Raw genomic sequence first — 60,948 nt, 5'->3', positions numbered from 1 at the left:
GTCAATGGTCCTCTCTGGTGCTGCGCTGGTTAGTCTGATTCATTCAAGTGAATCGGTTCGTCGTCAATGGTCCTCTCTGGTGCTGCGCTGGTTAGTCTGATTCATTCAAGTGAATCGGTTCGTCGTTAATGGTCCTCTCTGATGCTGCGCTGGTTAGTCTGATTCATTCTAATGAATCAGTTCGTCCTAAATGGTCCTCTCATATAGTGATGGATAGTCTGAATCATTTTAGTAAATCGGTTTACCCCTGAATGGCTCTCTCTCTCACATGTTGTGCTGGAAAGTCTGATTCGTTCTAATTAATTGGTTAGTCCGAATTGGTCCGCTCTTTCATATTTTGAGCTGGAAAGTCAGATTCATTTCTAAATGTTTTTTGTCATATGTTGTGTTAGAAAGTCTGATTGAATCTAGTGAACTGGTTCGTCCTAACAGGCCCGCTCTTTCATATGTAGTGTTGGAAATTCCGAATCATTCTCAGGAATCAGGTCATGCGATGCAAATGAATGAATTAACAATTTCAGCTCCCTTTACTATGGGCTGTATTTTCAACTTTTTTTTTTTTTTTTTTACTTGTATTGTCAAGTATGGTGACCCATACTCGAAATTGGTGCTCTGCGTTTAACCCATCCAAGTGCACACACACAGCAGTGAGTAGTGAACAAATGCACACACACACACACACACACACACACACCGTGAACACACACCCGGAGCAGTGGGCAGCCATGCTGCAGCGCCCGGGGAGCAATTGGGGGTTCGGTGCCTTGCTCAAGGGCACGTCAGTCGTGGTATTGAGGGTGGAGAGAGCGCTGGACATTCCCTCCCCCCACCTACAATTCCTGCCGGCCGGGGGCTCGAACTCGCAACCTTTCGATTACGAGTCCGACTCTCTAACCATTAGGCCACGACTTCCCCTTAAAAAAAATAAAAGGCGGCAATCCCCGAAAAGGGGAAGCACACCGTTTCACGGAGACACTGCAATACCAGGCCGATGCGTGGAGTGGACGGAGCAAGCCCCGGCTCCAGCTCCGTGATCCAAAAATCAATTTAATATGCAGTCCCCGGGTAGGGGACGTATCAGATATTAAACTGATAAGAACAGATACTACACTTGATCTTAGCCAAAAGGCCGAGAAACTTGGTTATAGAGTCTATATTTGATTTAGTATACGTTTACCTTTTTAAAATGTGATACTGTAACCCTAATCGCGATTGTTCATTCAAACCTCAGAAAAAATTACACATCATAATGTATTTAGCTACTTTTTTTTTTAAGCTTTTAGTGCAGCCATTAAAAATACATCTTGACTGCAGTTTACTGACAATTGTTATTAGGTTATAACTCGACAAGCTACAGTTTCAAAGTAGTTTCAAGCTTAAACACCTTTTTTAAAAAAGTGTAAAAATCTGTTACATCTGAATCTGATCATTGAAAAAGGGTGATAAAACTACATCTTGCATTTGAAAAGAGGACCAGGCCAGATTGCCTGAAAATGAAAGAGGACAAAAGAAAAAGTGAAGTGTGGCTCTCCGGCCACTAAAAAGCCCAACCAGATGGAAGCACTCAGAGTGACGACTCCAGAGCTGTGACATCATCAGAGCAATGGCTCTGTATGGCATTTACTCTGATTAGTTAAATGGCCATGATTGTCCGCTCAGCAACCCACTAACACACACACACACACATTCACACACAGATGACCGTGCAGGCTGTTGCACTGCAGTAATCAGCCGAATGTGTATCTACATAAGCCTCCTGATTATAGACCCAGTTGTTGGACCAAGTATAAGACCACTTGGACAAATCAAATTCTCGTTAAAGTTTCAGTCGCAAATCCTGAAATTGGAACAGAAATACAGCCTTGGTATATCTCTGTGTTGTCCTGCCAACTAAACTTCAGAATCTAAAGTTCTAACGGTGTTGTGTTCGTAGTATCCACGGTCTGGACAGCTCATGGCCCTTATGGGATTTCTCTGTATGGAGTTTTGTAAACAAACTGAAACAGAATACCCTGTGAACTCTCTCAATGAAGTCTCGCCTGTTCCCATATTTATGTTTTGCAGCACTGTTAAATATTGTTTTGTGGGTGATCTCAAAATTAGCTGGGTTTGTTCAATAGGCTATTATAATTAAATATAGCCTAACATTAAATATTAGTTTATATGGGTCAGGTTAAACACAAATAGCTATGCACACAGCAATGCAATTTAGCAGCTTGATTTTTTTATTATTAAACATCATTTTAACATCTGTTCACACCAAGGACGATATAATGATACAGGTGTAGTTTATAAATTGTTATAAATTTAAAGGAATTGCAGACACCATAACGATAAGGGCACAGACGAACATAGTTGGAACCACTTTTAGAATGATTTATTCCAGCTGATTAACGATAAAACATTGATAGCCAATCAGAACCCATCCTGCTTTTAAAGAGATCTAGCATTTAAAGCTACAGGGCAAAACATAATGATATCGTTCATTGCTGTGAACGCTAGTTATTGCTCTGCTGTGAATGGGCCTTTACACACTTAAATAGGTTTCCAGTAGAACAAAAACCACCATAAGATAATGTTCATAAATTTAGTAAATGTGCTAATCTGAAGAACATTTAACATAAGACCTTTTTTTAATCTAAAACACACACACACACACACCAAAAACAACAACAAAAACATATAGCCTAAAAGAGTTCTTTATTTCTCGGTAAACGTATGAACCGTTTAAAAACCACTGAGTGATGGGATCCTAAAAAGGACAGTTATGTTTTAGAGTGCACAGTTTGACTGACCTTTATCTCACGTTTTTAATCGCCGTAACATTTCACTATTTCTGAAAGATTCACTTGCAAACTTAGATACTTGCAGAGCAGGCTGAATTTCTCTAGCCTATAGGAGCACCGACCCAGCTCTCCAGAAGGCTGGTCAGGGATTTTGCATGGATGCGCCTGAGAATGCCCGAGCCAATCACAGGGAGGCAGATGCATGTAAAATTCGCCGCTGAGTTTGAGGACTGGATTGAGCACATTGTGCTGTGGGACAGCAGGGATCAAGCATCTGGGGTCGCGCTCACATATACTGTATTAAACTGATGCGCACTAATGCGCACACTGGCACATCTGACGCGCGCCTTTGGTTACGCTTCTATCATGGTGATACGCGTTTGAATCGAGGATTATTATATTAGAAAGACTCCGATCGTGAGTATAACGGACATCAGCTGCTAGTGCGTTTGACAGTTCGTAATTTTCCCCTTGTTTGTATGTTGTATGAAATCATTGCTCTTCGGACACCTCTTACGCATTAGAAAGCTTCCGATATCGCACAAGTTTGAAGCTGGAATTGATTTTCGGACACGTCGTTTTGGAGATTTCTATCAGTCAGACGGTGGTCGTCTTGTATGGATGTAGTGGCTCGGACTGAGTCGGACCGATCCGGGGGTTCCAGACGCGCTTCCCCGAGATTCCCCAACAGCATCACCGTCCAGCCGAGCGCATCCAGCAGCAGTCGACATGATCCTTCTGGGAATTCTTCTAAATCTGTTCGTCATTAAGGGTAAGAGTCTTGGAAACAGCCTCCATGACTTATTTTGACACATTAGGGTCAGACTTTATATGACAGTGTTTATGCAGTTCATTTACATAAATACATAAGTATTTACATTGCATATTTACTTAAGTTAATGAACAACGTGCATAATTTTGAACTGTTTTGTAGAGCTGCCTGAAAAAGCAATTTGTTAGTATAACTATTGTGATTCATTATATTTCCATATATACAGTAATATAAACGTAAGGTGAAAGATGAACGCAAATTAAAAGGGACTGTTACTGTAGTAAAAACATGGTATTGTAAATTTTCTAATGGAAACGATGATAGATAGATAGATAGATAGATAGATAGATAGATAGATAGATAGATAGATAGATAGATAGATAGATAGATAGATATTTTTATGAATGGCTCTTTGGTGGTGAACTAAATTAAATGAGATTTACTACTGTAAAACTATGGTATTGTAAAGGGAAGGACCGTCTGAGGAAAAAGGTGATAGATGGATAGCTAGATAGATACTATATTTCTGGGTTGCGTTAAAAGCTAGACATGTATAGAGCTTAGTAGAAAGATGAGAAAAGTCTACTTTATAAACTATTTACACAATACACAATATATTACAGTCAGACAAATAGGCCAAATGAGAAGAATAAGCATGACAGATATCATAAACAAGAGATCATCTTACACATAAAAAAATTCTACAAGTTGCACACGGTAGGCTGTGTATTGAATGCATTATACACATTGTGCATGCATTATATTGTACGTCATGTATAGTGCATACCATTTTATCAAGAACATTTGTAAAAGCCAGAACAGCAGTGATTAAATTACAATTGCATGGAAACTTATTGCACAGGTGTGTTTTAGGGTGACCGCTGTGCCATGTGGTTGTGCTGAAACAATAGAAAGGGTTTCATTTTCTAGAGTGCTGTACGCTGAGCAGAACAGATGTGTCTGTCACTCCCTCACATATCTGTGTACTTGCTTATTACATTTAACAAACGCTGTACACTCTTAAGAATATCCCCAGTAGCACCAGCTTATCTTTATATGCGGCTTGTAACAATAGCACAACCCTTTATGTTGTAAAACCAACATAAAGAGCTTAAAAGAGCTTAACTATTAATATCACTTACTGTTAAATGTGTACAAAAACAAAAGTGACCTTTAAGAGACCCTCTTTTAATGTAGCATTCTGAGCGCATCCTTATGCTTTGAACAATAGGTAATTGTATTTCATTCATACACAGTACTTTTAAATAGTTCAATACAACACTGAGATTTTCAGCCAATTAGATGTAATTAACAGCCCTGTGTTTATTTTCTTCACACCTTTGAATCACAACAGCATAATAGTTTTAATATCTCAGACATTACAGGAGCTCTTCCGAGAACGATAATCCGCACAGACCAGGTCTAAAAATATAATTCCGTCAACAAATAACAGTATGTTATGAGACATCTGTCACAGTCAATATTATCCTAATTATGTGATAGCAGAAACGCACACACATATAAACAGAGACAGATTAGGGTGGCAAAGGGCAGCTCCATGGTGTTCCCGTAGCACAGCAACCAACATTTGAGGGATCTGACTTTCTTTCCCCACCTGGGACAACAGGGTGTAATATTGCAAGTGTCTTGTGCGAGTGCTTTGTAGCCCAAGTGGCATTCATCATCATGAGTGGTGTTTGTCGCACCCTGGTGCCACGAGAACACGCTGTAATGCACCCGCTGATCGACAGGTTTATTTATTAGCTGTGTTAATGATTGCAGATTTGATGTGCTCGCTCGTGCTGTGTGTATCCCTGGGGGTCGGGTCGTATATCAGCCGCACGAATCGCAAAGGGACCCCCTGATGGATATCAAGTGGCAAAAAGATTTAATTTCCACAGTGTATTTGCATAAAGATTCGCATGCTTGAATATGTTTTTAAGAGGCGACCTGAGGTGGAAAGATGTGTACAAACATACCAAGTCAAAGCTTGATGGCCTTCGGGCAGGTGTGCATGTGTGAACTCGTGCCAGCCGCGTGCCCAGGTGTGTTTGAGAAAAGGCACGCGTGCGCAACTCTGGACTTTGGCAGCTTCAACTCATTTGCCAGCGACAGATGCTGACAGGTCTGGGAAAAACATGCCTGGCATATCCACTGCAAAACATGAGCATTTTAATCTAGTTTTTCAGTAGAATAATCTAAACATTCTCAAATTATGATACATTGAATTGAGAAGCAAAATAAAAATGTTATCCAAATTAAGTGATTTTATGCTTAACCCTCATGTTGTTATCCGGTCATTTTGATGTTATCGCATTGGACTAAATCTTTGTTCACACAGGGTATAATTTTTGTAGGTTTTTTTTAGGATTGTTTGCCTACCTTGTTATACTTATGGCGACTGCTCTACAAAAAAAATCACTTGTAAATCTCTCAATATGCTATATTGCAACCAAGTATTGGATTCAAACTTGTTTTCTTTCAGTTAGCACATGTGTTGCATTTCTTTTTGGACCTGACTGATCAGAGGGCTCATGGATCTGAGCTTCTGCACATCAGTTTTTGAGTGAGCACTGCGGAAATCATCCACAAATAATACTTTTTGTGCATAAGCTCAGATCAGTGAGGCCTATGAGCTATCAGGTCCAAAAAGAAATGCAAAACCTGTGCTAATTGAAAGAAAACAGGTTGACAAAAAGATTTAATCCAAGATTTAGTGATAACATCGCAAGTATTGCAAGGTAATTTTACTGGGAACTCCAAAGTAGGTTTTCAGCACAGCACAAGGGTTAACAAATATCTGCCAGTAGGGTTAGAAAAATCAACTTAATTCTTACCCCAGTGGTAGATATTTTTGAACTCACTTAATTTTGATTATTTTTGCAGACTTAATACCTAAAGTAACTTTGCTTCTCAAGTAAATGTATCTTCAGATACTTGGACTGTAAAACGAGTAAAAAATACTGAGCATGAAAATATTTTTTGTTGTGTAATGGTTTCTTCCTCATTTCTGCTTTTACCCAAATGAGATTCTTGAGAAAAGCATGAGCTGCACAAGTTAAGAAATGTTTTGGGAGGCTTTAATACACACAGGTGAACCAGGCTTCGTCAGCGCATATAGGCTACTAATTGCATGGAGAAAAATATGCCATAATGGACTCAGATGCATCCCAGCCAAGGACATACCCAGGGACAGGCGGACTGCCTAATTACACGGCCATTTTTAGCAAATCAAAGCGGAATCGTAAAAACACAGGTTCAATAAACCACACGGGACTAGTTAACAAAAAGGTAATCTTCCCTCCGGGCATGTTTTCTTCACATATGATGGGACGTTTAGGGTCTTTTCAGGGTCGCATGTGTGTTTTGTTGATAACCAGGATTTGGAAAGGCAAACATGGTGACGGCAGATGGTGTTGGACTCGCTCGCCTCGACTGGAAGATTCAAGCCAAGCGACAGAATCAGAAAGAGCGCGTGCGAGCATGTGTGTGCGTGAGCGCCACTCACACACGGCTTTTATGATGATGTTGTAGCCAATTTTCATTAAAGGCGCTGAGCGCTGTGATTTAGCAACGAGGACCGTCTCAGCATCACGTCCCTGCAGTGCACTCCTTCCTCCCGGGGCTTTCGGATTGTCTTCCGTTTCTCCTCCCTGTCAATCAGACAGGCCCATCCGACCCGGTTCTTTTAATATCGCCGCCATGCTTTGATGTGACGTGTCACCAATAGTGAATAGATACGGCGCTCTGACCCACATTTGACAAAACCCTCAATGCAGCAAATAACAGTGTGTGCTGGAAGTCTATACAGCACATTTACTGCTAGAGAGATACTTAAATATAGTGCTAGTGGCTTCTTTTTTATTCCTTGACATTTGTCATCCTTGCTGAAAAACAGTCATTCGCTGTTTTAAATGGATACGAGGGTTTGTTTGTGTGCGTTTTTTGTCGAGTAATTTGTCTAAATTGTTGGTTTAGGCCCTGAGATGCAGCACGCTGTAATTTAGCTGATGGATTCTTCAGTTTTGTGTGGATCGACAGAAGAGACGTTTTCTTGATATGTATCTTGATATAGTGGAGCTCGGTTTACCACAGAGGTTCATACCGCTGTACGCATTGATTAGTTAATCACGTTAGACCCGCAAATATCGACAGCTGGAGCCGGTTTGCTGTCGCCGGCCATAAATACGGTCACACAAGGATACTTAGATTTACAGTACGCGCTCGCGCTGTCTTTCCCTATTTCACTCACCTCTTTATTTCTTTCACTCCCCTGTACAGCTGAGCTTCACTGCAGAAACTGCGTCTGCCGTTCTCTCTTAGTGTGCATGAGACTTAAAGCCTCAAGGTGTGTGTGTGTGTGTGTGTGTCACTGTCACTTGCTAAATGTGATTTACACACATACCCAGCCAGCATGTGTTTGATTGCCATCAGCCTCCACACTGAGATGGTTTCCTATTGTGTGAGGCGTCTGCTGTCTGTCATTCTGTTTACTTTTTTCTTTCTTTCTGTTTCTTTCTCACTCCATCGCTCACTTTTCAACTCTTCTGTGCACTTGTCATTCTCTGAATCGTTCCCTGTTTTATAAAAAGGAAAGACACAAAATTATATATTTTAGATAGTTTTGTTTATTGTTTTTTGTATTAGTAAATAAACATATTTAATGTAATTTGGACTGTTAATCCATACAATAAAACTTTGTAGGATGCAGATTTAAACACAGACATATGTTTGCTCAGAAAAGCCCCCAAATGGAGGTACTTTAAAGACATTATTGCTGCAGATGAGTAAAGCATTGAATAGACAGAAGGTATTTGAATATTATACCATATATATATATTGAATATATTTGACTTTGGTATTTTGTCCGGTGTAGATTTAAAGGCTTTTCCACCCAGCATGTATTTTGGAACTTTAAAAAAAAAAATTGTTCGCAAATGCTGTTGCTTTGTGTCTCGCTGTTTTTAAGCATCTAATGCCATGAGCTTTCAGAAACATGTCTTGAAAACCTGTTCTATTGTATTGTGTTCTGTCTAGTAACAGCTGGTGATACACCTAAAATTAATTTATATTATTAGCATGTTGGCTGTTTATTAGTACTAATAAAGCACATATTCTGCATGATCTATACCTTCCTAATTCTACCCTATACCTAAACTTAGCAACTACCTACCTTACTATTAATAAGCAGCAAATTAGGAGTTTATTGAGGCAAGTCATAGTTAAGAGTTTGTTAATAGGGAGAATTGGACCTTAAAATAAAGTGTGACCAAAATAAAAACAAATATTGACATAAATCAGTGTTATTTTAGTATAATTGGGATATTATTATAGCTTTTTATGTTTTAAAAAGTTTTATTTTTGTATTTTTAATATAATTGTTTTGATTAATTTGGTCATTTTTATTAGTTATTGTTTTTTAAGGTCTATATAGCTTTTTTTCATTTTTTAAACATTTTATTTTAACTCTGTTAACTTTCATTTCAAGTTAAAAATATTTTTTATGGTTTTAATTTTAGTTAAGTTTTAAATATTATTTTTATTGATTAAAATGTATTACTCATTCATTTAAATAAATATGAATAATTAATTATTATTAATACATCTAAAATGAACAAATAAACAACAGTCTAGCTAAAAAATGCTAATAAGTAATTTTCATGATGTTAAAATAGTTTTTTATATCTAATCTTAATATGCAGCGTCAAGACATTCAGTGGTTGACTGAAAAATGTACACTTTGGCTGTGTTGAGCTATCAAACAAGCATCGAATACAGCAGGATTGACTCCGCCAATGGTGTGAGTTTAGGGCGGGGCTATCTGATGGCAGACGAAAACCTGTTTGAAAGCAGACATAAAATTCTGCAGTTCTGTTTGGTGCCACTAGTGGTGCAGCAACAATACACTTCACCTTTAAGAAGAAAAATGAAAACAGTGGCAGATCAAACACCTGTCTTTAAATTCAAACTAGCAGGTAACATCTCAATATTGAACTGTTTGTCAAATATGTGCGAGATCAAAGTGTGTTTACTTGTCCGTTTAACTTCGTCCGCCACAGAAGATGGTCTTTCACGCATGGATCATCACTCTGTGAGCTGTGGAAGGAGGTGCCATTTTGTGGTAGTGGAGTCCTAAGCCATGACCAGCGCTTAGTCTGCCGGCCACAGCCGTGGGTTCTCAATCACCACACACTTTAAAATGAGGCCTAGCGCAATTACAGCCCCTGCCGCTGCGAAGAAAAACAGACACAAAGGGGGATGGGGGTCAGGGGGGAGAAATACAAGAAAGAGAAACAAATGTCTCATGCTTCTACAGGAGTGCAAGGGTTTTTCTGTCGCTACTTAATGAAAAACAGCAAACGTAGCCATGAAATTACACAGCCCTGTCACAGTTTCCCCTCGGGTCACCCTGAGACCCGGCTGACGGCGAGGGTCTCTGGAGTTGATGACGTCTGTCAGGATTGAGCCTGAGAATGGACACAAAGCACAAAGTGTCTGTTGTCAAGGACTTGGGTTGAAACTCTTGATGTATGAAGTTGGTGAATGAAGATTTTCTGCTCGTTTAAGTTATCTGTCCTCCTGCAATAGCGAGCCGGGAAATTCCCTTCAGAGGAGAGGTCTCTTTTAAATTATTTTACACATTATTAATTCTGCCCTTGAGTGCAAGTTAAAGGACTTTGATCTTCGTTTTTACAAGGCCACTGTCAGAATGTTTTCTATGTGTCTAGAATGCAAATATTATAACTCTGATGTATTATAGTGAAACAGATGAAAATTCACAAACTGTAATTTGTCATAACCAGGTCCACAGGGAATCAGAATTGAACAGAAAACTCATTCACAAAGTTTTCTATATTCCCGGCACTTTTTGTGTGTTCTCTTTTGAAATATTCTGGCCAGTATGTCTGTTTTCAACGACCAATTCATGAATCAGATGTGAATTGGATTGGCCATACCAACAGGAAGTTGAACTGGAATTTGAAGACAAAGACAGGAAGTAGAAATTACTAAATAGCAATTAAAGTGGGAAATAAACTATCTGGCCTATAAACTTAAAGAATTTTATTTATGTTTTAATTTTTTTTCAAAACAAGGCTTTGTCAAGCCAACATTCAACAAATTTTGTTTTTCTACTTAAAGGGTTAGTTCACCCAAGAATGAAAATTCTGTGATTAATTACTCACCCTCATGTTGTTGCAAAGCCATAAGACCTTGAAATATTCTTGTAGTTTCATAAAATTAAGGTTGAACTGCTGAATGGACTATTTTAACAATGTCCTTACTACCTTTCTGGGCCTTGAACGTGTCAGTTGCATTGCTGTCTATGGAGGGTCAGAAAGCTCTCAGATTTAATAAAAAAATTCTTAATTTGTGTTCCAAAGATGAACGGGTCTTATGGGTTTAGAACAACATGAGGTTGAGTAATTAAAGACAGAATTAAAATTTTTGAGTGAATTGTCCCGTTTTAAATTACATTAAAACTTTATTTTTATTTACTTTTATTTCTACTTCCTCACATACAAATTCGGACTGCATTCTGCAGCCTGTTTGCTAATGTACCTCCAATTCAATTCAAATTCAGGAACTGATTGGGAATATAGGAATTCTCTATTCATTTCGAAGTGTTGTAGTTGCTCTCGGTTCCTTTTAAGGCTTTTTATGATGTTTAATTGCATTCCACTGCTGATTTTCTACTGAAATGCCATGTAGAAAAGGACATGTATGACAACAAAAAAAATGTGTGATTCCATCTGGGCCTACCCAGAAACGGTGTCCAAATGCCTATCTGTGGAGCCAAATTCTGTCTTTTAAATCAATTAGCTCACTGGTAAAACATATTGTTGTAATAAATACTTTGTTGATTGATTTTAAAACAAACTTTACTCACAATCCTCCAGGGACTGTTCCCTCTGTGGTGCCAGTGTTCCCCGGGACTGTAGACTGCATAGAGGCTGTAAATGAATGTATGGTGGACCCGGAGTGTAAGCGGCAGTACTGGCACCTGGAGTACTGCGTGGACGAGGAGGCGGTGGCTCCCCTCAGTCTGGAGGGACGGCAGGCCTGTGTCGAAGCCCAGAACAACCTCATGCACTATCAGAATCTGCAACAATGCAAGTGTCAGCGAGGTTCTCGCTTGGAACAACAGTGCCTGAGGGTTTACTGGACCGTCCGTTTTCCACAGGGTAAGTGGACATTTTATATGACATTTTTTAACGGTGACTGTTGTCAACAATAAGCCCTCTTACAGTATATTTCAGCCTCTCTTCTCCAATCACCTGGAAGTGTTCTCATTTAGTGTCCCACCCTAATGTTTTTCTCATTAAAAATCCTGTTGATTCAAAAATAGTTTCTTGCAAAGGAGGTCTGAGTCTGTGGAAAGTTAAAAAAAAGACCAATACTTTTAGTTTTAGACCAATATTTACTTTGAAAAGGACTAAAAATACATTCAAACTATCAAAAATGCCATTATATATAACCATATATATATATATATATATATATATATATATTGTGGCGGGAGGAGCCAACGTCAGACACAGTGGGTGTGGCGTCAAGCCTCTGAGAGGTTTTTATTAAACAATAAAAAGGAAAATAAAGTGTCCAAAGGGGCAAAGTGTCCAAATAAACGGGGAATCTGGTGTGCTCGTTGTGCTGCGGGGCTTGTGCCGGAGGGTAGTGTTCGTCAGGGAAGGGTCCAGGGAAGGGGCGGAGTCCGGTGGCCGCACGCGCTCCCCTCTCGGGGCCGGGAGCGAGTGGCGGCGGCGTCTCTTGCGTGGCTTCGTCCATCTTCTGGGTTCCCGGCGCTTCTGGGGGATTCGGCGGCCCGGCATCCTGGCCCATCAGCCGCCTAGCCACCAGCGTGCATGCACGGGGAAGAGACCGGTCTCCCGAGGAGAGGCGCGCTCGGCGTTTAAACGGCGGCGGTGATGAGGCTCTATTCACATCAGGTGCGCCTCATCACATGCCGCCAGCCCTGGGTGTTCAGCGCCCCTCCTCTCTCACACACCCACTCCCGTCGGGAGCCTGGTGAAGGGCGGCGAATACGGGACGGGGTGGTGATGATGGACAGGGGAGAGGCAGCCGACTCGTCACATTATATATATATATATATATATATATATATATATATATATATATATATATACACACACACACACACACACACACACACACACACACACTGCCATTTACAAATTGAAGTTCCTTTAAGTTCCTGGATGCATTAAATTGCTCAAAAGATTTCTGCTTCAAATAAACTCTGTTCTTTTCCACTTTCTATTTCCTATTCATCAAAGAATCCTATTACAGTTTAGAATAAAAAAAAAAATCACAGTTTCCACAAAAAACAATAAGCATTGTTTGCAATATTGATGATAATAAGGAATGTTTCTTGAACAGCAAATCTCCTGAAGACTGGAGTAATGATGCTGAAAATTCAGATTTGCCATCACAGAAGTAAATTACATTTTAAAATACACTACCAGTCAAAAGTTTTTGAACAGTATGATTTTTAATGTTGTAAAGAATTCTCTTCTGCTCACCAAGCTTGTATTTATTTGATCCAAAGTACAGCAAAAGCAGTAATATTGTGAAAAACTGCTTTCTATTTGAATATATTTTAAAATGTAATTTATTCTTGTGATCATCAGAACATGATCCATCAGAAATCATTCTAATATTCTGATTTGCTGTTCAAGAAACATTTATTATGATTTATTATTACAATATTTATAATAGATGAGTAAATTTTTTCAGGATGCTTTGATGAATAGAACGATGCAAAGATTAGCATTTATCTGGAATAAAAAGCTTTTGTAACATTGTACACTATATCATTCATAAGCTTCGAGTCAGTATAATTTTTTTTTGGAGGGGGGGGGGGGGGGGCTACAGAAATTAATACTTTTATTTAGCAAGGATGCTTTAAATTGATCAAAAGTGATGATAAAGACATTTATAATGTTACAAAAGATTTCTATGCAAGATAATTGCTGTTCTTCTGAACTTTCTATTCATCAAAGAAACCTGAATAAATAGTTTTCAACATTATAATAATAATAATAATAATAATAATACATGTTTTTTGAACAGCAAATCAGAATATTAGGATGATGTCTGAGGGATCATGTGACTGGAGTAATGATGCTAAAAATCCAGCTTTGAAATCATAGGAATAAATTACATTTTAAAAAATATTCAAATAGAAAAGAGTTATTTTAAATAGTAAAAATATTTCAAAATTGTACTGTTTTTGCTGTGCTTTGGATCAAATAAATGTAGCCTTGGAGAGCAGAAAAGTCTGCTTTAAAAAAACATTAAAAATCTTACTCTTTAAAAACATTTGACTGGTAGTGTATATTAAAAGTCAAAACAGTTATTTTAAACTGTAGTAATATTTCAAAGTATTACAATTTACTGTATTTTTGAACAAATGAAGGCAGGCTTGGTGAGTATGAGATGTCTTTCAAAACATCAAAAAAAAAAAAAAGAAATCGAAATCGCCAAACCTTTGAAGGGTGTAAATACATGTATGTATATGTGTATATGTATATATATTTATGTATTCATATGCATATACTGAATATTCAGCTTCACTCAGAAATATATAATATTATAGAAGTTAAATTGCTAATGCGGTTTCATGTTTTTTTTTTAGACTCCCTAGAATATTCCCTGACTGAACTGCTCATGTCCAGCAATTCCCAAACCAGTGAATGTCACGATGAAATAAGCAGGTTTAAAGAAAGTGAACAGAGGGAGTAGGTATTTCCAGAGAAAAGTCATGCATAAAGAATTCAGTTAAATCAATTTCGAAATCACTGCCTTTGTTCTGTCGGTCATAAACAGTGAACTCATAGATTTCAGTGGATGCCGTTTGTTATGTTCTTTCAGGACATGCCAAAACGCTTTAATGAGAGTGTTGAGTGAGCTACCAGAGGATTTAGATTTAGGCAGTAATAGCATTTAATGAGTGCTCAGTTATATGTATGAAATGGCAAGGAAGCATAAAACCCAGTCAGACAGTAAACAAACGACTGGCTCCCTGACAGTGCTATCATGATTAATCTCGCCATTCCCTCATCTGTTCATTACGCTCGGCGGGACGGACGCGTACATGCAGGAACCGGAATATGCTGCGTTCCGTCGAGGCCGTCTGGTTCCGTCTCACGGCAGAAGTTTCACGCTCGTGTGTTTGCTCATGAGCAAAAGAGATTACGAAGATGATGGTGAATGACGTCCGGGGGATCGTCAAAGCACGGCTGCAAAAGTCATTGATTCGGAGTCCATATTCCCACCCAATATGGCTTATTAATATTAAACCTAATGAAACAGGAAGATGGGTTCCCACAGCGACTCATCAAGAGCTGCTGTAAATGCTGACTAATCCCAGGCTTCTCCAGCAGCGAACTTGTCATGCGTCTGAGTGCAGCGCAGGGGCCGCAGGGGCCAGAAGGGCCCGGCCTGATCGACAGTCTCAGAAATAAGTGCTTTTAAACACATCAACTGGAAATGTCAAGTGTTCTTCTCCTGCGTGCTGCAAATGAAAACAGTCAGTGGCAGAATACGCAAGGCACGTAATTGTGAATGTAGCACACTTGATGTGGCGCCTCCGTAGATTGAAATGTGGCGTGCGAACAAGATGACAGGAGGGATTCTGCCTGTTTGCATTTGTTTGAGGAGTCTGTGTGTGCGTAGGTTTTGATTACTGGAATTTCAGAAAATGTCCCCAAAAGAATATCACAACTTGACAAAAATTCCTTCTGGGGATGTCGACACAAAAATAACAGGCGTGTGAAATGACAAAATGTGCATTTTGGAGTTGGGCTAGTAATTAGAACATGACGTTTTGAAGAAAAGTGGTTTATTTATAACCAAGGCAGGTTTTGTTTATATATTGTAGCACATTTCATACACAGTGGTAATTCATGCAAGTGCATAGTGTTACATAAAAGAGAAAGATAAACGACATATTAAACTAAAGTTAACACTATTTTAGAATGAGGAAGGAAGGAAGGAAGGTATAAAAGTTTAATTTAAAAATTAAAACAGATAAAAAAATACATAAAGTAAATAAAAGGAAAAAGACCATCTCAATATAATAATGAAAAATAATAAATAAAAGTTCATTAAAAAAAATGAAAGTAAATAAAAATAATAAAATAAAACTGCATAGTCATGATAAAGAGACATTATAATGACTATTATAATGAAATTTTAAAAATCTACATTTTATAAATCATACATTCTATAAATCTAAAATAAATAAATGCAATTAAAATAAACAATATGAAAAAAGAATATCTAAAATAATTAAATAATACATTAAATAAAAATAATAAAATAAATATCAAATAAATAAAAACGAATAACAATATCTTAATAATAATGAAAAATGATAAATAAAAGTTCTATTTAAAAATTAAATATAAATAATAAAAAAATATCTAAAATGATTAAAAAGGAAAGAAAAAGAACATATCAATAAAATAATGAAGTGCATCAGTAAAATGCAGCACTGTGCTTATTTAATGAATGCACAGGTACCCCAGTCCCCCCTTCAATGTAAGTGAATTATTTCTAATTACTGTATCATTCGTGTTTGTAGCAAAATAGTACAAGACAAGATGCATACCAAAGGTTAATACTTTAAATTTTCATACATGATCTTATTTTAAATACAATAAATATGAACAGAAAGTCCCCACAAGAGAAAACCCTACAGTACAAGCTTGTGTGTATGATTTCATACTCACTCATCTTGGCATGCAGTGTCCCCAGGGTTGTGTGATACAAATAGACTGGTCTCTATTTTAACTTGTGTCTTGATCCAGACCCTTCAATCTGTGGATTGACAGCTGGACCAATGCATATATCTCAAACACTGACCTCTTATTAAAATCTGTAAGACTGTGCATTATAATTAAAGAAATACCATATGAAATTTGATAATATGCTGTGCTGTTAATTAGGCGTAATGATAAGGTAATGGTGCAGTTTGGTGAGCTTAATTAGTCTCAGACGGTTATGTGTGTGTTTGTATTGCAGGTTATGATGACATTGAGACGTCCCCATATGAAGACATTGAACTGGAACTTGTGAGAAATAGCGAAACATCAAAACTAGCCTCAATAGTTTCAGGTACTGCAGCCACATCAGTGATACGACCAAACAAAATGTGTTTTCCTCCACAGCTGAATGCACTGTGATGATGTACGCCAGTGTATCGCTGTATGTTTGTATGTTTGTGCTTAATATGTATTCCTTGTCTTGCAGTTGTATTTCTACACTGAAAAAAGTTGGTGTAGGTTTTACTTTGAAACAGTTTTCAGAAATTGCCAGTAACTTTCACAGTTACAAAGAAATGGCAAGTAACATATTTAATTAAATGAGTAGTTCATCCAAAAATGAAAAATTGCTGAAAATATTCTCACCCTCAGTCCATCCAAGATGTAGATGAGTTTGTTTCTTCCTCAGAACAGATTTGGTGAAATTCAGCATTACATCACTTGCTCACCAATGGATCCTTTGCAGTGAATGGGTGCCGTCAGAATGAGAGTCCAAACAGCTAATAAAAACATCACAATTATCCATAATTAATCCACACCCCTCCAGTCCATCAATTAACATCTTGTGAAGCGAAAAGCTCCTTTTTTGTAATAAACAATAACGTTTTTTTTTTTAACAAACCATCATATTGCTTTCTCAAGTGAAAAAGTTGTTTCATCTGCATCATGAGAGAAATAAAACACAGTTTACAAGTGAAAACAGCCTACAACAGTTCTAAACAAATATGTTGGTGGATTTTGTTGTGAGAGGACAAGAGTCAATGAACTTTGAAGGAACTTTTTCACTGAAGGAAGCGTTATTATGGATTATGGACTCATTTTAGCCAGAAGTGACAGTTTAAATTAAAAACACCTTATGATGGATTAGTTTCTTACAGCTACTTTTCACTTCAAAAGACATTAAATGTTGGACTGGAGTTGTGTGGATTATTCTGGTGTTTTTATCAGCTGTTTGGACTCTCATTCTGACGGCACCCATTCACTGCAGAGGATCCACTGAGGAGAAAGTGTAATGCTAAATTTCTCCAAATCTGTTCCGATGAAGAAACAAACTCAACTACATCTTGGATGGCCTGAAGGTGAGTTAGTTTTCAGCAAATTTTCATTTTTGGGGCGAACTATTCCTTTAATTGCAAAATGTTGAAGTATAAAGAACAAAATATTATTTTCTTGCAAAACATACTCCAGTAATCTATATTTTACTCACAACTTCCAATTTGTTTTTTTTACAGTGTGTGTGTGAAATATAAAAGGCATAACATACTGCTTTTTACAGGCCAAAAAAGAAAGAATTTGGACACTTAACTGAAAGAGTCTTTTCGTCTTTCTCAGTGTCCTCCCTTCCTCTGACGGATCAGAACCAGTGTCTGAAAGCAGCTCAGGACTGTGGGTTGTACGAGAAGTGTGGTTCCCTGCGCTCTGAGTACGCGTTAGCTTGCACTAAGATCATACCTGTCACGAACCACTGTAACCGGCACAAATGTCACCGGGCCCTGCGGAGGTTCCTGGAGCGTGTTCCAGAGGAGTACAGCTTTGGTGTCTTATTTTGTCCCTGTTCGGATACGCTGTGTGGGGAGAGAAGGAGAAAAACCATCGTGCCCTCCTGTTCCTATGAGGAGCGAGACGGACAGACCAACTGCCTCAATCTGGAGAGTTACTGCCTCAAAGACCACCTGTGCAGGTGAGATACACGTCTGTTAGCAGTTGGACATAGTAAAAATATCTGATTTGTGAATCAGTCATGTTTTCAAATCTGATATTTTAAATCAATCAGCCAAACCAGTTCACAAAACATATTTGAATGTTTTATTCACTAATCAGTTCAAAGTCAACAACTCACAAACACATTAAAAAAGGTTACAAATAAAAGTAACATACAAATTAATATGTTTACTGCCTGTTCTAAGAAAATGCCCCACACTACCATTCAAACGTTTTTTAATGCTGTTTTTTTGCCTGTGCCTTTGCCTGTTCTTCAAAGAATCCTTTGCATATTTATCAAAGAAAAAAAATTATCACAGTTTACACACACACACACACACCAAGTTTTCAGCACCGATAATAAAAACAAACCTTTTTGAAGGATCATGTGACAGTGAAGATTGGAGGAACGCATTCTGAAAATTCAGCTTTGCCATTACATGAATACATTTAACTTTGTAATATATAATCAAATAGTGAAAAGTTATTGTGAATTGTAATAATATTTCACAATATTACTGTTTTTACTGTATTATAAATCAAATAAATATAGCCTTAATGAGCATACACTGTCAGAAAAAAGGGTACGTTGGGGTCCGTTTGTGAACACTTAGGGTACAAATGGTGAAGTTGTACCCTCAATGGGTCATAGTTACACCTTAGGGTACTCATATGTACCATTTAAGGGTAAAAAAGGTACAAATATGTTTCCAACTGTCAGAGGGTCCATGTTTGGACCATTTAATCCCCAAACAAAGGTACAATCACTAGTGTGACAAAAGGAGTAAGCCAAAGTGTATGAAACGGTCACCTAAAATAGCAAGATAATCATTTTCATGAGTTGTTGGTTATTTGGAAGAGAAGCACAAAATAACCACATATATTTAAGAGACACATCTTTACTGACTATTTCTGAACCGTACACAAGCAAATGACATTTTATTAATTATGCAGAGCATCAAGATAACTTTTAAACAAAGCAAATGTATTAAAGTATGCCTGTATTTTTAATTGAATTCTAAACTGATATAAGAGCAGTTTAAATTTTTTGTTTTAATTTAGAGTTACAGAATACATGTACTAATCTTTCTTAGCAAAAGTACAATGTAGACAAATTATTTCACGTTTATTTAACATTATGGTGTACTTTTACTTTGCCTCAAAGTTCAAGTGCGCATTTTCGCAGCCGGTCTTCTTTAAATTCGCATCGTCCAATGGGATTGTAGCGCGGTCCATATTATGCGCGCGAAGAAGAAGAGAATGTGCACCGCACCGTCCGTTACGGTTATTCGACGTCATGGCTGCCTCACTACAGACGTTGTCGACGGAGGATCTTCTTGAAAAATTGAAAGAAGCTGGAATACATGTCACTGAAGACGAAGCACAGAAATTCAGAGGTAAGTTTAGTTTTAAGTAACGTTACTGTGAAAATCCGTTGGTTCCCTTTCGATTCCTTGACATTGAGTCTGTGGCAAGGCCTGAGGTAAACCTTTCTTCGAAAACACTGACCTGACAAAACCAACCCATTGTTATTACATTAAGCATATTATCATTGCAGTTATTTTGTATTCATATTTAGCCAGAAATTAAGATACAACTTTTCGCATAACTTATATTCTACCGCGAGACAGTGCTCGAGACGCTGATAAAACAGCGGTGAAACTGCCATAGAAACACTTAAAACCCATCGCGTTTTGTGTCAGCTTTTACCACAGATTTATAAACTCAGTTTTCCAGAAGTTTCTTATTACGCTAACGTTGTTACCCGTGTTCACTCGGACACGAGCGAACGCCTGTCTTGTTTTATTTTAACGCCTCTCATAGTCAGTCTGAAATGATATAATTTACGAATATCATCCGTGTTGATTTATATCAGTTTTATTTGGTACATAGTTAAATAACATTTCTAAACGTAAGTCCAAGAGAGTCCTAATCATTTGTCCTGCAGATCGAGGCGTAACGTTACGTCGGCATCGAGTCCTTCCAAAGACCGCAAGCGCAATTTGTTCACCATTAAGTTAATTATCAAAACCGGTAAACTCGTGAAAGAAGTTTCTAATCTATTGTCATGCGCATCTCGTTAGTAAAGCCGGTTTGATTAGCGGTAACGTTAAATCTCCATCACCTGCTTTCAGATGGAGCGGCATTTAAATGCACGGAGCCGTAGTTCGCAACAAAGAATATTAGAATCTTTATTTTTATTTTTTAGTGGAAGTGAATGATTAACTTTGTCTTTTTTTTGTCAATTTTCAGTTGTGTGATGAAGTTGACCGAATGCATTCATCAGCTGTCAGTTTAAGTCAGCGCTTCAAGGACGGCTTTACCAGTGTTGTGCCAAAGGTGCTTGTTCAAAGAAATGCTCCATTGGCCAAAGTCTACAAAGAAGCAAGAGAAGAGATGCTTGCAGAAGATCTACCAGGTATTGACCTAAAATGTAGTGGTTTTGTGATCATCCATTTCTGAGCTTTTTTTAAAGACTGATAGTCTTGTTAATTAAAAGTATAGGTGCTCAACAAATACATTTGTTGAAAATTTGTGCTTGGTCCATACAATATCTTCATGAGAAACTGATCTTGCAGTGGGCGATGTGACCAATATCTTATAACATGGTTGAGTAATTTTATTTCACGATAATGATACGTCACAATATAGTTATTCTTGCTGGAAATAAGTTTAACTAAAGGATAAGTTCACTTCCAGAACAAAATTTACAGTTAATGTACTTATCCCCTTGTCATCCAAGATGTTCATGTCGTAAAGAAATTATGCTTTTTGATGATAAACATTTCAGAATTTTTATCCATAGTGGACTTCTATGGTGCCCATGAGTTTTAACTTCCAAAATGCAGCTTCAAAAGGCTCAAAACCATCCCAGCTGAGGAAGAGGGTCTTATCTAGCAAAATGATCAGTTATTTATCTTTATTTTTTTTAAATTACAATTTGTATAATTAGCTACATCCCCAGCTATATCATAACTAGTTATATACTTTTTAACCTGAAACACTCGTCTTGATCAGTTTCTCATGAAGATATTGTATGGACCAAGCACAAATTTTCAACAAATGTATTTGTTGAGCACCTATACTTTTAATTAACAAGACTATCAGCACAGTTCCTTGATTATTACACCGGAACGAGAGTATAGTTCCTAGCCATATCGGCCTAGAAAATCGCAACTTTTCATTTTCCGTCAGTCTTCGTACACTATGTAAATACAGAAGATTCAAGTTTTAAATAGGAATAATATCAAAACTCTTTGGTAATTTGAGCGAGTTGCTCACAGTCTAATCCGATTCAACGATCTATGCTAAGCTAAAAGTGCTATAGCCAGACCCGGAGATCAAATGAATGGATTCGAAAACGGTAAAACTCAACTGTTTAACTGGGGAGTTGGAAAATGTGGGTTAACACCCATAAGTGGAGTGTTCCTTCGATCCGTTTTTTATTTATTTATTTTTGACTGAAATATGACTAACAATGAGTAAAGGAAACCACTTATGGGGGGTATAAATGAATAGGAAAACAGGCAATTTCTAATATTAAATTATTGACGTTAGTTGTTTGAGTTATTTTATTTTATTTTACAATAGATTCTGACTTCCGTGCAGCACTGATTCTGCTGCCCCAGATCTTTAAAGAGAAGGTTGAGAGCTTAATCACATTAGAAGTATGGAACTATTTGTTTAACTATCACTTTGTAATACTCTGATACATGACCAGTTATGTAGTTCTGACAGATGTAGCATTGTTTTACTGATATAATTTCTTGTGTTTTTTTTTGCTTTTCACAGTGTGATGCTGATACTCCATACCCAAACATACAGTTGGTAGAAACTGACTGGAAAATGGCTTTCTCCAAGAGGGTTCAAGTCCTTGTTAAAGTGGATGGTGTGGAGGTGTGCAGGGGACTAGGAGTTGAAGAAGGGATAATTGAGCTACAGCCTAGGACAGATGAAATGCCTCCACCTAGTAGGAACGAGCTTTTGACAAACTTCAAAGAAAATCTCTTCAGTTTCATTCTTAAAGGAAAAAAAATCACATTCCACAGACCGTCCGGCAGGAAATAGTGAATGACATACATTTTTTATTTTGTTATTTTAAAGAGAATTGCGACTCTTTTATTACTTGTCATCTTCAAAAAAAATGGGTTCAACATTTTATAATGTCCTGAAATAAGAGAAATGGTACAGTCAAGGGATTTTTTTTTGAAGACGCTTCCAAAATTGTTAGCTCTCCACACATGTTAAAAGAACATTGTAAATCTAAGCTTAGGCTGGTTGAACCGGTACATCATATTTTAAAGTTACACTTAATGAAATTAGTACTGTTGGAAAATTATTGCTTTGAAATTCTTGATGTTCAAAACTGGTTTTAGAAAATGTAGAAAAATGTACTTAATGCGATTTGTACTGATTTTGAAAAAAAAAAAGTTTAAAATTAAGCTTAATGTTCTTGCTGTTTACAGTTTTATGAAATAGTTAGTCTAAACAACTTTTTTTTCAAAAAGGTGTTCAATGTATGCATCCTGTTATGACGCATTGTGATGGAGCTTAAAGCATTCCTCCTGTGAAAAATGTGAGAATGTAATAGTTTTTAATCTTTAATAAATGTGTGTTTGTGATCAAATGTTTAGGGTATAAAGTTACAATTAATGCAATATGTACTGTTGGAAAAAGATTGCTTTTTCATTGTAAAATTGCGCAATGTATCCTGTTGTGGCATTGTCATAAAGCTAAAAACATTCATCCTGTGAAAAATGTCAATTTAATAGTTTTGAATGTTTAATAAATGTGATAAACAGCATTCTGGACTTTTTTATATGCTGGATGAAGTACAAATTTGCCATCAAATGGTACAAAAGGGTTGTCACTGGGGCAGTACCCTTAAAAGGACACATTTGCACCTTTTTTAAAGGTACATAATGGTACCATAGCACTGTAAGGTACAATTTAGTAAGCAGAGGTACATATTTGCCTTTGACAGGTACATACTGCAAGGGTACAGATACGTACCCATGTGAAAGGGTACAACGGGTGTACCCTTGAGGGTACTGCCCCAGTGACAAGCCATTGGACCCCTGAAGGTACAAATTTTGCACATATTTTCTGACAGTGTAAGAGACTTCTTTCAACATTAACAAAAAAACTTACCGACCCCAAACTTTTGAACAGTAGCGTATATTAATTAAAAAAATAAAATAAAATAAATGACGTATGTAAGAATAATAGGTAAGAAATTATATGTATGTAATTGCATTTTATAAAACATGCAAAAACATTTTCAGCCAAGAGATGTATATTCATTTTAGTATTTTTTTATTTGAAAATGCAAATCATATTTAAGTTCATAGCTCATGGCTTCAACAGACTGAATTGGGACATAACAACAAACACCGTTATGTAAAAAACATGATGTAAAGATCTGCTGAATCAATATTTTAAATTGGTTCTTTGAAATGAACTGTTTGAAAGAACCAATTTGTGTAACTGATTGTGAAATATTAGACTCTCATCAGATGTTCTTCCCCTCATTCAAACCTAACCTCAGCTTTGATAACAGCACAGCATGATCAGTTCCACCTTTCTTTCTGAAATACAAGATTTCCCTTTTATCTTCCTCTAGAAACAGATGTCTCTGGCAGTAATGCTTATCTAAGCATCATTAATAGCACAGAACATGCTGAGCTGGATGGAAGAAAGGACAACAGGTCGCATATTATACGATTAGACGCATCTTGTATTTAAACAAGGATAAAAATGAGAAATGTTTGGAGAATGCAGACTATCCTTCAGCATGGACACATTTTACATGGACACATTAGAAGAGGCAGTAAGGCATTCAAAAAATTAAGTACAAAATGAATTGTACAAAATTACATTAAATATATAAAAAAATTTGCATTAGATATTAAAAAAAATCTAATTATTCATTAAACTGCTAAATCACTAGTAATTAGCAAAAAATCACTATGTTTGTGTTGTTGTTGTTGACAACTAAAACTATTAAAAATTGTTGAAATCAAGCTGAACTAAAATATCTAAATATTAGATGAAATACTAAAACTTAAATCTAAACTTAAAAATGAAGAAAGATTAGGGAACTATCTGAAATTAAATATGTAGTAAAATTACTAAAATCTAAAACTGAAATAAAAACGAAATAGAAATACCATGTTAGAATATTAGTTAAATAGAAATATTCAAATAAAAAAATACAATTTAATAAAAACGACTAAAGCACATAAAAGTAATAAAATAAAATTATACGGAACACTGAATATAAAATACAAAATACAAAAAAGAAAAAATATAATAAAGCTAATTCAAAACATGAATAAATACATAGAGCATATTAATAAAAATAAAAATGTTCTAAAGTAACACTATTCTACAGCGCACCAACAGATAAACTTTTGTAGGGGCATCGTGAACATTTTTTTCCCCAATTTTAAATGTATTGTAAAAACTAGTGCAGTTTTAAAGATAAAGCAGAAGCCACAGTTGCATCAGCAGTTTAATGACAGTGCATGCAACTGGTAAACAATTAACCTAATATGGTTATCACCCTGTAAATCAGTTACAACTATAAGGCAAACATTACATCACCTAATTAATATTCATGAACAACACAGAGAAGGTTTATAACACATCCCCCTTACTTTTCAAACCGTTCTGACACCCCTGACAAAAACCGCACGCATTCCACAGAACAAAAGCACATGGTATAAATCTGTAAAAATCTAATTTGAGCAACTGATCATGCATTCTGTGTATAGATTTCCTCTGTTCAGAATCTGACATACATTTATGTTCTAATCATCCTGTGTCCGTATTCAAATTTGTCTGGTCTGTCAGGTCAAGATTGGCTGATTTCCAGCAGAACTGTCAGCCGTCTTCTCTCTCTCCCTCTGGCTGTCTCCGGGAAAGTGGAGCCGTGTGCCTTAAGGCCTACGCTGGGCTCATCGGTGAGAAAGACGGCCTTGAAAAAAATGGACGCAAGCTTAATGAAGAGTACAAAACGCACAAATCGATACGTCACTGCACAGTCTGTACTTAAATAATATTACATTTTTAATGACGAGCACTTCTGCGTCCTGCTGGAGTGAGTTCACTGAAATGGGAAACGGTATCGGGAATGGCTGGTCAGAGCAGTTTGGGTTCAACTTCATGTCGTGGGTTTACTTTAACCCAGTGTGCCACTTATATTGAATTAGCAGGACAACCTGAGGCAACATAATTAAACCGGAGGGGGGTGGATAGACTACACTGCTTGGAGATTCTCCCAGATGGGCTTCGGGCTAATTGGCATGGGATCTTTTCCTCTGGCTGTCTCTCATCCCCTCTTTCCTTCTCCCTCCCTCCGAAGGTACCATCATGACACCAAACTACGTGAGTAACAGCAGTACAGAGGTGTCGCAGTGGTGTAATTGCGAAGGCAGCGGGAATCAGTGGCAGGACTGTCTGCGAATCCTACACATGTTCAACAGCAACACCTGCCTGCGTGAGTATCCCAGAATATCATTTACACATCATCTTAATGTTTGCCAAGAAAAGTGTAAATATGGAACTGTTCTGACAGATTTGCTGTTTCTTACAGACCCCTTTAAAAGGTTTAACGTTCACACTTTTTTTTTGTGTATGACATATTTCTTATTGAAACAGGAAGTTGTTGGAGCTGCTCTAATTCAGCATTAATTTCAAGCAAGGATGCAAAAAATTTATCAAAAGTGACAGCAAAGACATTTATAATGTCAACTACATTTATAATTTCAAATATTTCAAACATCTTCCACAAAAATATCAAGCAACAACTGTTTTTAATATTGATAGTAAGTAGCAGTAAATCAGCATATTAAAATGATTTCTGAAGGATCATGTGACACTGAAGACTGGACTAATGAAAATTCAGCTTTGCATCAAAGGAATAAATTACATTTTAAAATATACTCAAATATAAAATAGTTATTTTAAATTGTAATGATATTTCTGTGTTGTTGAGCAAAAAAGGCTTTTTAAAAAATGTTACCGACCCCAAACTTTTAAACAACAGTGTGTGTCTGCTCTAAAATATGAGAATAGATATTATGCTTAAACTATGATATATACACTATGCTTAAACTATGATATATATTTCTCTGCAATCAAGATTTCAATATGAACTGAAGCATTTCTCATCAAATTCAACAAAATTATCTGACCTAGGTTTATATACACCCCTGCACAGAAGATGATATCAATATTTTATCCATTTTATCAGATGACGGTATATGGTAAATTTGGGTATGGACTTTAAGTATATTTTGTCAAATTTTCAGAGTAGACAAGCCGAACAGATATGAACTAAAACCCACAAAACTCTAATTTCTTACATTTCTTGAGCTTTATAATTGGTTTTAAAATGTTTCATATATTAGATCATTATCCTTTCTTATTTTGCAAATAGGGCTTAAATAAATGAAGCCTAATACTGACCAGGTCTCTTTACCTAACAGGTAATGCCATTGATAACATGGGAAGCTCCACCCCTCGTCCAGTAGAAGGCACGCCCCTTCCTCCTCCTCACCCCTCCCCTCAGGTCCAGCGTGACGAGCTTAACATCAACACGCTGCCTGAACCCAATGCAGTAAGTAGGGAACACATTTTCTTAAAACAACCACCACACAATCAAACTCCTCCAGCTGCAATGCTAACTCAACATAATTTACACAGAAGGACCATTTAAAAGCTCCGCCCACGTGTACGAGTTCTGTATAATCAGGATAAACCTGATTCTTATTCTTGTCATAGCTTTGTGGTTAATTCTGGCCTTTGATACATGAGATTTGCAAAAATGATGGGTCCAACAAACCCGCAGTCCTTGTGCTTTGAGCATACTGATGGATCCGAGAAGCGAACTGAGACGCTTATGCGTGGCTGATCGTGTCACTGCAGAAACACACAGTCACACACCATCGCCCTGCAGCCGCTACAGTAAGCACAAAAACGCTTGTTCAGAAAACCCACCTTCTGCATTTAATTTGGTTTCCTGTGTGTATGTCGTGGGATGCTTCTAAACATTCCTTGTTAATTTACTGTATTGATTCAATTGTGGTGCATATATTTTGGAACAAGAGTAATGAATGAGTTTTTGTTATTCTATCTCTTTAGCATCTTTAAAAGAGACCCATTTCTTAGACCCAATCAATAGGTCATGATGCTTTGAATTAAAGGTCCGACCTCTGACCTCTACGCACATGACCTTGTTAAAATGCCCGATCTTACTTTAAAATGGTAATTTCACGGATATGTTCACTTGGTTTTTGTCTATACACAAAGATGGTAAACAAATGCCACATGCACCTAAAGGGATCAGTGTGGGGTCGGAATCAAACTGCCTGAACTGCCACCTTCAATTCAATCAGAAATAATCACACAACCCACAGGCCCTCAAGAACACAATCATGGTAAGGAATTAAATCTATATCGATTTGCTCTTCCCTTTAGTCAGATTATATTGTGCTTTGGAATGAGGGTGTCAGCTTTATTTTTCTTTCATTATGGCCGGCCGCCAAACTTTAAATGACTCAATGAGACTTAGTAGGCAGCGTCAATGAATCAGATCTTTAATTTTCCTCAGTCTTGTGGTTGCCTTGGTTTTATGCTGTATCTGAAAGTGACCATATACTTTGCACAGCTTGAGCCACAATTTCTTGAAACAGTTATCAGTGAAAAGTTATTAGCATTAGCATAATATTCGCAAAGACATTTATTGATAGCCAGTAACCATCCCAACCAGAGCTGGGTAGATTACTTACAAACTGTAATCCGTTACTGATTCCAAATTACGACAGAAATTGTAGTTTTATTTGTTTACCTGCATGTCATGTGACCATGACCAATGTCAGAGAACCATGAACAGGCAAATGTGCTACTTCATTATTTTAATATCTCAGGGATACTTCAAATAAAAATATATAAGGTGAAAGAGGATCAGATGACAAAAAAGTTGGTGAATTTGTGCATTTTAATGTGTTTGAAAGACTAACGCCTTCCAAAATAATACATGGTAAAGTAATCATGTAATCCATGAAAAAGTCACTGTAGTCTGATTACGAGTATTTTAAATTGTAATTTAATTTTTGGAATACGATTACGTAATCCAGATTACATGTAATCAGTTCTACCCAGCTCTGATCCAACCAAACCCAAAAAAAAAAAAAAAAAAAAAATATACCTGTATATATAATTTTATAATTATTTTTTTTGGTTTGGTTGGATCAAGAGCTGGGTAGAACTGATTACATGTAATCTGGATTACGTAATCGTATTCCAAAAATTAAATTACAATTTACTATATATATATATATATATATATATATAGTGCAATTTAATAATTAAATACATAAAGTGATTTAACTTGAGTTCAATTAAATAAATAATTAGCCTGTAGAGGCAAACTGTTAACATTAGCCAACCATGACCCATTGACAAGCTATTAGCATTTGCATAATATCGGTGCCAAAGTAAAATCTTAATAAGATACTAAAGCTTCAGGGAGTGACATTATCCAAATAAATCACTGATATTTCTTGCAAAAAGCATGTTGTTGGCTACTTTTGAATGGATGTCAATAGAGAAACATGCTTTTTGACAGCAGAATGGTGTAATACTAAAGCTAACCAGCTAAACCCTGACCCCCTGGCCATGTTATTAGCATTAGCCGTAGCATAATATCCAGCTAAAGTAATTTCTTGGTAGCCAATCAGCTTTTAGCGCTTCAGGGAATGGTACTGTTTCTGATAGCAACACTTACTTGACTATGTATTGTAAAATGGGTTGTATATTTGCTGCCCACATAAAAGAGAAGCAAATAATCCCTTGGCGTCCATAGGCGTACAGACTTTATCAGGAAACGCTGCTCTGATCTGTCTTTGTGTTCGCGTGTCCTCGCTTTGGACCGCGTTCACATCCTCTGTTCTCAGAACACACAGACCACAGCATTCAGTTTAGAGATAATCTGGGCCTGCAGACAAAAAGGATTCAATTCAGTTTCTGCTGTCATTTATTTCTTTCCTAGACTCTCTCTCTCACTTGTGTTTTCCAGCAAATCTCTCCTCTCCAAATGTCTGTCCTGATCTGTCTCTCTTGATGTGCTTCTCACTTTCTTGGCCTGTCTCTCTCTCTCTCTCTGAACGGATTAGCTAAAGGTGTTTGCAAGCAGTGGTGCATCAGTCAAACTTCATTAATATTAATGTATTCGTACCCATCTGTCTGTCTCTCTAGCTAACTCTCTTTTTCTCTTTCTCCTTCTTTTATCGTTCGTTCCTAATCCCTCTCCCTCACAATCTCTCCGTCCCTCTCCCTGACAAACACTCACCATCGTATTGCTCCTACTTTTCTACAACTGTAATTCTCAGGTGTTTCATTTATTTCTCATATGATTCATTTCTCATATCACCATTCAACTAATTTTGTCTCAGATGTTTCTCATAAAACTCCATGTAACAAAGTTTAATATACACTATATTGCCAAAAGTATTGGATCACCTCCTTCTAATGAACATGTTTTACTACTTTAGTCATTTCTATGAGTACAAATCTTAATGTTTAAGCATATAATGATATTCTAGGGAATTGTGTGCTTCTAATTTTATAGCAACAGTTTGGACCCTTTTCTATTCTAACATGACAGTGCCTCTGTGTATAAGGCACGGTTCAAAAAGACATGATTGATTCAGTCAGTGTGGAAGAACTTGACTGGTCTGCAGAAAGCCAAGTCCTAATCCCAGCTGAACTCCTCTGGTGTGACTTTAAATGCAGACCTTGAGCCAAAAACTCATCACCAAACACCAATGACTTGTATAGACACTATAAGGACAAAAGTGTTGGGACACCCTTCTTTAGAACAGAAAAAGGCACTAACAAAACTGTGGCAACAAAGATGGAAACATAATTCATGTATTTAAAAATTGTATTTCCATCTCTGTTGCAACAGTTTTGGACGTGTCTAAAATGACAGTACCCTTATGTACAAGTCACAAGTCTGCACTCTTTTGGCTGAGCCAGTGTAACAACAATTTAAACAACGGGCTACATCGTCTGACCAAACAAAAATCAGGTCTCATTACATGATAATATATGGACCAGAAGTTTTTTTTTTTTTGCAGTTTTATTCAATTTTAATATCAAAATCTTAGTGAGAAACAATCTGGACATCAATCAGTCTGGACACTGGTTATGAATGGTATCTCCTTTGAAGGCATCTTGAGTAAAACAGCTCCATATTTAACAAAGCACATACAAAAGACCTGAACCGGAAGCTATGTGACCTGTTTTACAGAAGTTTGTTGTGTTGTTGTTAAAGAAACATTTCTCTGTTTCCAAAAGGTGATCGAAAGTGAAGAAGATGAGGAGGAAGAAGAGGAGGAGCAGGAAGAGGAGGAGGAAGAAGACCAAACCGGAGGAGGAGGAGGGTTCAACATCATACCTCCGTTCTCAGACAAGGCGACAGTCACTAACCTGGGCTCTGAGGCTGGAAGAGTCCACAGCTCGGCCTCCACCCTCTCCATCCCTCACTTTCTACTCACGGTCCTGCTGCTGATTGCCCTCCGCTGGGGGTAGAAACCCTCACTCACACCCCCACACCTACATACACACTCTTACACAACACACGCAAACACACTTCCTCCTGAAGTACTCGCTCACATCCAGACTCTACCATCGAGGGACGACAAGAACGACAGATCGAAGTGTGAAATGAGCGGACAACTGTTCTATCCCTCTTTCCTTCTTTCATTCATTCTTTTTCTCCTTCTCGGGAAGAGGGTCTGCTATAGATATAGCTGCTTGTTCATTAGGGAATCGCTTTCTGAACGGGATTCCCCGCCTGAATCATTTGAATCACACAGAAGATTCACAACTCCTCGGACTGACAGTAGCCGACGATGAACGAATGATTTGGTCTTGCCATGTATCTATTGTATAATGTCAGTGTGCTTCAGAAAAGCGAGTTACACCAGTAAAGCGCTGGCTTTCCTTGGGTTCAGAAAACCCGCCGTGTTTATTGTCGCTGATCATGTCGTCATATGAAATGAGACAAAATGTATGTGTTTGTAAGTACGTGATACGCTTGACACGAGAGCAAAAAACCTGTCGAGCATGATTTCCGAATCTTCCCGTTTCTCACGCCTCCGTGTCTCTGGAATCAGGCCGCACACCTAATCACACACACATGCCGCTGCCCTGCTGTGGAGCCGATCGCGCAGATGCAAGCGGTTTTCATTTATTGCTCTATCTGCGATGTGCTTTCATTTTTGACTCAGCACAGACTGCGCACTCTAACCAGGGGCATAAATAAAAAAACATGTCCCCGAACAGAAAAAAGCATGAGTAATAAAGCTGAAAATAAAGAAATAAACACACTAAATAAATAAATATATCGGCACACAGCAGGTGCTGGAGTCCGGTCTGGGTTTAGAACCCGAGGGGAAGAAACAGGAAGTCATTTTCCAACAGCCTGTCGCCTGGTACCTCTCCCTGTGTCTGTTGTTTTACTTTCACAGAGATAATGGCTTACAACACAAACTGTTTATCTTGTTGTGTGTTCACGGGGACGAATTACTCGTGATGGGAACGAAATAGAAAAAAGAGATCAAGGGAAGGAACAGACGGAGACGGGGAGAGACTCAAACCCTCCAGCGAAGAGAAAAAACATACAGTCTAGAATCACATGCTTTTTCTGTTTCTTATAAATCTTTTGCTGACACCGATGCTTTTTTCTCAATCTCGTTTCTTTTCCTCGCTCTTGTGCATGTCCATCCGTGGAAGTGAGAGAGAGAACATGGGTGCACTCGTACTGGATTCGATCGAGAACTTACTTCTCGACCGTTGATGTAGTATAAATACGAGATTCGGTGCCTCGCAGAATCCTATTCCCCTTGGAACGCAAGTGGCAGCCCATTGTAATGCCTGTTCAAAAACATGACACGTCATCACAATATTATTATCTAGATAATTAAAATAGCCTGTCTTTTTATTTAGATTTGATTTAGATCTTTTATTTAGATAAACTTCAAAAGTTTACTGTGATAAAATTTTTGGTAACAATTTACTTAAAGCCTTTATGCATAATGCACTATAAAAGTAGTTCTAATGCATTAATTATGCCTTGTAATGCAACTTATTGTAACACTTATCAATTCATTGTAACACTATGCATTTTAAATTTGGTTACCCTTTACTGTATATACCCTTTAATAACCTTTTATAATGAATTACACATAAAAGGCCTTAAGTAAAGTGTTACCCATTTTTTTTCAGGAGTCTTTTGATGAATAGATAGTTCAAAAGCAGGATTTTTACTGACAAACAAGTTAAAAAGACTAATTAAGACATAAATAAAAAATGTCTTCTTTCAAAAAATCACCAAAAAATCCTTGAAACAAGATAAAACAACACAGCATAGGACATTAAGATTTGTTTTTAAAAAACACAAATGTATTTTGTCTTACTGCACTAGTAGATTTTTTAGTTTTAAGAATAAATGAGTTGAAAATACATTAAAAATACATTGCTTTTAATATATAATGTAGTGCTAATGTAAGTAAATTCATCTTGTTTTAAGGATATTCAAATAACTGATTCAGGTCAGACGCAGCCTCTGTCTACTTCCTTCCAGATGGGTTTTTAGAGCATGAGGGCTACTGAACACATTCACCACCCTCCTCCTCCTCCTCCTCTTCTCTGGAAGAAATGAAAGCTTAGCTAAAGTGCTCATATCTCATCTAGCATTCTCAAGAAGCACCTTCGATTACACCGACATGACTTAACAATCAGATTCTGAACTGATCTATTATGCAGAGGAACATAGAGGGGTGCGCTCTGATTGAACAGACGTCGTGCTCCTCAACGTTTTCTCCTCCATGGCAAGGTCAGCTAGCCACGCAGCGTGCCCGCTCAATCAGCAGGGTTAATTAAGAGAAGAAACGAGAACGCCTCTGGATTGATGCACCTGTCGAAATAGCGGGCAGCCTTTATGATGGCTGTTGTTATTTTTTAATTGTTATCGGGGGCCAGTGTCGTCCGCCCAGCTATAACTGAGGGAGGCAGAGAATGAGTGACATCGGAGGAGGAGAGTAAAGGCATGGGTGTCAGTGATTCACATTACAATATTTCAAAAAACAAAACAAAAAAAAAATCAAATAAGCCGTGCGTTAAATAGATGCACATTGCAGAAAGGTTTTGGGAGGCACAGACAGAAGAGCGGTGTTAGCTCTGTTCCGAGACCTAGCGAGGTTCCTACTTAGCATTTGAAGGCTACTGAAATACAGTAAGATACAATACCTTGTTTTGGTCAAATTTTAAAGTAGGCCTACACTTTTCCAGGAAGTGGGTGAATAATGTTGATTAGAAATATGTTTAATTAAATACTGTTAAAAATGAAATCTAATTAAATTATGACTATTTTACCTAATTATTGTGCATATACTGCAAAAATTATTTCTTAATGAGATTTGAATTAGTCTTTTTTAACTTGCTCATCCATAAAAATATTTAAAAATCCTTCCGGCAACACTACATAAGACATTAAAACTTAAGTGAATGTATTTTTAATGAGTATTAATAATAATAATAATAATTAATAATTCGTTACATTTATATAGCGCTTTTCTAGGCACTCAAAGCGCTTTACATATAGTAAGGGGGGTATCTCCTCGTCCACCACCAATGTGCAGCATCCACCGGCAGCCATATTGCGCCAGAACGCCCACCACACACCAGCTTATTGGTGGAGAGGAGACAGTGATGAAGCCAATCAGTAGATATGGGGATGGTTAGGAGGCCATGATGGTCAGAGGCCAATGGGCAAATTTGGCCAGGATGCCGGGGTTACACCCCTACTCTTTTTCGAAGGACATCCTGGGATTTTTTTATGACCACAGAGAGTCAGGACCTCGGTTTAACGTCTCATCCGAAGGACGGAAACAGTTTTAAATCATTTATGTGTAAAAACAAATCTGCTAGTGCAACATATACTTGTATTATCGGAGATCATATACTAATATCTTATGCAGTGTTGTCTCTCAAGTAATGTTGTCTTGTTTCAAGGATTTTTGGAAAGTCTAACTGGAGCACAAGAAAAAAAAAATTCTCTCTAAACTTGTATTCTCTAAAAATAGTCTTAATATTTTCCGTCATGCTGTTTTTCAAGTTATCTTGTTTCGAGGATTCTGAGATATTTTACCTGACAATTGTTTCCCCTACAATTATAATTTTTTGATTTGCTTTTATTAAAATATATGTAAAATCCTTAAAAGAAATTACCTGAGCAACACCACATAAGATATTATAACTTGAATGTAATATTAGTGTTTTATCTGTTCATTACTCACTTATGCTTAAAAAAACAAATACACTCCAGTTCTCAGAAAACATTAAGCTGTGTTGCTTCTTAATTTAATTTTGTTTCAAGGATTTTATATATTTTAACTGTAAAACAAGACTGTATTTTATGTGATTTGGCATATCATCCTGTTAGCTTAGCAACATGCTAACATCAAACTCAAAATAGTCAGCTAAGTCAAGTTTTCATGCTTATAGCACAACTTCACTAATAAAGCTGATTAATTAACCATCATAATCTTGCCTGGTTAAACTAGCTAATCCACCCGGGAACACCGATGTCTTGAACCAGCGTTCAAAACATGCCTAATTCTGGAACAGAGCTAGAGAGACAGATCCCACACTAAATTAACCATAACAATTTCACTGTTTGCTTGCGTGTGCCGCATTACAACCACGACTTGGCCCGCACACAGATTTGCTTAATATGAGTCTAACATTTCCTCTGTGCCCATCTGCGCCTGTGTACACAAGAGAAACCTGCCACGGCGAATCCTCTGCGCCGAGCACTAGATTGCAGGGAGCAAGGGACAGGAAAAGAGATAAACACACAATAAGGGATAAAGGGATGGAGAAAGTGGAGGAGAGAGAGCGAGAGTATGGGTTAGAGAAAAAAGCACCCCGGCGAGAGAGCTGTAAGCGTGATGGAGAGAGAAAGAGAGGAGCGGGAAAATTGCAGGAGAGAGAGAGAGAGCGAGTGGAGAGAGGAGTTCACCCTGTAGGCTCATAGCTTTATTATTATAGTATGCGGACACTGATTTATTTGGCGGCTGCAGGCACCCGTACTGAAACTCATTTCAGTTGTACTGATGTTGATTCTCTCTCTCTCTCTCTCTCTCTCTCTCTCTCTCTCCTCTGGCTCTGCATTGTGAGCCCACTGGACTGTGTGCCACTGTTTGTCACCCCACAATGCACCATCAATTGCATGAAAATAATCACCACTGCTAATGTTTTTCTAATGAAGATGCCCAAAATAGTCTGTGTTTAATCTTCTTTTATGGAGTGCACTTATGTTTTTTTTTCACAGCGCTGTATTTTCACTTTTAATAATGGCCTGACGGATTTATTTTCTCTTGTTTTGCAGTTAATTTTAATGAAACTATCAACAATGAGCACTCTACTCTACTGACACGTTGCAGGCCCACATGGAATCAGCAGCTGCTGATTTCTGGAGAATTGGAACGTGTTTTTGTATTAAAATGCAATCTTGTTTGCACATGGATTGCTTAAATTGCTTTCAAACAGGTTGCCTGAATACTCTACCATTGGTCGGTAAAACTGATAGTCCAGCCCAGGACTCAAAAAAAGAGAAGTGATTTGAATGGGCTTTTTATGCCAGTCTACAAATTGCTTAAGTATAGTTTTCTCTGTATATTCAGCTGAAATAGGAATGTATTTCAACATTGAAACTTGTAGGTGAGTGTCAATTCAACTCCAAATTTAAAGGTGCTGTGACACTTTAGGCTTTAATTGTGCTAATGAAGTATAAGATTTGGATAATTGTTTATACTGCTTATCATTAACAAATTATTTATTGAACGTTGGTCACTTTTATCACAGTGCAGTAGTCTGATTTTATAAAAGCACTCTTTATTGTATTGTTTGCCACCATGCCGCTTGAATTCTTTGTATTGAGATATACGAGGTCAATAATGTTAAATTTACCTTTATGTGTATTAATTTACAAAGCAAAAAAATGAGTTTTTGTCTTGTTTTTTGTAAATATCTAAACATTCTTAAATCAAGATTAGGCAAAATTATATAAGTTCTAAAAAATAGTTTTCTGAATAAATTATCAAAATTAAGTGACTTTGTGCTTTAAAGCACTTCACTCTGAATTTAAGTTTATTTTTCTTACCCCATTGATTTTTTTTTCTTGTTTTAGGTATAAACACACTTAATTTTGATTAATAGCTCCGAAAACAAGACTTCATACCTTAAATAACTTTGCTTTTTTAAATAATCTTGATTTAAGAATGTTTAGATATTTGTACTGTAAAACAAGTTAAAAATACTCATTAAGAAAATCATTTTTTTGTGGTGTAGCAGACAGTTTTATCCAAAGCGACTTACAAATGATGAATACAAAACATGCAAACAATACGTTTTTGGTGAAAAATCTTTTCACTATACAAATTTGCAGGTCAGAGTTTACCAAATGTGAGTTTTGTATGCATCAACAGCTGAATCAACTAATCAACAAAGAATCAGGATTGAATAGAAGTGTAGCTTGACCACAACCGCTCACATTTTTACCACGCATTTACCTCCAGTCCAGTGCAGAAATGTGTGCTGATTCCATCTGAGCCTGATTATTTGCCTCAATGTTGGCGCTGAATGATGATTGTGTCCATCATAACCAGTCATGCAGCCGGCCAATCAGAGCTCCCTCATTACTGCACATGCTCAGTCATGCTCGACGCTTCATGTGACACTTCATAAACATTAAGGAACTGAAGAGGGAAAACACTTAAATAGCACACAAGATTAAGTTTTAAATAGTTGTTATACTTGAAATACTTGCCATTCAGTGACTGGTTGAGTGGAGATGTGGAGTGTGCTGTGGTTCGAGCATGTCTCTCTGTGCCATATTGGACTTGCCTTTAACAAACCTCCTCCACACAAACACACCTGAACCCTTCCTCGACCACTGCCCTCTGGGTCACTTTTCGGACCTGTTTTACTGTGCTATTCTTTCCTCTGCTTATCTTCTGTTAATGTGCCGTTTCCTATCAGGTGTAAAAATGAGAATTCACTGTCTCTATGATCCATGATAATGTACCATCTCAAATAAAAGAAAGAAAACAAATCAACCGTGCTTGTGTAGATGTCATCTTCTCTGCCTGTGGTAGCTGAAAGGTGCAAAAATGAGATTAAATGGAGCTCAAACTGAGACTTTTGCTGCTTCTCAGGTTTCGCTGGAGAAAAAAACCTCAGTAATCTCACATGTGTCTCCACATGAAGTCTGCAGTCAAAACAGATTCAATATGAGCTCAAGCATTTCTCATTAAACTCTTTTCGAATTATCTATATTCAAATTATAGCTCTAAACTACTGTTAAGAAAATTAAAATTCTCTTACTTTCACTTCTTAAATATTTGTTAAATGTCTTGTTATGCTCAAAAATACAGTAAAAAAGTAATATTGTGAAATATAATTACAATTTAAAATAATGGTTTGGTATTATATTTTAAATTATGACATAATTGATGATAAATAATTCAATTATTGATAATCAATGTTGAAAAAAGTTGAGCTGCTTTTTATTTTTGTGGAAACCTTGATTTATGATTCTTTGATTAATAAAAAGTTCAAAAGTACAGCAGTGGTTTTTAAATAGAAATATTTTGTAACATATAAATGCATTTACAGTCGTTTTTGATCAAATTAATGCATTCATTCTGAATTTAAGTATCTTTTCTTTTAAATAAAAAACGTACTGACTACAAACTTTTGAATGGTATAGTGTATGCCAACATTTGACTCATGAATGATTTTGCTTGCAAAGGTAATAAGACATAAGAAAAATCCCAGCGACTTTAACTGAAGGAAGGATTCGAATCTAGAAATCAGAATATCAAAGACATTTGTGAGTGGAGTCTTTTGAGTTAGAAACTACCTGGAAACCACTCTTAACATTGTGGTGGTAAAACTATTCATTAGGCCTTTAGGAGAAACATCTCAGACAAAAGAACATAATTTTTTTCTTAAGTGGAACACAAAAGAAGATGTTTTAAATATGTCTCTGTGTATTATTGTCCAACAACCACATTGGGCCCCATTGACTTTTATTGTGTAGACAAAATAGGTTTTTCAAAAGATCTTCTTTTGTATTCATGGAGAAGAAAGAAAGTCATTCAGATTTGAGTAAATGATGACAGAATTTTCTTTTTAATTGTGATCTGGGTGTGTGTTTTGCATATATTATCAGTGATTCACACTGGCTTGTGCAGTCGGTGACCTCCCCTGGGGCGTGTCATTGTTCTAATTGCATCTGGGTTAATCAGAGCATCATCACCTCTGATAAAGGCAGCCGAGGTTCTGGTGGAGTCTCTCCGGCATATGGAAGCCGGTGAGAAAGTGTTTATTTATTAATCAGATTTCTCTGTGTCCCACTGAGTTTAATCACACAGTCTGCGATCTCTGCCTTTCCCCTCCCAGAATACATCTCTGTTAGCAGAAGCATACGTGAACACACTCCTGCCAAAGCCACTGCCCTCCGATGAGCACTTCGGATCATAATTCTCCAAAGAGACATCAACTCTTACACCGGGGAATGTTTGGGTTTTGTGTTTGCGAGGATTTGTCTCTGCCTGATGGCTCGAGAAATCCAGCACCCCTCCTCTGCGTCTCTCTGTTTCGCTCTATAATTGTGCGGCGTCTCCTTCTCTGGCCAGAAGGCAGGCTTGATAGTTTTATCATTTAATAAGGCAATCGACTACATCAGTCAGACTCTATCTCTCCGGTTTTCTTTAAACAGAGCCACAAATGAAAACACTGTCATTACTCAACCTCATGTCTGACTTACTTTCTTCCATGGAACACGCATGGTGATTTTTTTTAAAGAATATACTGATGAATAATTTCAGCGTAATTTTTTTAATTAAAAGTTAGATAAAAGCAGTCCATGAGAACCTTTCAGGCCTGTCATCAGTTTTATTATAGTATTACAGTATGAACTATTACTATTTCATGAACATATGAACTATGAGATTTTATTAATATTTTGAATTAGCTTTAATTGTTATATTTTTCTGTTTTCTTTTTTCCCCTGAATTTTAAGTACTTAAGTACTTTTTCAGTACTTTAATAAAACACATTTTATTTTAATTTATTAATTTTTTTTTTTTTAAACAGTTTTAGTTCAAAATAACATCTCTGGATGTTATATGATAGCTTTGTGTGAGGAACAGTTATTATTCACTGAAAGTCATTAGAGTTTTGTGAATGAATCATTATTTTAAGTCAGATTTTTAATGAATCGATTGATCCAGTTCACAAAAAAAGAACTGATTCAGTTCTTAATTTCCATTAATAGTTTACCGGAGGTGAGATTATTAGTGAATAATGACTTTAATTTCAGTTCTCACACAAAGTTATCGTATGGCTTCAGTAGACCTAAAACAGAGTCAAGACTATTTTTTACGGAGATTTTGCCATTTTGACGCTTGAAAGATTCAGTCCCCATTCATTGTGACTCAAAAGAGCGAACATTACATCATTCAAAAATTTTCCACGAAATAACGAAAGTCATACGGGTTTGGAACGACATGAGGGTGAGTAAATGATGACAGAGTTTTCATCTTTGGCTCAACTATTCAGTACTGAGATTCCTGCTGTAACCAGCCAGATTCCCCGGGGAAGCTTTATTCTACTCCACTCTATCTACAGTCAATTAGAAATGGAGAAATGGAGGAGGGAGGTAGAGATGGAGAACACAAGGAGACAATGTAAAGCTTTTAATCTGTTAATGGAGGGATGGTCTGATTCATTTAATAGCTTAAGCACAGACAATGTTTGGGTTAGTATTAAACATTCATGTGGCTAATGCTGCGGAAGACAATAGTGCAAACTTGACATTAGTTGTATCAATTTTGACTTCAGACTGCAGGCTGATTCACTTTTAGATTAAATACTTTAATGCTAGTGTGCATACATTAAACTAGTTATGTAATGAATTATCTTTGCCCTGAAAGGAACTGACTGATCTCTGCTTACTTTGAAACTGACCAATGACTGCTCATGTTAGGGTTGGGTCAAATTTAGAATTAAATATTTGTTCACTTTCAATTCAGACGTGTGAATTTGATTTTAATTGGCTACATTAAAGACAGAAAGAGGAATTGACTAGATTGCAATTCAAACTAATTTAACACATGTAACGCATTTTGGGAAATGAAGTGTTCATCCACCCAAGACCACAAACGTTTATACACTACAGGGCTTTTTCATGCATTTTAAATAAGTCTCTTATGTTAACCAATGCTGCATATATTTGATCAAATATACAGTAAAACAGTAATATTGTAAAATAAAATAATAATAATAATAATACAATTTGAAAAGTTTCTATTTTAATCAATTTTAAAATCCGGTGATATAAAGTTGAATTTTCAGCATCATTACTCCAGTCTTCAGTGTCAAATGATCCTTCAGAAATCATTCTAATATGCTGATTTGATGATCTATTCTAGAAACATTTATTATTAGCATTATTTCAGGAACATCCTAAATGTCTTTATTGTCACTTTTGATCAATGAATGATGCACTCTGTCTCACGCTCACAGTAGCCGGTCGCTACACTCATTCACAGTAAGCCAACCAATAACTGCTCACATCCACAGTTTACCCACCAATCACAGCACACATCCCTTAGCCATGCAAATCTGACTTTATATGTTAATAAATCAGGTTTTCAATTAGATTTGACACTCGCTGTTGTCCAAGACAAACTTTTCTGTTACTCTGAAAAAAAAAAGTCAATTTTCCCCTCAAGTCCACTTAATAACCCACAAAAATACCTCATTATTCTTCTTGAATATGTGATTTTATTCCATTTTTTTCCCTGAGGACATCGTCTTCACAAATGGATATTTTTAGAAAATGCTGAAACTGGAACAGCGGGGCCGATACAGAAATTACTTGCTGACAAATTGGCACAGGCTTTTGTAAGAAATTGACTCTGATTAGTTCCACGTCTATCAAAATCCTTGAGGGTCAAAAGGTCAAGCAGACTCTCATAAAACTCGTGCAGGAGTCATCCATTTACCTGCTTCAGGTGAAGGTCTCAGATGTTAGTGCTTACAGTGGAAATTTTTCATTGCTTTTTTTTCACTGCCCCATGAAATTAGCGTCCACATATCACATTTTTCGCAAGGTATCACATTAACCAAAGCTCTGAGAAATGTATCCATTATCGCGAGCGAGGCTTTACCTTCAGCAACATGGCTTTGGTCTCGAGTGGTGGCCATCTCTTGGGCAGAGGATTACGAGGTGGGAGGACTCTCGGGAGTGTTGAGTCATGCTTTTTGAGAGCAGGGCTGGAGGCGGCCATGCATCTCCATGGCTCATAGATTTGAGTACACTGATAGGTTGTCACAGGAAACACAGAACACTGCACTGAGGAGAGAGAGAGAGAGCGGGATAGAGTTGTGTTATCAATACTGTCTACTGAAGCGTGTCATAATGTGCTCTTTTATGGTACTTTCTGTATTAAAACCCTTAATTGAGTCACACACAATGAAAATGATCCAGAATTTTCCTCCTGACAGGGGTCAAAGTGAGCCATTTCACAGAACACAATGAGAACAAAGAAATACTATGTCATAGACTGATCGACCTGTAGTCACAGACTGAATCCATTTGTCTTTTGTCATTTTAGTTCTGTATAACCTGGTTCATTCAGGGATGTTAGGTTTCTGAAGATCTGTTTGAATTGGCCACAGACAGTATAAAGGTGGGTTCACACCAAGGACAACAACTATAATGTTAACGATAAAGTTGTAATCGTTCTAATTCTATGAGAACAGTAAAGTCTACACCAACTATAATGATAATCACACAGAGGAACAATATCTTTATAATCACTTTCAGAGCATTTTTCCCCAGCTAATTAAAAATAAAATCATTGACAGTCAATCAGAATCCATCCCAATGCTCTCGTCGCCCTTCAGGATCGCGGATATCTGTGCAGAAACATCGAGAACACGAGCACCGGGGAAACAGTGAGTGTGCACTTTACCTTCAGCTAACGTAGCATGGACGTGCCGGACGATGGAGTCTCCGACGATCACAGCGACGTGTTTCGTCTTGCGGAGGGGAGCGAAGCAGTTCCGGGTGGAGATCTCGAAGACCAGAGGTGGCGGAGGGGGAGAGGTCGTCGCCCGGGGCCTGGCTCGCATCTTCCGCTGCTGGTGCACCCAGGGTCCGTGGCGTCCCGGCGCCGGAGTGAAGGACATCTGGGAAGATCACGTCCTGGGTGCACAGGGCCTGTGCAGAGAAACACACGGAGTAGAATGCTATAGGGGATATATTCACACGTTATAGAAACGAAAATGATAGTGTATAAAATTGTTTTTAAGATAGAAAATACACCATAAAGAATCAATTTGATGGAGCTCAAACTCAAAACACGCAGTCACGCAAACTATTACCAAGATACCATGTTTGTTGCATTTTATTAGTGATGTGATGCAAGCTAGGCAAACATGATTGGAGGTCTCAGGCTTTTCCCATACAAACATATACTCACATGACAATAGCATAGCTCAGATGGCCGCCGAGGAGTGACATGCTTTAGAGAGCCTGTGGTTTAGCCCAGTCCAGATCTGTGAGAGGTTTGTTCTGTGAAGATCCCCGCTGGTGTCCAGAGCGCCAGGCATCATTCCAGAACATCTTTATTTCATTACAGCAGTAGCTCAGCAGTCGGTCTGTGTCTCGCAAAGGCTCCGTCTGTTTCTGCTGCTCTTCCTACATCTGATTAAGAGACAGCACAACATCAATAGTCTGGATTCAGATCTAGTTTGACTGTTCTGCAATGGCTTTGCCAAAGCAATGGAATTTCTTAGTGCATAACACTGCCAATTAAATATTGATGAATAAAACAAACAAACAGCAAATATAGACCAATTATAGTCACCAGAAAAACACTCATTAAGCACCAGCATCCCAGTAACACTATAACCACAATAACAGTGTTCGTTCTGAGAGGCAGGATACATAAGCAAAAGTTTGAAGTGTGCATTGGTCTTTTATTTCCATGCACTTGCAATGAATGAAAACTGAAACATTCAGGACTCAAAATATATGTAAAATCACCATAAACAATGCAATGCATAATTATCTGAGCTTTCTTACAATCAAGATATATTTACTCGGGAAGTGCCTTAAGATATTCAGGCCCAGTTTCACAGACAGGGCTTAGCCTAAACCAGGATTAGGCCATTGTTCAATTAGGACATTTAAGTAATTTGTATAAATATGCCTTAGAAAAAACATTACTGGTGTGCATTTAAAGACAAAACAAAGGCACTGATTTGTTTTAAGATCAGTCAGTGCAAGCTTCTTTCAGCTGAAACAGCTCATATTTGCATTTTAGTCTAGGACTAGGCTTAAGCCTTGTTTGTGAAACCGGGGTGAAACTAGTTTTCTGAAAAATGCATGAAAATGAAGTGTGTTTGTGCTTAAAGCAAGAAAAACATCTGCCCGAGGGATAAGAAAAATAAATTAATTCAAAGGGAAAACAAGGTTATTTTTCTAAGCCCATTATGTATTTTTTTCTTCTTCCTGTTTTAGGCATAAACTCACTTCATTTTGATTGCATTTTTCAGAAAACAAAACTTATCTTTATATACATATCTTTATACATAACATATCTTGGGTAATTTTCTTGATTTAAGAGTGTTTCAATATTTTACTGGCAAACAAGACAAAAATACTGAGATAGAAGTGAAGGTATATAGATGTATATAGGTCTTCTGAAGTCATTTGATAGCTTTGTGCCATGAACAGGCTGAAATTTAGGTTGTGACCGAATAATTGGTTTGAAAATAATAACCAAATAAGTCTGATTCATTTTTGTGACCTGAATCAACAGATTCTTTAAAAAGATCTGACTTATTAAAAAAATTTATTACCTTATTACCTCACTATGCAGAGCTAGGATCTAAATGTTTTGGCCTGTTTATCACAAAAAGTTTTCACGTGACTCAAAACACTTTATACGAACAGCTTTTATGGCCCTTTTATGATGCTTTTTGGTAATTTTGGAGCTTGCGAGCACCAGTTCTCATTCACTGACATTATATTCAAAATAACAGCCAAGAAAAGTCTTTTTGTGTATAAATAATGACAAAATGATAATTCTGGGGATGAAATATTTATTTTCCCAGAGAAAAAACCCCCGACATATTAAAGAGATCTCATTTGCATACGGCTGGGTAAATTTGCCTGCTAATGCAGATATGAGACAATGATTTGTTCGGTTGTTAAAAAACATTGTTTCCAAACAGTATGACAATGTCCTACAATCTGATTTCTCTCTTTTTCTCCTCAGCCTCTTGCACTATTTCAGGGTGTGTGTGTGTGTGTGAGTGTGAGTGTGTTTTCAAACGGGTAGTTTGCTCTCTAATGGGGCCTGTGTTTTTAATGAGCACTAAGCTCTTGCCGTTTGCACACTCTCATATTCGGTCCCCTTCATTACTTCTTTATCACCCTTCTCTCTCTCCATCTCCATCCCTCCATCACCTGAACAGCACTTCTCCACTCCACTTCTTTCTTTTCTGTAGTTTAATTACTCTTGTTCTCTCTTGGTGCATTAGTATGGGTGTAGGGTGGTAACTGAAGTCTTTCTACACTTCACTGCTCTTGTGCTGCACTAATAACAGCCGCTGCAGTAATTTATAGTCTGTTGTCTGTTTTAAAGGCATCAGCATGTTTAATTTTTTATGTTTAAAGAATAGATTGAAGATTGAAAATAATGAATTAATAAATAAAATAATAATTAAAAGCAATATATATGTACAAATTGGGTAACTTTGCAATATACTGCTTTCATATTTATTGTATTTTGTCTAGTGAACTTCTAGATATATCCCAATATGTAGGGAGCAGTGAACACTTCAGAAAGCAGTCTCTTTCTCTATCACACATCTACACCTGGCCCTGTGACTACTGCTGTGTCTGGCTTGTTCTGTGGATGCAGTAATGGAGTCCTTGAACTCGTTAGCTGTGAACCCCCAACAGGTGCTGAGTGCAACCCGACACTCGTTTGTGCAGGATGGAGGGAAAGAATGGTGCAGAGAAAAGAGAACAATCTGGAGGGCTGACAGGAAGAAAGAGGGAGGCCAGTTCTCATGGGGAAAGAGCAGAGAGAGAAACTTCAAAACCTCCTCTGTACAATGAGATGTTCTCACACATACACACACACAAAAACTTCTGTCACGACTTTGTCGCCTTTTTTCTCTCCCTTTTCTTTCATTTTTTCTTGTAGCCATTTGCTTGGATCATTACATGTGAGCTTTCTTTCGCGTCTGCGTCATTTTGCCGCAGCTGGTGGTCGCATGCGAGCCGCAAGTCTAAGTTATTTAGATTAGATTAGATAATATATCACAATAATTGTTCACTACTGTGCAAATTTGTCTTTGGCTTTTCACAAAATCATGGTTGCCAGGTCTGTGCAATAAAAACACCCCAATGACCAATTGAAACCAACCAAATAACCAATTAAACCAGTCAAAAACCAACCAGATGATTAATAAAACTAGACCAACACTATTAAAATTATTCCCAATTATGTGTTCTCAGATTTCCTTTCCTTTGTAGACCTGCTGTATAATGCAAGTAACAGCATGACATATTTAGAAAGTTTCTTATAGCAAAGTCTGACAAAGTCAGGGTCACTGACAGATGAATTTTATTATTTACATGTAATAAATCACAGTAAATTTCTACCGAGGAAGGACAGGCTGGAGGGAGCTGATAATATATACAGTGCCCTCCAAAAGTATTGCTCTGTTGGCTGTGGAGTCAAGACATTTACAAATATGATTAAAAGATGAATATGAGACAAAACTAGAGAATGTCACATTTTATTATTGGGTGATTCAACACATAGATATTTTATCAGCTAAGAAGTTCAGCTAGTTTCATCCCTCTATCTGATGTGAGCATAAGTATTGGAACAGTTGCCTCACAAGTCTTTCTAAGTGATCAGCTGTGTCCTGTTGCATTAATTCTTCAGATATTAAAAGCAGAGAATGTGTCGTATCAGTTATATCCATTACTTCTGTATTCTGAATCTTGCATTCGATGATGACACACACAAACCAGGATGAAGATGAAGGAGCTGACTTTGAGAGAAAAGCAAGCACTTTGGATGCTAAAAGAAAAGAGGAAGTCAATTAGAGCTCTAGCAAAAATAAAGGGCATGGAGAAATCCAGAGTTTGGAAACCAGCAGCGACACCAGCAACCAACAATGACCTGATCGGCTGAGAAAACAACAGTAGTTGATGACAGACAAATCATAAAAGCTGTGAAAATGAATCCTAAAAGACGTGTCTGTAAAATCACCAACATCTTCCAGAAAGCTGATGTGATGCTCTGACAATCTACTGTCCTCAGGAGACTTTGACACAGAATTACAGATGCTACACAGCAAGATGCAAACCTCTGACCAGCACCAAAAATAGAAAGACAAGATTAGAGTTTGCAAAAAAGCACAAAGGTGAGTCAGAACAGTTTTTGAACTGTGTTTATGGACCGATGAGACAAACATGAACCTTTATCTAAGTGATGATGGGAAAGCAAAAATGTGGAGAAAAAAGGGAACTGCAAATGATCCCAAGCATACAGCCTCATCTGTAAAGCATGGTGGAGGTGGTGTCATGGCATGGGCATGCATGGCTGTCTCTGGAACAGGCCCTCTCAACTTTACTGATGACTTAATGTATGATGACAGTAGCAGAATGAATTTGGAAGGGTACAAAACCATCTTGCCTACCAATATTCAAGAAAATGCCACCAGATTCATTGGGAAGTGCTTCATATTGCATCAGGACAATGACCCAAAACACCCTGTCAGTTCAGTCAAGGAATTTATAAGGGCAAAGAAATGGAGAGTCTTAGATTTCCCAAGTCAATCTCCAGATTTAACGATTGAATTGAACATGATTGCGATTGAACATGAATTTCAGCAGCTGAAGAGGAGAGTAAAGGCAGAAACTCCCCAAAACAAACAACAATTGGAATTGGCTGCATTAAATGCTGGGAAAAGTATTTCAAAGGATGAGACCAAGAGTCTGGTGATATCTATGGGTCACAGACTCACTGCTGTGATTGTGACCAAGGGATCTAAATAATAGCTTTTAATCTTATATATCTGCCTAATATTCAACTGTCCCAATACTTATGCTCACATCAATGAGTGGTATGAACTCTAAAAGTGCTGTTCTTTTTATTTGGTAAAACATGTGTGTGTTGAAACGGCTAATAATAAAATGTGACATTCTGTAGTTTTGTCTCATATTCATCTTTTAATCATATTTGCAAATGTCTTGACTCCACAGCCAACAGAGCAATTTTGTCTTTACTGTCCCAATACTTATGGAGGGCACTGTATATGCACACAGAACCGTGCTGCTTTTTCTTCATATGTAGGCACATTACCCATAGTTACCTTATTTCTGCTGACATGCTTTTTCATCTGTACATTCAACGCATTTAAATCATAACCGCAGCGGTCTGTCAGTTTCTATTAAATATAGTATCCATCTGACCTGTTTTGACTTGCAGAAGCAGTTTGTTGGTCAAAATCCTTACAAATCTAATGTTTGCAATATGTCAAATGCAATTGGAGATTTTACATTTTTATATTCATATATGAGATATTATTTTCAATAAAATGTATTAAAAATAAATTTGAAAAAATAAATAATTACACACACATAAAGTATAACATATCTTAAAATTGAAGAAAAAAATGCAATTTGTGCAATATGTCAAATGCAATTGGAAATCCTGCACAAAAATGTCACAATTTCATTAATTAAATAAGCAACATGAGTTTAAAATAAATAAAATTAAGAAAGACAACACTCCTTTTCATTTTGTCTATTTGCAAATAGGACAAAATTATTTCAGTGGACATTTCAAGCAATTCCAGTATAAAGTAGGTGTGTAAATTGTGCAATATTCTTTGCTAGAATATAATAAAATCTGCAATATTTTTAGCTATTCTGAGAAAAGCACATTGCAAGCTGCAGCCAATTATTTTTCCAGACATTTTTACACAATCCGGGACAGTTGAAAATTTTCGATGTAATCTTTTAAAGAAGCGAATGCAATTGGAAGCACTGTGTTCAAGAACCTGCGGATGACTCACATAATTCCCGGATGGGGTGATGAGCTTTTCGCAGAACATGCTTTTCACTCTGACACAACAGGAGTCAATCTCCAGGCCTCTGCAAAACTTTAAGTGAAAAGATGGAAGTAGAGAGAGAAATGGAGGAACACGGCTCTCCTTAGCTACCTCTCCCAAGAAACAATCAGGACGGAGACGTTCACTGTTCTCAAGTACTTTAAGAGGTAAATGGACTGTCAATCATGGGCTTCTGAATAAAACACATTATCCATCTCTCATGTTCGGAAATTCTCCATCAGTTTCTATCTCAGTCTCTCTCTTGTCGTCACTTTTGCTCATATAAGCCTGATCATTGAGGAGATGAGATTTATATAACCATAAAATTTGTGGGCAGATAGACATCACACAGACTCTCAGCAAACCATTCCTCTTGTCAGAAAAGAGATCCTGGGTGAATCTCACAAACTCTGTCAAGAAAATGTCCAGGTCATATTTCACCCTAAATATACATAATATTACATTTCATATTTTTTTTTTTTTGTAAATATTTAATCTTTTATATTAATGTTATACTATATATCACTAGTAAAAAAAGTCATATATTTAAAATACATTTATTTCATATAGTTCCAATCTATTAACATATCTACTGACATGTTGCTCAAGACTTAGCCTACTGTTATAGAACATTTAATTAAACTTTAGTACTTTTTTTGGAGTACTAGTTTGTGCACAAAGCACTTTTCTTAATATTAAGCATAAATGTGTTTTAATGTCACTATTGACGAGGACTCGGTGATCTTTGAATAATATTGGTCTTTAAATGCATGATATTTAAAGTGTACCTTAAGTTTCACTTTAGCACAATCAAATATACTTCAGTGTATCTTCAGTTGGACTTCAGTCCAATAAAGTGCATTAGGTAGAAAATTAGTTGTTCTAATTTAGCAGAGTTTGAGTATACCAGTTCAGTGTACTAAAAGTACAATTGCAGGTCATTTTTATTAAGTACATACGTATGTAAATGTCTTTGTAGTATATTTAGGATGACATAAATGTATTTCAAATACATTATAGTATTTTTTATTTTTCACTATATATAGGGATATAATATATATATTTTTTATATATTTTAGAATTTCATTTTCTTGTTTTCTTTTTATTTGACATTTTTTCATTTGACATTATTTATTTATTACTTTTATATTATTGGCATAATATTTGGTATTTTATTTAGTGTGCACTAATATACAAATGTATATTGTCTTAAAGACGCATTCAAGTAAGACATTCATTGTATTTCTCACACTGCAATAAAGCTTGACTATACTTGAAATTATAGAAGAAAATTACCATACAAAATATTCTCATGAGCAAAAAGCAGAATTATTCAGTATTATTTATTTCTTTTAAATATTATATGTTGATGCTTAATTTATGTTTATTTCAATATTTAAAAAATATTAAAAAAATGTCTAAGTAGGTTAATTTTCATTACTATTTTACATTAATAAAAATCTAAAGATAAATATAAATATAAGAATAATGGGATAACAAAAAAATATCAAAAGTACAACATCTGGACACATAACTGTAACGAGAATTAGGTACTTAACTGTGAAATTATGTCACTATAAAAAAGGTAAAACAGACCTTGACATGAGTATCACCTGATTATATTCTTATATTCTTATACTCTATATTTTTATTAGTGCAAACTTTAGACAAACCCTTTCTCATGGGGGTTTCAACACAAGCACGTGTTCCCACAGCACACACACACCCTAACACACTGTCATATCACACAGATTGGCTTCCACACACACACACACACACACACGTTCACACATCGGCCGAGTGCGTGGCTGTTTACCCGCAAGCCGCCCTGACGCACACCATAGGGGTTAGAGGTCGATACTGAGAGCAGCTAACGTACAGCCAATCTCTCTGTGTGTTTTTACTGAGGTGAATAATTTATGCAGCTCTCTCGCTCAAGGTCGTGATTCTACTTCATCACTCTCTCAACTACACTTCAAACTTCTGCTCTGATCTGAACAGAAATGCTGCCGATTCCTGCCCTTCCTCTTCGTTCTACTATAAATCCATTTGATCGCTTCTGCTTTACTTTCTTTCTTTGATTTCTCCGTACTGAGATGAAAAATGCCTTAATTTCTCAATGGCATCTCTTGGTTAGATTAGGAGAGCACATGAGGACTAATTCTCCTGAGAAAAAGGTCCCCGTAATCTCACATGGGTCTCTTTTAGAGATTGAGAAGATCCACAGATTGCTCTCAGATTTGCTAAAACACCAAAGTCTGCAATTAAAAGTCAGAGATCTCAATTTGAACTCAATTTGATTTCTCGTCAAATCCAAGACCAAATTGAAGTGACACTATCCACATTCTATTAGCCTTGTGGGCAGCGCATCGACATGTAGCGTCGTTGCGCTTCGGGCGTCCCGTGTTCGAGTCCCGGATCGCGGACATTTCCTGATACCGTTCCCACTCTCTCTCTCTCCAACTTTGTTTCCTGTCTACCTACTATCCTATAAAATAACAGGCAAAAACGCCAAAAAATTAAATCTTTAAAAAAACAATGAAATTTTACATTTCATCACCAATATTAAAATTCTACTTATGTTTCTCATTTGTGAAGAAACTTCTTAGATCAAGTTGATACTTACAGTAATAATTCGAAGAAATATTTTCATTATTTCAACATCAAATCTTTTATATGATATACAAGAACCAATAGGGCTTGATTTGTTTTGGGGTTGATTTCAAACTGTCCTAGACGCATCTTTATGCAACATATTTCAACAGAAATAAGATTTAGGAGTTAATATGTATAATTATATTTAAATAATGTTAATAATTTTTTATAAACATTTATTTAATCATTTACAGTATATTAAAATTCTATTTGTATTTTAAATTTTATAAGAAATATCTGAGACCGAGAATTATACTTAATTCACACAAAAATATTTTTTTCATCATGAATTATTTTATGTCATATGAGAACTGACAGTATTTTAGTGTTGGTTTCAAACCGACTACGACACATCTTTATGTGGCATATTGGAATGGAAATGAGATTAATGAATGTAAAAATATGTAGCCTATATAATTAAATATTAATTTTCATATCTAAATAGAATTTACATTTTATATTATATTATAATATATTATATATATTATATTATATAATTTATATTATATTATATTTATATTATATTATAATATATTTTGTATTTAGTCCCCAATATGAAAATTGTACTTCTATTTCTCTTTTTTTTTTAAATATCTAGAAAAAATGTAAAGATCGCAGAAATATTAAAATTATTTCACTATCTAATATTTTTATGTCATGAGAACTAATAGCATTTTGGTGTTCATTTTAAACTGATCATGACACATCTTCATGCGACATATTTGAACAAAAATTAGATTAAGAACTGAAATATATTTATATACAGTGCCCTCCACTAATATTGGCACCCTTGGTAAATATGAGCAAAGGCGGCTGTGAAAATAAATCTGCATTGTTCTGTATCCTGTATCCAATCTGTATCCTATTGATCTTTCACACAAAAAATTCACAAAATTCCAACCTATCATTGAAGTTAAACAATTGAAAGTGGGGTGAAAATCTCATTGTGAAATAAATGCTTTCTCTTGTTCATGTTGGCCACAATTATTGGCACCAATTATTGCAACGTCCTTTTCCCAGGGTAACAGCTCTGAGTTTTCGCCTATAATGCCTGAAGAGTTTGGAGAACACCTGATCAGAGACCATTTTTTCATCCAGAATCTCTCCAGATCCTTCAGATTCACAGCTCCATGTTAGTACTTCTTCTCTTCAGTTCACCCCACTCATTTTCTGTAGGGTCCAGGTCAGAGGACAGGGACAGCCATGGTAAAAGATTCATTTTGTGCTTAGTGACCCATTTTTGTGTTTATTTTGATGTTTGTTTTTGATTACTGTCCTGGTGGAAGATCCAACCACGGCCCATTATAAGATTTAACAGAGGCAGTCAGGTTTAGATTTTGTATCTGTTGGTATTTGATAGAATCCATGACGTCATGTGTCTAAACAAGAAGTTCAGGACCTCTGGCAGAAAAACAGGCCCACAACATTAAAGATCCAGCAGTATATTTAACTGTTCGAGGGGCTACTTTTTATCCCTGTTTGTACTAAACTCATCTGGTGGGTTTGCTACCAAAAAGCTATTTTTTTCAGTTTTATCTGACCATAGAAGCCAGTGCCATTTGAAGTTCCAGTCGTGTCTGACAACTGAATTTACTGGAGTTTGTTTTTGGATGAGATAGATTAATTTTCCTTGAAACCCTCCCGCACAACATGTGGTGATGTTTGATATAATCTCTGCAATTCTCCAGCTGTGTTCCTTGGAGAGTCTTTGGCCACTCAAACTCTCCTCCTCAGCATGCATTAGAACAATATAGACACACATGCTCTTCCAGGCAGATTTGTAACATCTTTAGTTGATTGGAACCTCTTAATTATTGCCCTGATGGTGGAAATGGGGATTTTCAATGCTTTCGCTCTTTTCTTACAGCCACTTTCTATTTTGTGAAGCTCAACAATCTTGTTCTACACATCAGAACTATATTCTTAGGTTTTACTCTTTGTGATGGATGATTAAGGGATTTTTGTCATGAGCCGGGTTTGATTCCAGTTTTCTTTTCCTTTCTATTTCTTGCTCTACCTCCTAGACTCAGCTGTTCGTGTTCACAATCAGCGCTGATTGGGACATTACCTGTTTCCTTTTTGCCGCTGATTTGTTCCTCTATTTCTCTCTGTGTGTTTCTAGACTTCTTTGTCAGATTGTTGTGCTTCGCAGCCATTCTGCCAGCTCTCTCTCGATCTATTACTGTCATTCTGTGTTTTGTCAAGAACAGTCCTGTCCTGTCCTGTCCAGTCAAGTCGAGTCCTGTCGAGTGTCTGATCTTATCTCTGCCCAGTCTCCCAGTTGTCGGCGGCCAGTGGTCCGTTTGCCTCCGGGCACAGCCCTTCGGACAATACAGTCTCCTGTGGAGGTTGCTGCTCGCCTCTCTGGCCGGGACCGTTCGCCCTCTCGTTCAAGTCAAGTCTGTTTATATGTTCCAGTTTGTTTCCTGAGTTATTTTCCTGTTCTGCGAATGCCTGATCCGGCTAGCGAACAACAGACTACCTGAGTTCGTTTTAGGACAATAAATTCTCTGTTTTGACTTTCCTTTGCATCTGGTTCCCTTTGTGACATGACAATTTTGGCCTTTGTGTTCCTCATATTTATAATCCTGTGGAACAGGAAGTCATGGCTGGGCAATTTCATGCTCTTAGTCACCCTGTTGTGCTAAAATTGTGAATATGAATGGGAATATAATTCAGAGATATTTTACTCATAAGAATTTCTAGGGGTGCCAATAATTGTGGCCAAGATTCATTGGAGAAAAACATTATTTATTATGAGGTTTTCTCCCCACTTTCAATTATTTTACTTCAATGAAAGGTTAGAATTTTGTGAATTTTTTGAGTGAAAGATCAAAAGGATAAACAATGCAGATTTATTTTCACAGCCGCCTTTGCTCATATTTACCAAGGGTGCCAATATTAGTGGAGGGCACTGTATTTATATATTATTACATTTAAATATTACTATTTAACTTTTTTTTCATTAATCAATATTAAAATTCTACTTATATGTCTTATTTTTGAAGAAACATCTGAGACCAAAGTTGATAATAAACATTATTTCATCATCAAATCTTTTATATGAGGCACTAGATCCAATAACGTTTTAGCGTTGATGTCAAATCTGTACAGAAATTAGATTTAAGAGCAGTGGCAAAGTGAACAATTTTCAGCAAACAGAAAATATAGTTCATAACTGAGCTCATCCATAACTGAGTTCATCCATGAGAAAGCAACCTCAGGGCAACTGAATTTTCCTCTGGGTTATGTCGAAACACTGGAGGAATGAACTCTAGCAAAAACAGCTGATAGGATAATGTTGAGATACCAGACACCTCAATGTCAAACAACACCAGCAATGCTGACCTTTAGCATGCTATTTGACTATGTTATCTTCCTCCTGTTCCTTCTTCACCTGTTTTCCTCTCTCCATCAGATGGTGTGGTGTGTCAGAGCTGACAGCTCGAGATGGAGGTGTAGCTGCTGTCAGACCTGCAGCACTGAGGATTGATAAACAGCAGCCGATGGTTCAAGGAAGGCGCGTGTGTGTGTGAGAGATGTCCTTGGCAATGCAGTGCAAACCTGCACTCCCGTATAGATTTTTTCAGAGATTTCAGGAGGGTTTGCATACGTGTTGCTTCGGATTATCCCTGCGGCAGAGATTTCGAGTGAGACCTGTGGATGAAATATGAAACACAGTGAAAACTCAATGAGCGAGACAGACAGAAAGAGAAAAGAGCACCAGTGAGAAGAACAAGACAAGAAAACAGTGTCAATTTAAAAGAATCACACGATAGAGTGAAAAGCAATAAAATCTCTTGTCTTCTTAAATCAGAGTTTATCCTAATGAGCCCATAAGATATTTTGCTGAGGTTATATTTGTGCAGCATTACACTGAAAAGCTTCGCCCACAGTCAAATGCTATTGGTCTAAAATCATGCTGCACATAACTGTATATTAAACAACAAATATCTCAGAAAAGGAAAAATACAAATTAGAACTCTCTCCCCCCAAAAAAACTAACAATATAAAGAAAATGTCTTATTATTCTAAAAAATATATCTACATTAAAATAAAATTTTAAATAAATGTATAATTATATAAAAATAAAATTAATCATTTAAAATTAAACAACGACATTATCATTATTATTATTATTATTATTATATTACTATAATTTTATAATATAATGTAATTACAACAACTATATTAGGATATTTGTACTTTTGTACAAGAAATTGTAAAATTTACATTTGCGCTCATAATTACATGCATTAGATAATCTAGATAAAATATATTTAGTAATAATATAAAAAAATTACCAATATCAATCGATAACCGATATTGTACCGTTATACTGTGCATCCCTAATTATTATACAGTTCTGTTTGGCAAAGCTAGTAACAGAAATTATACACATTACCATTAAAATAGCGTAAGCTGCACTGATGTGTGTGTGTGTGTGTGTGTGAGCACGTGTAAGCTTGTGGGTGTGTGTTTTCTTTAAAGAAAGAGCAAGAGCCAGAGAAAGAGGATGAGGAGAAATGTAGGCCATGAGAAATGTGCGCCCTGCAGAGGAATCCACACGATCGATTGTCATATTCATTTGATGTCAGGCACAATACCAAAGTTAAAGGCCTGTATAAATAATCATAATTACAAAAAGCTCACTGATTGCTTTCCAATACACCGATCATCCGCTCTCTTCCGCCGGGGTTTGACGATTGATCTCTTAAGATTATTTGTGCGCTTTCTCTGTTTGTTTTATTTTCTTATGCTGTCGTACAGCGAGCTATATATTACGTTTCCTGCAATATTACAGAGCTGTGAGTAATGTATAATGAGTAATGTGTGTGTGTGTGTGTGTGTGTGTGTTTAAATGAGAGCTGGTGTATCGCCAGGGGGTGTGAGTGAGAACAGGCCGCAGTAATTGAATCCCTGTCTCTGTGTCTGATCTAGCCATTATACAAGTGTCTCTCACACACACACACACACACACACACTTGCACATCTGCACAAGCCACACAAACACAGATTCAGCCTAATTAAATTTCTAGCGCACATCACTTGGTTTTGTTCTTTTTTTACTCTTCAAATGTAATTTTTCCCTGAGGACGATAAAATAAACATTAAACGCATCTAACACACACAAATTGCTTTATTTTATAGGACATTTTGTCTCCGAAGCTGAGGGAAGTTCAGACTGCGGCAGAAGACGGAAGAGAAGACGATGTAGCGGTGCAAAGTGTTTGCTTTCTTGATGTGTGTGTGTGTGTGTGTGTGTGTACATTTCTACAGGTGTGTGTTCTGTTTGAATGTGTAACAGGTAATTCCGTCAAGTGGGATTTAGCATATGCCTTAAAGGGATAATTTACACAAAAAATATATTTCTGTGAGCATTTTCTCACCCTCACACTGATCGAAACCTATGACTTTCTAATGTGCAACAACAAAGAGGATGTTTTAAAGAATGCTAAAAATGATGTCTCACAGAAGAAAAGTCATACATGTTATATATATAAATGACTATACATGTCTACAGTGATAATTTATGATAATTAAAATGTAATTACTTTAAAATTAATTTTATATTTAAATAATATTGTGTAATTAATGTAATGTAATTTAATTACATTAAAATGTATTTTATATACACTGCCGCTCAAAAGTTTGGGATTAGTAAGGTTTTTAATGTTTTTTAAAGACATTTCTTCTGCTCATCAAGGCTGAATCTATTTGATAAAAAATACAGAAAAAAACTGTTATTTTGTGAAATATTATTGCAATTTAAAATAACAGTTTTCTATTTTAATATACTTTAAAATATAATTTATTTCTGTGATCAAAACTGAACAGTCTTCAGTGTCACATGATCCTTCAGAAATCATTTTAATATGCTGATTTTATAATCAATGTTGGAAACCGTTGTGCTGCTTAATTTTTTTTGGGGACCTGTGATATTTCTTTTTAGGATTCTCTGATTAATAAAAAGTTAAGAAGAACAGCATTTATTTAAAAAAAAAATTTTGTGTTACAGTATACGATGGTATTCAAAAGTTTGGGGTCAGTACATTTTTTTCTTTCTTTTTTTTAAAAAGAAATTAATACTTTTATTCAGGAGGGATGTGTTAAATGAATAAAAAGTCATAGTAAAGACTTATATTGTTAGAAAAGATTTCTATTTTGAACAAATGCTGCTCTATCAACTGTTGTGCTGCTTAACATTGTTTTTTGGAACATGATTTCTGAAGGATCACGTGACCCTGAAGACTGGAGTAATGATGCTGAAAACTCAGCACCGCGTCACAGAAATAAATTCTATTTTAAAGTATATTAAAATAAGAAACCCATATTAGAAATTGCAATAAGATTTCACAATATTACTGTTTTTTTTTTGTATTTTTGATCGAATAAATACAGCCTTGATGAGCAGAAGAGACTCCCTTAAAGATCATTAAAAATCTTACTGCTCCCAAACTTTTACATATTAATTATTGTTTATATATCTGATTATACCATTTTTATTATATTGTTTTATTTTTATATTATAAAATTTATTTATATTTATATATATATATATATATTATTAATATGTAATTACATTAAACTTTATAAAATATATATTTTATAATATTGTATATAATTTATTGTTTGTATATTTTTTTGTATATCGATTGTCCATTTTTTATTATATTATTTACATTTTTATATTCTACTATAAATTTTATATTCTGTTATCTTAATTCATCTTTTTATTGATATTATACATTTACTAAATTTATAAATATATTAAAAATATATAAATGTTATTATTTTTATATATTTTATTCTTAGATTTTTTTATATAGATTATATTTATTCACAAACACACATTATATACACACGTATATACACACACACATTAATAAGCAGTACACTAATATTCCCTTTCCAGCACATTCCTATTAGGAAGTTTTAGACTGATAGTTTTTTTAGACTGGGTTCTAAGGCACCATTATATGTCATGTCTAATGATCTAGAACAAACTCAAGTGAGCTTTAATCAAAACCAAGTAAACATTTAGTGACCTCAGTGCTTCTTTCTCAGTATAAATACAGTCATAAGTTAACAAAAATTATAAAAAAAATATCCTTTTAAGACCTCCATCAAATGCCATTTTTATTATTTACACCAAATGCAAAACCACACAGAAAGGATTGTGGGATATCACAGTCAAATATCAAAATCCGACCATGATGCAGGAATCTTAGTATAGGATGTTGAGCGAACATTGAAATTGGACTTGTTGCTTCCTAACTAAAGACAGCATTTTTCGGTTTTCAGACACAGAACTAAAACACATTGATACTCACCCAACACTCATATTCGTTCTGCAACACACCAACACTAAACTTTGGCCTGGCAACCGTTCACACAGCTTCTGAGTTCAGTCCTCCTGCTGTTCCCTCATCCAGCACAACAGTGTCCATCTCGCTTCGCTGTGAATAGAGCTCTTCCCCTGGGCCTCCATCAATGCTGTGAACTCCATGCCAAACCACAGCACAACTGTCTGCAACAAAACACTGCCTTTTATTCCAAACCATTTCCATTAAAGCACATTCACACACGTTTGAAAGAGAGTTTAATCAGCTGGAACACAAACCTGAGCTCATGCTGCTATCGAATGAGAAAATTAGCAAGTACTGATCTGAGATCCACCGATGGAGGCTCTTCATTAGTGATGGGATTAGACACAGAGCAAAAGAAACGGATCTCAGATCAGGATGGACTGTTAGACAGGTGTTGGTCATTAGCAGTCTCATTAGAGGGTGATATGAAGGGGAAAAAAAGACTCACACAGATGTGAATTAGGTTCAGAGCTCCAGGCAGGTGGCAGATACTGGACAATCGCTCAACGTCAACCTCAATCCTGCCACGTCTCAGACAGATCACATCTGAGAGTTTGACGAGCGCTGAAGATGAACTTCAGTCTGTTTCTGTTTATGCCGGTGACATTTATGCGATTATGAACGAGAGGTTTGTTGTGATATGGTAAGTGTCTGCAGAGGGCCATTCTAACACAGCAGGGATGTTGACACCAAGACTCTCATTAGATACAATGAGGCTTAATGAGAGAAATTAATGATGCCAGGATCCTGCAATGTTGAATGTGTGCTTGTGTACTAAAAATGGTTTGCAGGTCACTTTCATATTTAATAAAAAATAAGCAAAATAATTATAACTAACTGTATAACCAAGCATAATTAGGATAACAAAATAAATACACTTATCAATGTTTACAATAAAGGGGAAAACACTTGACAAACTAAAAAAAAAATGTTGGGTAGGATTTACTATGAAACCAATGTCAGCAAATTTTACATATAATTACAAAGAAATGGCAAGTAACATTTAATTATGAAATGATAAATTTGAAAAACTTAAAGGGATAGTTCACCCAAAAATGAAAATTCTGTCATTGATTACCTACCCTCATGCCGTTCCAAACCTGTAAGATGTTTGTTCATCTTTGGAATACAAATTAAGATATTTTTGGTGAAATCCGAGAGCTTTCTGACCTTCAATAGACAGCACAGACAGTCGATAGAGTATCATGACGCATGTGCTTGCTTAGCTTCATGTAAATGACGCATGCTGACGCATGTGCGTGTTAAATGTAAGCAGCAGCACCATGCGCATTCGTTTTCACATGACTCTGTTTGCATGAAGCGGAAGCAAGCGCATGGGATCAGGAGGAGTAGAATTGTTGAATAAAGTCGTTATTTTTGCTTTCTTTGTGCACAAAATCCATTTATTGACTGACAGCTCTTCTGTCCGCCTGTTGAGGGAAATCGGGAGTAAGTGCAGAGGCGTTGTGTGCGCTGTGTGAACATGGTGTTACTGTAGTTCTAGAATAAATGTGAACACGCATTCACTCATCTCACTTGCACAAAGACAGATTCAGTATCCCTCAAAACGAATAAAAATAGTGAAATCCAAACTCAGAATTTGACACAAACTTGCAATAATTATGTATGTTAAGAAACACAAATCTACTTGATGTATTTAATCTCATTTTATTTACCAATGTCCACACAAAAGTAACATAACACATTACTTTCCATAAAAAGCAACTAAGTAGCACAATTAGTTACTTTTTTAGGGAGTAATGCAATATTGTAATGCATTACTTTTAAAAGTAACTTTCCCCAACACCGCTTATATATGTTTATATAAATATTCACATATTGATTCACTGTGGTAATAATCATACATTTAAATGTTTAATTTTAAGATTTCAATTTCATTTAATTAGAAAAAATGCAATGCAATGCTTAAAGGAATAGTTCCCCCCCAAAATGAAAATCTGCTAAAAACTTACTCAGGTCATCCACGATGTATATGAGTTTGCTTATTCATCAAAACAGATTTGGAATTAAATTGAAATTTAACTCCAAATTTAGCATTACATCACATCGCCAATGGATCCAGTAGCCCCTCACTGCAGAACAAAGATCCAGGGGGCGGGGTTGGATCCACATCCATGGGGTAGGTTTAGGGGTGGGGATGGTGGGTTTAGGGATCAGGGGGCGGAGACGGGTAGGTTTAGGTATATGTAAGGTGGGAGGAGTTGGATCTAGATCCAACCAAACCCCCTGGATCTTGTGTTCATCTCAATGGATCCTCTGTAGTGAATGGGTGCCGTCAG

At 36.6% G+C, this 60,948-nt stretch overlaps 1 protein-coding gene and 1 long non-coding RNA gene across 2 annotated transcripts; both read left to right on the top strand.

Annotated features, from left to right (window-relative positions):
* Positions 1 to 3,018: 3,018 nt before the first annotated feature.
* Positions 3,019 to 33,479, top strand: LOC306853497 (GDNF family receptor alpha-4-like). The gene is made up of 8 exons (XM_079390967.1): positions 3,019 to 3,558; positions 11,457 to 11,741; positions 16,606 to 16,698; positions 17,958 to 18,306; positions 25,182 to 25,291; positions 25,693 to 25,827; positions 26,819 to 26,949; positions 30,693 to 33,479. Exons 1-8 carry the CDS (start codon positions 3,516 to 3,518, stop codon positions 30,924 to 30,926), a joined length of 1,380 nt encoding a protein of 459 aa, XP_079247093.1. The 5' UTR covers positions 3,019 to 3,515; the 3' UTR covers positions 30,927 to 33,479.
* On the top strand, positions 19,566 to 23,129 carry LOC306853507. Its single transcript, XR_013782745.1, has 3 exons — positions 19,566 to 19,723; positions 20,580 to 20,745; positions 22,119 to 23,129. It is a non-coding gene; the product is annotated as an uncharacterized lncRNA (long non-coding RNA).
* Positions 33,480 to 60,948: the final 27,469 nt, after the last annotated feature.

Source organism: Barbus barbus, assembly GCF_936440315.1.
Source record: "Barbus barbus genome assembly, chromosome: 33".
In the NCBI taxonomy this organism is placed as follows: domain Eukaryota; kingdom Metazoa; phylum Chordata; class Actinopteri; order Cypriniformes; family Cyprinidae; genus Barbus; species Barbus barbus.
This window is presented reverse-complemented; position numbering and strand designations above follow the sequence as displayed.

Coding starts and splice junctions, on each gene's coding strand:
- LOC306853497 (XM_079390967.1), top strand. CDS start 3,516: ATGATCCTTCTGGGAATTCTTCTAAATCTGTTCGTCATTAAGG. Junction 25,828..26,818: donor CAACAGCAACACCTGCCTGC/GTGAGTATCCCA, acceptor TTTACCTAACAG/GTAATGCCATTGATAACATG. Junction 26,950..30,692: donor CGCTGCCTGAACCCAATGCA/GTAAGTAGGGAA, acceptor TGTTTCCAAAAG/GTGATCGAAAGTGAAGAAGA.